The sequence below is a fragment of the Quercus lobata genome, chromosome 8 (genome assembly GCF_001633185.2).
Source record: "Quercus lobata isolate SW786 chromosome 8, ValleyOak3.0 Primary Assembly, whole genome shotgun sequence".
NCBI lineage: Eukaryota > Viridiplantae > Streptophyta > Magnoliopsida > Fagales > Fagaceae > Quercus > Quercus lobata.
Window position 1 is genome coordinate 43,255,807 of NC_044911.1, and position 72,089 is coordinate 43,327,895.

General features: G+C 36.3%; 4 protein-coding genes across 6 annotated transcripts in view; 3 read left to right on the forward strand and 1 right to left on the reverse strand.

The window, feature by feature from the left end:
- Positions 1-432, forward strand: part of LOC115956913 — a 489-nt gene extending 57 nt beyond the window's left edge. The window contains exon 1 of the mRNA XM_031075174.1: positions 1-432. This exon is cut by the window's left edge and continues 57 nt beyond it. Within this exon, the coding sequence (XP_030931034.1) occupies positions 1-432 (432 nt within the window).
- Positions 433-26,730: 26,298 nt separating this feature from the next.
- LOC115955642 (probable LRR receptor-like serine/threonine-protein kinase At1g07650) lies at positions 26,731-40,402 on the forward strand. 2 transcript variants are annotated; one of them, XM_031073855.1, is made up of 24 exons: positions 26,733-26,975; positions 27,440-27,617; positions 30,011-30,082; positions 30,272-30,340; positions 30,439-30,510; positions 30,952-31,023; positions 31,128-31,199; positions 31,556-31,627; positions 31,704-31,775; positions 31,857-31,928; positions 32,016-32,087; positions 33,033-33,104; positions 33,203-33,268; positions 33,544-33,609; positions 33,697-33,735; positions 33,878-33,936; positions 34,822-35,204; positions 35,300-35,495; positions 36,029-36,175; positions 37,562-37,680; positions 38,309-38,519; positions 38,826-39,066; positions 39,378-39,528; positions 39,940-40,402. In XM_031073855.1, the coding sequence occupies exons 1-24, from the start codon at positions 26,861-26,863 to the stop codon at positions 40,348-40,350; spliced, it is 3,099 nt and encodes a 1,032-aa protein (XP_030929715.1). In that variant the 5' UTR covers positions 26,733-26,860; the 3' UTR covers positions 40,351-40,402. The 2 variants fall into 2 exon arrangements, with proteins under 2 accessions (XP_030929713.1, XP_030929715.1); XM_031073853.1 differs by having other exon boundaries at positions 26,731-26,975; positions 31,704-31,928.
- A 1,465-nt stretch (positions 40,403-41,867) lies between these two features.
- Positions 41,868-56,492, forward strand: LOC115957419 (actin-related protein 2/3 complex subunit 1A-like). Of its 2 annotated transcripts, XM_031075653.1 has the most exons (15): positions 41,868-42,167; positions 43,406-43,491; positions 45,449-45,525; positions 45,699-45,793; positions 47,527-47,596; positions 48,188-48,257; positions 49,791-49,864; positions 49,971-50,013; positions 51,325-51,406; positions 51,869-51,957; positions 52,073-52,158; positions 53,141-53,204; positions 55,587-55,693; positions 55,946-56,004; positions 56,119-56,492. In XM_031075653.1, the coding sequence occupies exons 1-15, from the start codon at positions 42,098-42,100 to the stop codon at positions 56,181-56,183; spliced, it is 1,137 nt and encodes a 378-aa protein (XP_030931513.1). In that variant the 5' UTR covers positions 41,868-42,097; the 3' UTR covers positions 56,184-56,492. The 2 variants fall into 2 exon arrangements, with proteins under 2 accessions (XP_030931513.1, XP_030931514.1); XM_031075654.1 differs by lacking the exon at positions 43,406-43,491.
- A 14,019-nt stretch (positions 56,493-70,511) lies between these two features.
- The window catches only part of LOC115956914 (putative F-box protein At3g23950), a 3,224-nt gene continuing 1,646 nt past the window's right edge, over positions 70,512-72,089 (reverse strand). The window contains exon 2 of the mRNA XM_031075175.1: positions 70,512-70,639. Coding sequence (XP_030931035.1) covers positions 70,512-70,639 — 128 coding nt within the window. The remainder of the gene's footprint in view (positions 70,640-72,089) is intronic.

The following is a 72,089-nucleotide window of genomic DNA, read 5'->3' on the forward strand; positions in this document are numbered from 1 at the left end:
GACAAGGCTTTGATGTGCAAGATGTTTCCATCCAATTTAGGACCTGTGGCGATGAGATGGTTCGATGGCTTGAGGGCCGATTCCATAGATTCCTTTAAGGAGCTCACCTGGGCTTTTGGCTCTTGTTTTATCACGTGTAGTAAGGTGCCTCGGCCTTTGGACTTACTACTATCCTTATCCATGCGAGAGGGAGAGACTTTGAAGACGTACTCAAATAGATACTGGGAAATGTTCAACGAGATTGATAGTGACTTTGATGACGTGGCCATCAGCACCTTCAAGGTCGGCCTCCCAGCCAAGCACGGTTTAAGGAAGTCTTTGACTGGCAAGCCTATCACCAGTGTGCGCCAACTTATGGATCGGATTAATAAGTACAAGAGGGTTGAGGAAGACCAACAGCAGGGGAAAGGAAAAGCTAAGGTTATCCCTTAGGAAAGGAGGGATTTCAGGTTAGATCGGTACAACAACAACAACCGGCCTTGGAGAGACTTTGCTAGGCAGTCAGGGTCTGCTAATACTCAGGCGGTTAATGCGGTGTTCCAATAACCGGTGCATCAGGTTCAGGAGAAGATTAAGAATGAGCCGTTCTTCAAATGGCCAAACAAGATGGCTGGAAACCCTATGAGGCGCAACCAGAGCCTTTATTGCCAATACCATCAGGACTAGGGGCACACTATAGAGGACTGTAGAAATTTGTAGGACCATTTAGATTAGCTAGTTCAAGAAGGGAAACTGAAGTAGCTTTTGCACCACTCCAGTGGCCAAGGGGGCCAGGCAGGTTCAGAACCATGGAGGGATGCTTCTTCAAGACCTCCTTTGGCACGATAAACGTCATCTTCGCAGCTCTAGGGAGGACCGGCTCCTGTCCCTCCAAGATAATGTCTGTCACTCGGCTGTCTACTGAGGACTCAAATTCTGAACCTAAGAAGGCTAAAATGAATATCCAACCAACGTTAAGCTTTTCGAATGAAAATAATGTTGGAACCATACAGCCCCATAATGACGCTTTGATGATCACCCTAAGTATTGGGGGTACGATGTGAAGAGGGTGATGGTGGATCAAGGCAGTGGTGTTGAGATTATGTACCCCGACTTATACAAGGGACTGAACTTAAGAACCGAAGACTTAACAATTTATAATTCTCCTCTGGTGAGTTTTGATGGGAAAGTTGTCATTCTGAGGGGTCAAATTAGACTACCCGTGCAGGCTGGCTAAGAAGTGGTGGAGGTGGACTTCATCGTGGTGAACGCTTATTCCCCCTACACGGCCATTGTGGCCAGGCCCTAGCTTCATGACCTAGGAGTTGTCTCTTCTACTCTGCACCAGAAGGTGAAATATCTGGCGGGGAGCCAGATTGAAGAGATTGTTGGGAGTCAATCCACAGCTAGGCAATGCCTAGTAGCTGCCATCTTACATCAGTCCAAAGCTAAATCCTCGGCCTCTGCTCAAAGGGGCTTATAGCAATTAAAAGCTCCAGAGTTGCTTATCAATGGATCAGCCGAAGAAGTGAAATGTGAGGATCTGGAGAATGTTGTTGTATGCGATGATCCAAAGAAGTTCTTTCAGATTATAGCTCAGCTACCTCCTTAAGAGAAGGAAGAGCTGGTAGATTTTCTTAGAAGAAACGTTGATGTGTTTGCATAGGACGCTTATAAGGCCCCAGGGGTGGATTCGAACTTCATTTGTTATCATTTAAATGTTAACCCATCCATCACTCCCAAAAAGCAATCACCTCGACGCCCATCCAAGGAAAATGCAGATGCTGTTAGAAATGAGGTGATGAAGCTCAAACAGGCAGGGGCTATTAAGGAATTTTTCTACCCTGAATGGCTGGCCAATACTGTGGTGGTGAAAAAGAAAAACGGGAAGTAGCGAGTGTGTGTGGACTTCACAGATCTGAATAAGGCTTGCCCAAAAGATCCATTCCCTATGCCTCGAATAGATCAGTTGGTGGATGCAACTGTGAGATATCCTCGGATGAGCTTCTTAGACGCCTTCCAAGGATATCATCAAATTTCATTAGCCTTGGACGGTCAAGAAAAGACAACTTTTGTCACTCCCATTGGAAACTATATCTACAAAGTGATGCCCTTTGGTTTGAAAAACGCAGGGTTTACCTATCAAAGGATGATGACGAGAATGTTTGAACCATAATTGGACAAAAGTATTAAGGTCTATATAGACGACATGGTGGTGAAGAGCAAGGTGGTCTCAAGCAAGGTGGTCTCTAAGCATGTGGGAGACCTCGGAAACATCTTTGAAATTCTGAGGAAACACAAGTTACGCCTAAACACTTCCAATTGCTCATTTGGTGTGGGATCAGGCAAGTTCTTGAGCTACATGGTAACTCACAGGGGAATTGAGGTCAATCCCGATCAAATTAAAGTCATTAACAGTTTACAACCACCTTGAAATCCCAAAGAGATCCAGAAGCTTACCAGAATGACTGCTGCCTTGAATCGGTTTATTTCTCGGTCAGCGGATAGATGCAGACTCTTCTTCCTCTTAATGAATAAATGGAAGGGATTTAAGTGGATCGAGGAATGTGCTTTGGCCTTCCAGCAACTTAAATAATATCTATCTCAGCCACCTATCATGTCCAGTCCTGAGGTGGATGAGGTCCTATTTGCTTATATCGCTATGGCCCCTCATGCTGTAAGTTTGGTGTTGATACGAGTTGACAGTGGCATACAAATGCCAGTTTACTATGTGAGCAAGTTACTATATAAGGCCGAGATTCGTTATTTACCATTGGAGAAAGCCATCATGGTGGTGGTGCATACTACAGAAAAGCTTACCATTACTTCCAAGCACATACAGTTGTTGTCCTAACTTAGTTTCCGCTCAGGTCTATACTTCGAAGTATTGATTATACAGGAAGGATTGCAAAATGGGGCACAGTTTTAGGGGCTTTTAACTCAAGTACATGTCTCGTACCTCTATCAAGGGCCAGGTCCTTGCGAATCTGGTGACTAAATTCGCTGAACCTCCATTAGAAGAAGTGGCAGTGACACAAAACATGAATGGAAAATCAGTTGGCACAATCTCCCTACAAGAACCTTTATTCTGGAAGGTATATGTTGATGGTGTAGCAAATCAAAGGGGCTCCGGAGTGGGGCTAGTTCTGATTTCTCCTAAACAAATCACCATTGAAAAGTTAGTAAAACTGGGCTTCTCGACTAGAAATAATGAGGCTAAATATGAAGCTCTACTGGAAGGAATGTCCATGGTTCAAAGAATGGGGGGAAAAGCAGTAAAGATGTTCTCGAACTCAAGACTGGTTGTTGGTCAAGTGAAGGGCAAGCTAGAAGCAAGAGATGAAAGAATGCAAGAGTACTTAAGTCAAGTTAGGCATTTGCAATCAAGGTTTGAATCCTTCAGCCTACTACATGTCCCTAGAAGTGGAAACACACATGCTAATTCCTTAGCCACGCTTGCAACCTCCTCAACGCAGAGCTTACCTCAAGTTATCCTTATAGAAGACTTGTGCAAACCCACGGAGGTAAAGGGAAAGGAGGTCCATGTTCACCAAGTCAGAGTAGGGCCTAGCTGGATGGATCCTATAGTATTATTCTAGAGAGAGGACATCTTGCCGGAGGATAAGTCAGAAGTTGACAAAGTACGGAGAAATGCGTCTCATTTCCGATTATCCGAGGACCAAAAATTTTACAAGCGCTCTTTTTCTGGACCATATCTACTCTGCATTCACCCTGAGGCATCAAAGCTACTCCTTGAAGAGTTACATAAACGGATTTGTGGAAGCCATACAGGAGGCAGATCTTTGTCTCACAGAGCCATCACTCAAGGCTATTAGTGGCCAAATATGCAGAAAGAAGCGCAAGAATATGTGAAGAAGTGTAATCAGTGCTAAAGATTTACACCAAATATACATCAACCAGGAGAAGTCCTTAACCCCCTATCCAACCCTTGGCCATTTGCTCAATGGGGCTTAGATATCGTTAGCCATTTCCCCAAGGCAGCAGGGAACAAGAGATATTTGCTGGTCAACACAGACTACTTCACCAAGTGGGTTGAAGCTGAGCCTTTGGCAAACATCAAGGACGTGGATGCCAAGAAATTTGTTTAGAAAAACATTGTCATACGGTTCAAGGTCCCTCGTACCCTCATCTCAGGCAATGGCCTTCAATTGGACAGCAAATCTTTCAGGAGATACTATTATGATCTTGGAATTACGAATAGGTATTACAATCCAGCTTATCCCAAAGGAAATGGACAAGCCGAGACTGTAAATAAGGTCATAGTGAATGAACTCAAGAAGAGATTAGATGACGCGAAGGAAAAATTGGTAGAAGAGCTGTTATATGTCCTATGGACGTATAGAACTACACCTCGCAGGTCAACAGGAGAGACCCCTTTCTCGATGACTTATGAAGCCGAAGTTGTTATCCCCTTAGAAACTGGCTTCCCAATGCTGAGAACGAGTTCCTTTAATCCGAGCAATAACAACGAATTGTTAGAAAAAAGCTTGGACCTAATTAAAGAGAGGAGAGAAAATGCAATGGTCCAATTGGCATATTACCAACACAAGCTCAAGCAAGGTTATGATGCCAATGTGAAGTTGAGACTGCTAGCACCTAGTGACTTGGTATTGAGAAAAGTTCTAGGTACTATAAAGAACCCAGTGTGGAAAAAGTTAGGGCCCAATTGGGAAGGACCATATCACATCACCTCGGTGGCTGGTATAGGAGCATATTTTTTGGAAGACTTAGATGAGCATGTAATACCGTGCCCTTGGAATGTAAACAACCTGAAAATGCATTATTACTAATAAAAGTTTCCTTTGTCACTATGTTCATTTGTTGTACAAGTACTTCCTATTATTCATTCTTTATGAGTGATTAAATAAAACCTTAGTCATGATTGGCTCCTTGGACCATATACTTTGGTAAAATTAACACTCAATGACATCTATTCATTCTTTATAAGTGATTAAACAAAACCTTAGTCATACCTAGCTCCTTGGACCAGATGCTTTTGGGAAATTAACATTCTCTGACATCTTTATAAGTGATTAAACAGAACCTTAGTCATGCCTAACTCCTCGAACCAGATGCTTTATGGAAAGAAATACTCTCTGACATCTTTATAAGTGATTAAACATAACCTTAGTTATGCCTGGCTCCTCGGACCAAATGTTTTGGGGAAATTAACACTCTTTGACATCTTTATAAGTGATTAAACAGAACCTTAGTCATATCTGGCTCCTCGGACCACATACTTTGGTAAAATTAACATTCAATGACATCTATTGATTGTTTATAAGTGATTAAATAGAACTTTAGTCATGCCTGACTCCTCGGACCAGATGCTTTAGGGAAATTAACACTCCTTAACATCTTTATAAGTGATTAAACAGAAACTTAGTCATGCCTAACTCCTCGGACCACATACTTTGGTAAAATTAACACTCGATGACATCTATTCATTCTTTATAAGTGATTAAAAAGAACCTCAGTCATGCCTGGCTCATTAAACTAGATGTTTTGGGGAAATTAACACTTTCTGACATTTTTATAAATGATTAAACAAAACTTTAATCCTGTCTGACTCCTCGGACCACAAACTTTGGTAAAACTAACACTCAATGACATCTATTCATTCTTTATAAGTGATTAAACAGAACCTTAGTCATGCTTGGTTCCTCGGACCAGATGTTTTGGGGAAATTAACACTCTCTGACATCTTTATAAGTGATTAAATAGAACCTTAGTCATGTCTGGCTCCTCGAACCAGATGCTTTAAGGAAATTAACACTCTCTGACATCTTTATAAGTGATTGAATAGAACTTAAGTCATGCCTGGCTCCTCAAACCACATACTTCAGTAAAATTGACACTCAATAACATCTATTCATTATTTATAAGTGATTAAACAGAACCTTAGTCATGTCTGGCTCCTCGGACCAGATGTTTTGGGGAAATTAACACTCTCTGACATCTTTATAAGTGATTAAACAGAACCTTAGTCATGCCTAGCTCCTCGGATCAGATGCTTTGGGGAAATTAATACTCTCTGACATCTTTATAAGTGATTAAATAGAACTTTAGTCATGTTTGACTCCTTGGACCAGATGATTTAGGGAAATTAACAGTTTATGACATCTTTATAAGTGTTTAAACAGAACCCTGTCATGCTTAATCCCTTGGATCACATACTTGGGGAAAATTAACATTGTAACATCTATTTGTTTTTCACTAAGTGTTAAAATAGATTCAGGACTATATCCAACTCCTCGGATAGCTGGCTTTGAGCAAGTTAAAGTCCTTAATTATTTATCTAAGTGTTGGGAAGGATGAAGGATATCTCCCCCTTTTATTTTTTACAAAGTATGTATCTATCTACATTAGATTCAGCCTTCATTGTAGAATGTTCAATTCTCAATACAAATACATGGTAGACCTCTTTATTGCTGGTACTTATTCAAATTACTTAGATTGATTGCAGTGTGTTATTGTTAGTTTTTATTGAAGACAAAGTAGCAGTGGTTCAATGCTATTTGCACTAGTAATAAGCTTCAAAGCATATAAAGTAAAGGTGCAAGAGATAAGAAGAAAAAAATTTTCATTAAATAAAAGGAGTACATTATGTTCAGTGACAGAGTGCCATTAAAAAAAAAAAAAAACCTACAAGAAAATCCTAAGTGCTAAACCTTGGCCTTGGGAGCAGAAGGGTCTTCTTTCTGGCTCGGTCGAGAGGTAGGGGTGTCATTGGCCTTAGGATTAGCTTCTTTAGTCTTAGCTGCAGTTTCTTTTTGGCCTCTAAAGAGGGCTCTTTTTCCTTGCCCCTACCCTTGTCTTTGGCCCCCTTAACCCTTTGGCCTTGATCACCAGCTTGGCTGGATCCCTTCGAACCCTCAGGGAAAGGGAGAGCAACTTGGATCGTCAAGGGCTGCTCAAAGGTCTCTGGAGTAAAGGCAGAGGGAGAGGGGATGGCACCTGGGACTTCACGGATATCTGGGTGATAATATATGCTCCCAGGCTGTCTCAAAACAGAGTCTGCAGGGACTTTTGCAACACTAAGGGCCCTATCCCATGTTGCATTGCAGTAATCCCTATATACCTCAGAAAGCTCCTCAGCGAGCCTAACTTGCATTTCTTTCACACCAAGCAGATATGACACTTGCTTCTCAACCTCGGCTACCTCTTTGGCCAGTTGAGCCGCTTCATTGGCCTTCTGCAACTCAGCCTTAAGATCTATGACCAGCTGCCTCTGGGTGGCTAGGTCTATCTCGGTCAGGTGTAGTTTTTGACGTTGATCCTCAGCCTGCCTCTTCATGGTCTTTAGACCCGCCTCGGCACTCAGGTGAGGTTTGTCCACTTCTTTCAACTTCTCGGACAGCTTCGTTAGTTCTTGTTTGAGGGCCCCCAAGGACTTCTCAACATCAGCACGGGAGAGGGCCTCAGCGTTGGCCTCATTACGGGCGTCGTGAACCCACTCCTCGGGCATAAAAACTTGTTGAGTAACCTGCACAAAAACAATAGAAGAATCACATGAATAAAAAAGTAGGGAAAGAATGAAAGTACAGCTTAACATTTAAATTCAAGGATATGATAGATTGCTTACCATAGCGAGGTCCCTCTTCAGGGATAGGAAGAAGTTGTTCTTCTTGAAGCGCCTGTAAGCCTCCATGTCTCTGGGGAGAAGAAGAGGTTGCTCTAAGGCTTCAGCAATGTAGCCTGCACACCCCTTTTGGAAGTCCCTGACTGAGGTGTTCTAAGGGATGGCAGCCTCATCCACCTCCAGCCGAGGAGACCAGGTGCGTTGCGGAAGGTGCACATCGACCCTAGTTTGCTCTTCCTAGCAGTCCACAAAAGTGGACCTCTTGTCCCGAGGGTCTTTGGCCACCTTCTGCTGCTTAATCCCCTTCTGAGGGCCTACCTCCCCTTCTTTAAACTCTTGAATCGGCCTTTTCTTCTTTAAATCAGGAATGGCTTTCAGTCCGAGGTCGGTGGGAGGTGGAGGAGGAGAAGGAGGAGGAAGTGTGTGTGGAATTTAGGACTTTATGGCTTTTTTTGAAGTTGACACCTTCTTCTTGGCAGCCATGAGGTCTCTTAAGCTCTTGCTTCCCCGATTCAATGCCATCCTGTCTTCCTCTTCTTCAAAGGTGTTGTCTGGATGGGCAATCACTAGAGTGGGGGCGTGAACACCTGAATTCCTATCAGTCTCGTCCTCGGTGTCCAAGATGTTGACTACAAGAGCCCCTGGATTCTCTTCTTCTTTGAAGTGGAATTTGTCTATCTCCTCCTTTAGTGATAAGCGTGAAGAGGCAATCTCCTCCTCAGGCGCTGCTACTGCTTTAGGTGGAACTCGTTGAAGTGGCAGCACGACTAGTGGAAGATCGTCTTGGGTTAGGAAATTTGGGTGTGACACATCAATCTAAGCCAACCGCTGCTCACCCGCTTTTATGGCGTAGCCTATTTCTTGGTATATTTTCGAGATAGGCTCGAATTCCAAAATTAAGTGGACTGCTCTTAACTGCCTATCTTCACTTACAAAGATCTCGGACCTTAGCAAGTAGTTAAGGGCTTTAACATTGGTCAAACTGAGCCTGGGCGCTACGTTCCTCTTATCTGCAAAAGTAGCCGAGAAGCAAAACATGGTTAGAAAGTTAAAATCCATCATCAAAAGAAAGTAAGATGAAAGGGAAATAATGATATGGTTAGGGTTAAAGAATCTAAATCTCTTGCTAAAGAACCTAACTCTAAAGTATCCCACTTGGCTCTCCCTCTCGGACGGGGCAGTGAAGGCCATCATGCCACGCTTCCAAAGCTATCATATAGTCGTCTTTCATACCCTTGTTAGATTTAGGTAGACATAATACTAGTCTGACAACGTCAGATCGGGACTTGAGATAATATCCCGCATTTTTAAGGGAGTGGCACTCATACATGTGGACCACATCATGCCAAGTGAGCCCCAAGCGCAGATGCTCATTGAGAGCATCAACACTACCTAAGACCCTAAATAGGTTGGGTGCACATTGGTGGGGGCATATTCTATGGTTGATAAGGTAATCCCGTGTTATCCTACCCATAGAGAGAGTCATTCCCCCTTCTATGAAAGCTATCATAGGGATGATGACTTCTCCCTCTTCTCTGTGTGTCACTATTTGTTCTGGAGAACAGTATCGCAGGGCGACTCCATGTGATATGTGGTATTTATCCTTAAAGGCCTCTATTTTGGTAGGGGAGTCTACTAGGTGCTTAAATCTACCCATCTGGACAAGCTAAAGGGAAACAACTGAAATTGGTAAATGAAAAAATAAGAACTGGAAGGCCGAGGAGATTGGCCGAGGAGAAAAAGAAAAGTTTAAAGAAATAGAAACTTACAAGAACTAAGATGTGTATTAGTCCCTGAAACCTTTAGAAATATTTTCAAGGATCTCTTAAAGAAAAGGTGTGGGAAGTTTAGTAACTTAAAGAGCTTTGTGAGTTTGAGTGTTTAAGATCTCTGGAGAGCTTGAAGACTTGTGAAATGAGTGAAATGATTTCTCCTAATGCTTTATATAGAGGGCAAGATTAAGTGGGATTTATCCCGCTCAAAACCTAAGGAGAAATATCAACCATTGGATTAGCATCTCACCATTGGATCTGGGGAACATAACGCCTCTTGGAGTAATTAATGATGCCTCGCGGGTTCCAAAGTGTTAGTAGCAATTATGGGGTGTGCAAAACGGCACTCCCACACGTGTAAATCAAAGGATGAAGTAGAATTAACTCTTAAAAATTCAAAACCCCAGTTTTCTCCTCAGATGAAAGGAAAAAATTGGAGTTTTGAAGGGCCATTATAGGATTAAGGGCCCAAATCATATATTGGGCCTTAGGCCTTGGCCGAGAGCGTGAGTAGTCCAAGGAGGAACGAATGGTAATGAATAGTTAGGGAGAACACTGTAACCATCAAAGTTATATTTGTAACCTGTTTAATTGATTTATATGGAGACTTACCTCCTTAGACAGTGAATTGATTCAGATCAATGTTTCTTGTTTTTGCTTGATCATCATCTAAATCCATACTAGCCGTTGTCCAATTCATTAGGGCCTAGTTTTTTGACCCACTCTCTATAAATTTATTGTACTTGGCTCATTGGGCCAAGATCCCATACATATTGGGCTTGGGCTGCAAAATGTGTTCCTACATATAAAGTAACTTTTGAGATGATAAAATAGAATAGTTTTAAGATAGTGGATGCTAATGCTTCTCAGATTATTCCCTCATCATTGTATTACCTTTTGTTTTGATATTCAAAAGAAGTTTATGTGTGTGTGTGTGTGTGGAGAGAGAGAGAGAGAGAGAGAGAGAGAGAGAGAGTTTGGCTACTACATCCGTTGAAAAAATTAACATTATTTCACATTTTAAAAATCTAGCTGTTAGATTGTATGTCTTTTATATTCTTAGTTCGCATTTAAAATTTCATGTTAATCAGATATTATTTACTACTTAATCCATAAACTTATTTTTTATGCAAAATTTTAGACTAGAAATTTAAACATTTGATTAATAGCATAATTATTAATCTTTGATTTTTTGTAAATTTGCAATTATGAAAAATATAAGAAAAAAATGTAATCCAATATTGAATTTTTCAAAATTTACATATAATAAGAAGATATTAAGTGAAGTTATAATCAGTAACTACAATAAAATTTATACCTAAATTTTGTCATATATATTTTCCTTTCAATCACTTCAATTATATATGCTTTCATTATAATCCTTCTATCCATCTTCATCCAAACTATGCCGTTAAACACCATCAGTTTCCAATAGCAAAATCACTCCATCATTTTACGCTGTTAATGGGACTATCATATGGACGAAAGGACTAACTTAAAAACAAAAGTTAGTTAAATATAATTGAAGTGAAAAAAAATAAAATCAAATGACATATATGAATATAAAAACAAATTAATTATAAATGGTTTAATTTGTAATTTAGCCAAAAACATTTAAAACGATTAGTTTTAGTTATAAGCCACTTTTGTTCTAAAGAAAATGAAACCATGAATTTGAGAAATTGGACAGTCTTCTAATTCTGCTTTTTCACCCAATTCCTTGGATTGCAAGTGAAAGTTGCCGACAATTTTCGGTAAAAATAATGGACTTGCCATTACATTGATTTGGATATATCCTACTAATCTCATTCATAGTAGGACCCATTTACACTGTTACCATCACTATCTATCCATGCTTGCCAGCCAATTAGGTCCAAATTAATTTGAGAATCATTTGAGGCTTGGAATAAATAAAAACATGGTACTTTTTTTTTTTTTAAGAAAAATAAAAGCACTAAAATGAGTTGATTTTTCTCAAAGATAAAAATCGTTGAATAATGAAACGAAAAATGCTAAGATCACAACACAACAAATCACACAAATTTTATCACAACTCGCTACGTAAATAAATTGTGCTAATTGCTATGACACTGCCATTTTTAGTTATGAAAACAAGTCATAAAGAAAAATAATGAGATCTTTGATTATAAATCTGTGGAGTAACTAATCTGAACGTGACTGATTAGGAAAGAAACAACAGTGCATGAGATCAATAAATATGACAGTTCGAGTGATGGCTCAACCGGTCAAGATAAATGGCCATGACATCTTGAATTATCTTTGCCAATGTTCGGTTTCCCATTGCAGCTCTGTCCCTGTGATTTTGATTTAAGAAATATATATATATATATATATATTTTTTTTTGAGAAAATTGATTTAAGAAATTAAGCAGCCAATCTCCAACTCATCCAACTTCTTATTTTATATCTTCTAAAAAAAAAATCTTATTTTATAAATTTTTCTAAGTGAAGAAACTGAAAATTTTGACTTAGGAGAGCTCAAATAATGCATCCAACCAAAATTTTCAACTTTGCCTCTTGTCTACCCAGAAAATTAATAAATTATTGAGATCAAAGCTCATTTTACAATTGGGGGGGGAATAATAAAATATATCCCCATCTTTAATACTTTAAAAGAAAATTCCTTCTTTCTCTTTCATCAATTAAAATGTTTTTTTAATAAAAAGAATCAAATAATCGATTACGAATTTTAATAAACGTGGCTTAAAGGGGATTTAAAAAAAAAAAAAAAAACTGAAATTTTAATTCTTACTGATAAGTGATATCATCATTCCCTCGTGATGCATGATAGTTGACTGTACCTATAATCAGACAAATCATCAATTATCATCTCAAACACCAAGAAAACTAGCGTACGTAACAACTAAGAACATTCACAATAAGAAATTGTATCTCAATTTATTTTATAATCTTAGAAAATTATTTTATCAATTATATTATAATATTTTACAAAACATCCAACATCTCAATTTTTATTTTTCTATTTTACTCATTAAAATAATATATATTATCCACTAAAATATATAACCAAAAAAAAATCTCCTATCTCTAATTTTTTCTCTCTTCCTTCCTCTCCTCTCTCTCTCCACCATGAACAAACCCAAACCCCAACCACCTACTCCACCCAGCAACAATCACTTACCCATCTTTTGCCCAGCAATAATCACCCACAACACGGACCCAAATCACTGCTACATCACTAACCACCCAAGCAAATCACAACAACAATTCCAAAACAAAAAATTGAAGAAAAATCCACCATTAATCCATGTCGATTGCCACCACCACCAAACCTAGGGATGGCAATTTTTGCCCGACCCGCGGGTATCCGGCCCGGCCTGACCCTAATGGGTTGGATTTTACCCGGTCCATTAGAAATAGGATCGGGTATGGGTTTTAAAAAAAAAACCTGAAGTGGGTCCAGGTCGAGTCCGGTTTTTATCAAAAAAATCCGAGACCCGACCCGGTTAAAAACCCGGCACCTAAAATTACAAAAATACCCTGTATATATATATATATTCCTATATTCTAACCCTAATCCCTCATTTCTTCACTCTTCAGCAGCCGACACTCACACTCCCTCAGTCCTCACTCCTCACCTCAGTCCGGCAGTCCCTCATTTCAGCTTAGTCCGACACTCCCTCAGCTCATGCAGTTAGCCAATCCGACACTCCCTCACTCCCTCAGTCACGCATCCCTTGCCTCCTCACCCTCACTCCGAATAGAGAAAGAGACACCCTCCACCGTGACGCCTCATTCCACCACATTGGTAGCCACCACACCTATAAGTTTTACTTCTTCTTTTTATTTTTGTTTGTTTCTAAATTTTGGATTTGATTGGTTAGAAAAATGTAGCCAAAAACGAAAATGAATTCTCAACTTCTGATTCTAGTTTTACTCCTAAGTTTCTTTCTTTGTACGCTTTTCTCTTTTGTTGTTTCTATTTTTTTTTTTTTTTTGGGTAGAAATAGAATTGTTTGATTCCTTAAGTTCTGTTTGGTTCTCTCAATAAAAAGTTCTATTTTTGGTTTGCTAAAAGTTGTTTTTTAAACATCTCTAATGATTTGGTTGGTGATTTTTTGTATGATGGAATTTGCTGAATTTTTATGGGTTATATTTTTGTACTATTTTTTGAATTTGAATCATGCTCTTGGCTGGTTTTTGTTTTACAATTTTGGAATATGTAAGGTTGAATTTATTCAACCATCTTATTGGCTTTATTCCGTGCCAAATTTGCTTGTAATTCAGCATTTAGTAACCCTGTATTTAGGTGGGTTTGATGTAAGGGTAGTGAGTGAGATAGAGTGAAGTTTGCTCAAGAGTGTGCAAGAAAACAGAGTGTCGCGGCTGGGACTCGCGGGTGACTCGCGGCTGCAAGCCGCCAGAAGCTGCACACGTGCCAAGCATGCTGGAAGATGAACAGTCATGCTAGCTGGAGCACTACAGGACAACTGGCCATACGGTTATCTCGCGACTGGATCTCGCGACTTAGTCAAGCCGCGAGGTCAAGCCGCGAGCCACCCCTGTTTTGTAAAAACCTGACGTTTCACATTCCTCTCCACTCCAGTATAAATACCCCTATTACCCACGATTGAAAGAGAGCTTTCAGAGAGAATTTTGAGAGAGAAACCCTAGAGAAAAACTAGATTGATTCACACACAATCTATACCTTAGAGACTCTTCAAATTCCTCAACTCTCTTCCTCTCCATTGTCAAATCCTTGAGAGGTTTTATACCAAACCAGGTTCTCACCATCATCATCATTGTGAGACTGCTGTTTGGATTTTTGGGAAGCAGTTAGGAAGGAGCCAATCTTCATTGGTTGATGCTACGGTCTAGTAGCGGAATCCGGAAAGCTAGAAAAGAAAAAGGTTCAGCGCAACCTCGTTGGAGCAAGAAGCTTGGAGGGCTTAGGTGCACTGGGTAGATTAGGCTTGGAGGGTCTATTGCTGTCCTTGTATCCCAACTATATTTTCTAGTGGATTGATTACCGCTTGGAGGGCGGCGGAGAGGTTTTTCGCCGAGGGCTTCGGTTTCCTCTTCGATAACACATCGCGTGCTGTCTTTGTGTTTGCATCTTCCTTCCTCTCTATCTTTGCCTTTTTATTTATCTGCTGTGGATATTAATCTGTTATGGCTTAGATAGTATTTAATCAATTTCGTTTGATAGCATATGTTAAGTTTCCGCACACTAGTTGTTTGACATATTGCTTGAATTGATTAAGTTGTTTTTTGGGGGTCTAAACGTTCAAAGGTGTTTTTGTACACATTTTTGAACTTTCAGAATATTTTTTTTCAGTGTTTCATTAAAATTTGTTTGGAGGTTTTGATTGTGTGGTGGTTCATTGAATTTGTTGTGGGTTTGGAGGTTTTCAATTTTTTAGCTGTGGGTTAGTTTTAAGGTTCGAAAATGATTTCGTATGTATTTCCTTTTACTTAAATGAATGGTTCTATATTTTGATAGTTTTGAACAATAAATGGTGTTTAAACATTTCTCTTGCAAATTCCTACAATTTGTCCTCAAGGTAACAAATATTGAGCTGTTGTATTTTGTGAGAGAGAATATTTTAACTTTTTTTAAAAAAAATTTAATGTTAATCATAAATTAACTCTGTTTGAAATTTATTTTCAATTAATAGGAGAACGGGGAAGACTAATTCGCGAACGCTATAGAACAGCTTCTCAAGTGGTCCAGAACCAAGTTAGAAGCTTTGCAATTTCACTGTTGATATATGTATTGGACTAATTTGGACTGATTTGGCATTTGGCATTTGGGCCACGTTATCTAGGCTTGAATTGGAATATGCAGGCTTGAATGTAGGCAAAAATAAATTTGGGCTAATTTTTTTTTTTTTTTTTTGGTTGGCATTGGGCCCAATCCCTAAACAGGGCCCGCGGGCCCCACGGGGCCCGGCTGGGGCGGGTCCGGGCCCCGGGAAAAAACCCGGTACCTTAAATGGGCCGGGTCCGGGCCACGGGTCTTGCCCCGCGGGTCAAGTTCGGATATGGAAAAACCCGACCCGAACCCGACCCGTTGCCATTCCTAACCAAACCCAGAAAACCATAGCAAGAATAACCACATGAAACCGACCACCTTGCCATCACCACACCACCGGCCAGCAACCACCACCACAACCAAACTCACCATTAACAACAACCACAAGAAACAACCACCAAGAGGAAAAGAAACACAAAAAATTGCCAAAAATCACCACCAACAACCACAATCACAAGAAACAGCCAACATAAAACCACCAAGAGAAAAAAAAAAAAAAAAAAAAAATCAAAGAAACCCACCACGCCAACTTGCCAATCTCCACACGCTAATCAACAACCCCAAGCTACCGATCAGCAAACCCAAGCCACCGATCAAAAACCCACACCGCTGATTAGAAACCCAGGTTGACTCGCTAATCTCCACACGCTGATCAGCAATCCCAAGCCACTGATCATCAAACCCAAGCCACCAATCAGCAAACTGAAGCCGCCGATCAGAAACCCATGCCACCAATTAGAAACCCAGGCCGCTGAGAGAAGATGGACACGGAAAGAGAAGATGGACATGGAGAGAGAAGACTGAAGAGATAAGGAGGCATATAAAATATATTATAAATAGGATACAAGTTGCTACAGTGCCATCATAAAAGTAGGATGCAACTGTAGCAGAATTGTAAATTTTTTTACTATTCTAAGTTTTTACAATTCTGGATGGTAGAGGTTTTTGAGAGACAAATGCTAAATAGAGGTAACATATGGCATTTAGCATTCCCATTGTGAATGCTCTAACAAGAATCGACCAATCAAATTTCATGTCATGCTTACCTAGAAGATTTATGCCTCCTTGGGCCAATGAAATTTGGAAGAGAAAGTTTGTGAATACAAAAATTTGACAAAAAGTTTCACATATACTGATGTGGCATATTGTTTGTTTGTTTTTTTATTTTTATTTTATTTGAGATAGAATTCTACTGTAGTATAATATTATAATTTAAGTTTTGAGATAGAATTCTACTGTAGTATAATATTATAATTTAAGTATATATGAGTATGAATTTTTTTTTTTTAGAAACTTAAACCCTGGTCTTTGCCTCCCATTCCCACAAAAACTTATACTTGTTAAGTGGCTATCACGCCTAAATACTGATAAGAGCTTGTTAACTTAATTATTATGAAAAATTTTTGTGTATGTAACATTAGTAAATTTGCAATTTAGGTACATCACTGTGAACTAAAACTTTCATGATTTACATATGAACTTATAATAATTTGCACTATTTTTGAACTTATAAGATGCATCTAAAAATCCTTTATGCTTGAATACAGAAATAGGATTCAAATCATTTCTACAATTATTTGAGCAGTTGTTTTATTTTTTCTCCAAAGTATTTTTTTTTTTTAATTCAAAACATTTCAATCTTTCATTCATCAAAGCAAACCAGTACAGCTTGTTGCAAAAATTACCTAAAGTGGGGAAAAAATAGATAAATTTTATACAATAACCTTTTGTCCCAAGATAATGTTTAAATTTAAAATAATACAATTACAGTAAATATAAGAAAAAATTTTGTGGACAGGACCTTTATATCTAAACTTTTACTACAACTCCGATATAGTTGATTGTCAGTGTTGAGAAAAATGTAGTAGGTCCATGTTGAAGTGGTAGACAACTACTCATACTAAACCACATCAAAATTGTGATACAAACGTTATTGTCATAGAAATATTTTAAACATAATAATTATTTTAAAATTTCCTCTATTTTATTTTTATATTTGAGGTGACACACTTTTTTTAATAATATTTTTAACACCCTATAAGGAAACTATAAAGACTAAAAAAATTGAAAAATAAAAATGAGTGTATATTTTAAAACGTTTTGAAAAAATAAACATTTAAAAATAAAGAATTCTAAGGGCTTGTTTTGTGAAGAGCATTTGTGTTTTTATTTCAAAAAAAATCTGAAAATAATTTTCATTAAATTAGGTTGGAAAACTTTTTTTAGGGACTTGTGGGTCCGGGAAGTTTACAATCCGGCCCAAACTCTATCTGGGCCCAGGGCCCATGCCGAGGAGGTCTTTTGCCGAGGACGAATAATCGATGGCCGGGGTGTCAAGGGGAACGGCTGAGAAACTACCCTGTCCTCGGCACTCCAGAATTTCAATGGGAAGACCAACGTTTTGGTGAAGGCTATCCCCAAACAGCCCCCTGAAGGGGACGTGAGTGGAATGGGGCCCACAGGGAAGCAGGGTGTAAAATTGGATCAAGGAAAATGCGTCCCCTCCACATTAAATGCACCTGCCAACGTCCAGGTCCGAGTAATGAGAAAAGACGTTTGGATGGTGTAAATTTCGATCTTCGCAACTAGTAGAAAGTAAGAGGGGACGGTTGATGGGATGGATGCAGAAATAAGCACCTGCCTGACCAACAAGTGGAGGGATAGGATCAACCAAGACGGACTATATAATAAAAAGGTAGGTACACCAAGAAAGAGGCTGGGAAAAATGGCCAAAAACTAGAGCCTCCCAGCCCACCTTCAAGAGAAAGACTCCAGGGTGAAAACAACTTAACCATGTATGAACACCACGAAAAACCCACCGCCTGGTGACCAAGGCCTAGCTTTTCAAACCCACGCTCTACAAATGATATTGTTTGGGCCATTTTATGTGCGAACCCAACACTGTTACGGTTCGTTACGAATCGTATCCTTACAATTGGCGTCGTCTGTGGGAAAGACTTGTGTGTTGGCATAGGCGGAAGGTCGGGAGAGTTCCTTTGTCATTTCTAACAACTGGTTATAGAGTTTTAGTGTAAAGTTCCGCTAGGGGCTATGCTCCTTGACTAGAGGCTACGCTTGGTAGCGTTAATCGTACGGATAATTCTAGGGGCTTGGCCGAGGAGTTAACTCCCCTAAAGCCAAGGTCCCACGCAAAAAGAAAACTGAGTTTTGGACAGAACCAAGGCATTGCATGGTCCTCGGACTCAAGCCTATGGGGAAACCAACTACTTGGATGAGAAAACTGAGTTTTGGATAGAATCAAGGCATTGCATGGTCCTCGGACTCAAGCCTATGGGGAAACCAACTACTTGGATGAGAATACTGAATTTTGGACAGAATCAAGGCATTGCATGGTCCTCAGACTCAAGCCTATGGGGAAACCAACTACTTGGATGAGAAAACTGAATTTTGGACAGAACCAAGGCATTGCATGGTCCTCGGACTCAAGCCTATGGGGAAACCAACTACTTGGATGAGAAAACTGAGTTTTGGACAGAACTAAGGCATTGCATGGTCCTCAGACTCAAGCCTATGGGGAAACCAACTACTTGGATGAGAAAACTGAGTTTTGGACAGAACCAAGGCATTGCATGGTCCTCGGACTCAAGCCTATGGGGAAACCAACTACTTCGATGAAAAAACTGAGTTTTGAACAGAACCAAGGTATTGTATGGTCCTCGGACTCAAACCTATGGGGAAACCAACTACTTGGATGAGAAAACTGAGTTTTGGACAGAACCAAGGTATTGTATGGTCCTCGGACTCAAACCTATGGGAAAACCAACTACTTGGATGAGAAAACTGAGTTTTGGACAGAACTAAGGTATTGTATGGTCCTCGGACTCAAACCTATGGGGAAACCAACTACTTGGATGAAAAATTGAGTTTTGGACAGAACCAAGGTATTGTATGGTCCTCGGACTCAAACCTATGGGGAAACCGACCACTTTCATGAAACCTCGGTGCTAAGCAGGACTTGGCAGTTACACGCGATATCTAAAATGATGCCTATATCTTAGTTGAACGAGGGTTAGAAATGAGTCTAAAGGCTCTACGGGTGCAAGTAAGCTAGGGTTTTGAAACATGATGTTAAATGTATTGCATGCACAAATATTCGTACATGTTAAAATGAATCAGCGCAGAATTCATAAACAATATTACATATCAACGAGGGCAGCTAACAAGTAACCAGAAGGAGAAAGGAAAAACAAGATTTCATATATACATGTTCAAACGCTTGCAAATTATCAACAGATTAGAAAGTTTTCGAAATAAACAAGAAACAAGTTAATCGTTAAATTAGAAACGGATACAAAAGCCTAGCCAGGATTTCTACTTTTTTACTTTTGCGTCGGTCACGTCCTGAGAGGAAGGAACGGGATCAGCTTCGACGCCCTGGAGGATGGTCCCTTCTGGGGAAGGCTGAATAGGGTCAGCATTGGTACTTTGGGGGACCACAGCAAGGGGAATTGCTTGTGGCGGCTGGGCAAGTGTGGCTGGCCCCTCCATACTAGGCACCTGAATGCCAACCACGGGCTCAGTAACCTCTTTAGGTGCCTCAGGATCCATATGCTGAGATATCACTATCACATCCTGAAGTTCTCCCTCTTTGAGCGCCTTGCCAGAAAAACCGTTGACCTGTAAGTCTTCCGACGGGGTGACCCCTTCCTCGGGTTGGTCATCCATAGCCACGAAGCTGGTGGAAGTGGCCTCGTGGATGGCCGTAGGGTAGAATATGTTCTCCGCCTTCCATAACTCAGATGAAGCATCCACCCCAGCTCGCTTCAATGCCTCTTCCCAAACCTGGGAGCAATAAAACCTGCACACTCCAGGAATCTGGGCCTTAAGGGTGGCTTGGGTTTCAGCCACTCCCATATTATAACCGTCATCCTCGGTCGTTTCCTTGGCAGCCTCTACGTCATTCCTGGCAAACTCGGCCTCCTGCTTTGCCCTTAGGGCTTCTTCACTGGCATATTCCGCCACCCCTTTTTCATGCACAACCGCGGCCAGCTGCTTCTTTAAACCCTCGATCAGGTCTTTGGCTATTCGCAACTGGTCCTCGACTTCAAGTACGCGCTTTGTTTGGTCATCGGCCTGTTTTTGGGCGCTAGCTAGGCCTGCCGAGACGTTATCCCTCTCACGGATAGTTATTGTTAAGTCAGCCTTGACTTTGGCAAGTTCATCCTCAGAGGCTTCGAGAGTCTTCGAGGCCGTTATGCGCTTCTTGCGTTCGTTCTCGGCCGCCTTACTCCTGTTATTCACCTCTTCCTCCATCCTATAGGTTGCCTGGAGAGTCTGGCAAGAGAGATGAGCGTGTAATTAGTGACAAACCAGTGGCAAGAGTTAATAAAGTGTTAGGTTTCAAGAAATCTTACCATACCCAAGTACCTCTTAGTGCTGAGAAAGACCTCCTGCATCCTCATTCTCCTCAGTTCATCCATGTCATTAGGGAGTAACATGGTTCTCCCTAATGTGTCCACCACGTAGCCACCCTCGCCATCTCCAAGGTCCCTCAGAGATGCCGTTTCCAATAGTGGACCCCCGTGAAGCATTGGGGCAGGAAGCCAGGCACTCGGTAGGGACTGGTACTCAATCCCCTTTCCCTTGCCTTGAGAAGTTTGGACTTCAGTTTCTTTGCCCTTGCCCTGGTGTCCAATCTTCAGTTGTTTTGTGCGCGGAGCCTCATCATTCTCTTTAAAAGGTTGGGATTTTCCCTCATCCGTGACTTCCTTGCCCTTGGGGCTCCTCTTTCTCTTGGAATCAGCGCCTTCAGGTCGAGGAGGCCGAACTGGTTGGGAGGAAGTAAGAAGTTCAGGGCGGGTGGATTGTGGCTGTGACTTGGTGGAGGATGACCTGGTTTGGATAGTAGGAAGCCGAGGTGGTGGAGAAGGAGCATCGGGTTGTAGCGTTTCCTGTGTATCCTTCCCAGGTTGGCCCTCGAGGAGTTGGAGAAGGGGGGTCAGAGGTTTTCTCTTGAGTCCCATTTCGGCTTGAGAAGAGGTGCCTATTGACGACAATTCCGCCTCGGACAAGGCTGGGTCACCTATGTTACCAGAAGGATCCTCAGATTGGTGGACTAGGTCAAATACCCCAAAACCTTCCTCGAGCCGATCTGGCTTGCCTTCGTCCTCTGCTACTTGATAAGACGAGGAGGGGCCCACCTGTGGGATGTTCTCGGGGACAGCTGGCTCCTGGGAGATTAAAAATCCCGTTTCAACTACGGTAATTTTTGGAAGCCAAGGACGGCGGGCGTTGATCACGTGCCTTGCGTCCGCAAATGACTTCTAAATAGGAGGGTACCCTAGTATTTTGTGAGCTGCTCGGACTTGACCATCTCTGTCATTCACGAAAACTGCCGCTTGTAAAACGGTCTCCAAGTCCGCCTGGTTGACTAAGTGAAAATGTCACGTGTGGGCGTGTAGATCTACAAAAAAACAGACACGTATGCATGGTTAGTTACCGAACAACATTAGATTAGAATGGCGTAAATGGTCATCCCCCTTCCATTCCCAGTACCCCACCTGGTTCTCCTTCTACTATGGGGTACGGATCGCCATCGTGCCATTCCCCAGAGACGATAAGGAAATCCTTATTCAGTCCCTTGTTAGAGTCAGGGAGGCACTGGATTAACCGAACCCTTTCGTCCCTCGACTTCATGTAGTAGGTTTTCCCCCTTCAATTTTTGGAGGTTATAGCACCAGTTCACATCATGATGGATCAGTCTTAACCCCATCTTCTCATTTAAAGCGTCCACGCAACCCAGAATCCTAAAAACGTTGCCGGCGCACTGAGTGGGGGCTAAATGGAAATGTTTGAGGTAACCCCTCGTCACTGGCCCCATAGGGATTCTCATACCTCTCTCTACAAAGGCGAGGACGGGAATTACAACCGCGCCTGTTTCCCTCTTATAGTGCCATTCCCCCATCTTACAGTGCGTCAGACTTACGTTGGAGGGAATCCTATAATCAACGATGAACTTATTCATCGCCTCTTCAGTATCGACTAATTTCCTCAGTCTCAATTTAGTCATTTTTGTGATTTACTAAACAAACCCGACCCGCGACGGGAAAGGAAAGGGAGCCAAAGAGAAATAAACCCAGAAAAGAAAAAGTACGAGTTAACGGAGGTAGGGAACTTACATAAGAGAAGAATTACGCTTCGGACAGGCTTTATGTGCTTGAGATAGACTTGAATTTGGGCGGAAGTTCAGATGGACCCAGAATACACGCACTAAAACTCTTAAGTGCAGAATTGAAGAGACGGATCCATCCCCAAAAAATCTTTTATACTTTCTAGAGTAACTGCACACCTTTTCTAGCCCAAAAAGACTAGAAGATCACCACTGTTCGATTTCCATCATACCGTAGAACGTGGGAAGCACAAAGCTGCCCGTATTTAATGAGGCCACGTTTCGCCTTCCAAGAGCTCTAGGAACGTGCCTTGGGCAGATGAAAAATCTCGGGAACCGATAGGTGACAAGGATTGGCAGGCATTGGCAGATCTCTGATGTCATCAAAACCCTCCTATCCGTCCGAGGAGATGGATAGCAGGATTTTGAGGGGCTATTGTGGGTCCGGGAAGTCTACAATCCTGCCCAAACTCTATCTGGGCCCAGGGCCGGTGCCGAGGAGGTCTTTTGCTGAGGACGAATAATCGATGGCCGGGGTGTCAAGGGGAACGGCTGAGAAACTACCCTGTCCTCGGCACTCCAGAATTTCAATGGGAAGACCAACGTCTTGGTGAAGGCTATCCCCAAACAACCCCCTGAAGGGGACGTGAGTGGAATGGGGCCCACAGGGAAGCAGGGTGTAAAATTGGATCAAGAAAAATGCGTCCCCTCCGCATTAAATGCACCTGCCAACGTCCAAGTCCGATTAATGAGAAAAGACGTTTGGACGGTGTAAATTTCGATCTTCGCAACTAGTAGAAAGTAAGAGGGGACGGTTGATGGGATGGATGCAGAAATAAGCACCTGCCTGACCAACAAGTGGAGGGCTAGGATCAACCAAGACGGACTATATAATAAAAAGGTAGGTACACCAAGAAAGAGGCTGGGAAAAATGGCCAAAAACCAGAGCCTCCCAGCCCACCTCCAGGAGAAAGACTCTAGGGGTGAAAATAACTTAACCATGTATGAACACCACGAAAAACCCACCGCCTGGTGACCAAGGCCTAGCCTTTCAAACCCACGCTCTACAAATGATATTGTTTGGGCCATTTTATGTGCGAACCCAACACTGTTACGGTTCGTTACGAATCGTGTCCTTACAGGACTCATAATAGAAAAATGTGTGTTTGGCACAATTTTTTTGAATAGTTTTTTTAGATCTGAAAATACAAAATTTTTGTTTGGGACCATGTCTTAGTAGTGAGGATGAAGTGATTTTTTCTAACAAAAGTAAAAGTTAATAAAGAAAAAGTTAAATCTCTCTCTCTTCTTCTCGAAATAACCAACGACAACATTGTTATCTCCTCTTAATTCTTCCTATTGCTAACCCCACTCATCTACCAATCTTACAATCCCCAATCCACAAGCAACAATCTAACATAGAAAACATACCCAAATAGCATACGAATATACTCCAGTGGTGGTGGTGGTGTTAGGCACCACTTCTAGCAATGGTGGTGGTGAGCCTCATAAAGCTCAACCATGGTAGAGAGAGAGAGAGCCTTAGTGGATGCTAGCATAAGCACGAAGGACTGATGGTGGGGATTTGGGGTTTGTTTAGTTGGGAGAATAAAAAAGTGGGAGGGTAGAAAATGGGAGAGAGGATGGGAAAATGAGAGAATAGAAAATATTTTATTTTTTGTTTTCTCTTACATTGTTTGGTTGGAGAGGTAAAAAAGTGGAGGGATGAAAAACTTATTTGCTTGGTTGAGAAGAAAAATGAGAAAATAGAAAGTATAGTTTATATGAATTTACTATTATGCCCTTATTATATAATATATAAAAATTAATTTTTTTTATAGAAGTATATAAGAAATAGTTTTTTTTTTTTTGAGAAAATATACATGAAATAATTTGACACATTATAAAAATGTCACAACACAATTTTAACTTTATTTTAATTTTTTTTTCTGCATCTATATATGTGGGGGCCAGTTAGTTAGAATGTACTGTTAAAAACTGTACGAATTGGGCCTATGGCCCAATCCGAGGATATTAACTAATCCGAGGATGGTCAAATAAGTAAGAAGAAAAAATAAGGATTACATATGGTAGTCCAAAATATGTCCGAGAAGAAAAGTCATCTCGGATACAGAGAACCGAGGCCAATAAGAATGTTTTATCATCCTGGACATTCTTTAAGATTGCATCACGATTAGAAGTCGGACATTGGATAAGGGAGGAGTAAAGGGAGGCAACAAATATCTTCAAAAATTGCTACCTCCACATTAAATGCATCCCAGCTAACTCTCTGGCTGCATTAATGTGGAGGTGATACCTGAACAGTGGTTAAGCAACCTTACAGCTGCTAGTTGAAGGTTCTAGGAGGTGTTGGATGGAACAAGAAGGAGTTCCTAGAAACTAACCTACATGTGTATGGTAGGAATGATAACAAAATTATAATATATAGCATGTAGAGGTGGCCTAAAGAAAGGGGATCGAAATCAAGGAATCTTTGTAATAAACCTTTGAACTCTTGTAACATTGATCATCAACTGGATATTATAATATAGCTCCTCAGATTGTGCCGAGGACAAATTTTCTCATTTCACTTGTGTTTGATTCTCTTAAATAAACAACTATTATTGTCTTTCTTACCAAATAGAACTAGTTTTTTACCCACGCTCTACAAATTCATTGTTTGGACTAATTGGACTAAACCCCAATCCTATATTGGGTATAATCCAAATTCAGTCCTTACAATATATTTTTATGTATAAAAGATGTGATTTATTAAATTGGTTAAAATAATATATTAAAAAAGAAGAAGAATCCCAGGCTGCAGTTATACTAATATTGAATAATAGACAAGCTTGAAAAAAAAAACGTTGTTGCTTGCTTCCTACTGGCCATAGTTACGTTAATATTGGACAAAGAAATAAAGAAGGTTTGAACAATACAAAACAAAAGTGGCTGAGCAACGAGCACTGTGCGGTAGTAATGTTATAGGGGCAAAATAGTCTTTTGATCTTCAACCCTCTTTTCTCTCCATTTTGGAAAGATTACTTTTTGGTGGGGTAGGAGGGAAAACTCATGACTCATGGGCCCCACTAACTTTCTCTCCCCTTTCTCTCCTAACTAAACTAACAAAACTATCATTTTCTCTCCATTTTTCTTTTCATTTTTTTCATACTCCCTAAAATCCACCCAAATAAATATACCCTTAGGGTTTCAAATGAGAGGGAGAGAGAGAGAGCTCATTAATAAAATTTATTTTCGTTAAGTGTTGTCATGTCAGATTTGGGTGGGGTTTATGTTTTTCAAAATATTTATCATAATGTTATTGAAGGACTTGGTTTAGGTCTAGTGCATCTAGTACATTGGATCCGGTCAGATGGTGACACGTGTCTAAAAGTGGATACATGCCATCATTTCAATGGGTCCAATACTACTGGATACTGGACCTAAACCTGACCCATCATTAAAAACTATTTTTAGAGTTATTGAGAATGTTTTCCATACTAAACACACAAAACTATCATTTTCTCTTCACTTTTTTCTCCATTTTTTTCCATCCTCCCTAAAATCCACCTAACCAAACATACCCTTAGGGTTTTAGATGAGAGGGAGAGAGATAGAGCTCATTAATAAAATTAATTTTCGTTAAGTGTTGTCATGTTAGATTTGGGTGGGGTCTATGTTTTTCAAAATATTTATTATAATGTCATTGGAAACTGTTTTTAGAGTTATTAAGAATGTTTTCCATACTAAAGATACAAAACTATCATTTTCTCTCCACTTTTCTCTCTATTTTTTACTATCCTCCCTAAAATCCACCCAACCAAACATTCCTTTAGGTTTTAGATGAGAGGGAGAGAGGTAGAGCTCATTAATAAAATTTATTTTCATTAAGTGTTGTCATGTCAGATCTGGGTGGGGTCTATGTTTTTCAAAATATTTATCATAATGTCATTGAAAACTATTTTTAGAGTTATTGAGAATGTTTTTTACACTAATATATCTTGTAAAATATATTTACAATACTCTTACCAAACACATAATTAGTAACATCTATCATTTCTAGCATTTAAAAGTTAAAACTAGAATTTTTCTTTTTTTGAGATAAGAAATTTAAAAAAATAAAAATTCTCTTACCAAACAACCCTCATTTATGTGCATTTGTGATTTACGTGCCTTTCCATCCAATTTCTAAGTCAAGTGTCCTAAATGAGTTTTATAGTTTAATTGGTTTATCCTCCTAATTTTTTTTTTTTTTAAAAAAAGGCTGTCCCCACTAAAAGGGGATCGGAAATTCTAGATCATACGAAGCTTTTCACATCCTAAAATGTCGTGTTCCGACTAAAATTGCCAAAAATAAAATTTCAAATAGTTGTGCTAAAAAAAATCTCAAAATAGTTGGTCCAAAATTTCCACACTCATCTTTTTGCAATAGACAAATAAGATACATATAACATTGTCCCACGGTATGAATCTGTCCCAACTCCAATCTCCTTCACCATTCTCTCTCTCTCTCTCTCCGAGCTTCTAAAAAACTGAGTTGAGACTGTTAACCTGGAGCTTCGGCACAATTCTAAAACCAAATGGGAGCTGATTTTACGTTTATAAAGTTGCTTCTTACACATGTTATCTTCACCACTACGTTGTTTTACTTTGCAACCGGATTAGCAGCCACTGCTAAGCTTCATAGTGATGAAGGTGCGTACTCTCCAACTATATATAAAGTTTGTGATTCTTTTTGTTATTCCTGAATCAGCTCAGTTCAACTATGGTAAACAGATGCATTGGCTTCAATCAACTCTGGGTCCCAAATAATGAATATAAATTAAAAGTCCATGATTGAAAGTTCAGAGTTCTTTAATCTATACATCATTCTGTTTTCTCAAAAACATAGTTGATTGAGAGATTCAAAGTTTTTATACATCAATGTTTTATTTATTTATTTATTTTTAGTTGTAATTTGTAAACCATTAAGCTTTTTTTTTTTTTTTTCAAAAAGATTGTTACTTATCTTGGTTGCCCATATAGTTATTTCAATAAAGATCCAAGATTCAAAAGTGAATGCTCTTTTTTATTTCTTTGGGTCTGTATATTTTCTCAGAAAGCAAACAGGTGATTTGATATTTGTATTGGGTTTTGTTGGTATATGTTAAATGGTGCAGTGGAGGTATTGAAAGAGATAGGGAAGAAACTAGGGAAGAAAGATTGGGATTTTGGGGTAGATCCTTGCAGTGGAGAAGGAGGGAATTGGAGAGTATGGGATGGAAGGAAAAGCTTTGAGAGCAATGTGACATGTGACTGCACCTTCAACCACAATTCCTCTTGCCATGTTGTGAGCATGTACTCCTCTCTCTTCCTTTTTCCACATTCAATTTGTTCTCTGCTAATGTTTTTCCCTAACAAGATTTTGGCACACAAGTTGTGGAGGAATTATATTTATCATTATTTTGATTATATATAATAGGATTTATTAATGGAAGATAAAAATAAGGCTAATTAGCTAGAAATTATTATATCTTTTAATTTTGACATGTTTTTAATATATTTTTCAATTTAGTCCTCATGTCTATACTCTATAGTCTATATAAAGTAAAGCAACTCAAAAGGCTGAAAAAAAAAAAAAAAAAAAAAAAAAAAAAAAAAAAAAACTCAAGGGCCTGAATTAAAAATAGATAAACATTAGAGAATTTATAATTTAACGTAAATTATAGTAGTTTATACATATGCTCTTTTAGAAGAGAGACAGAGAGTAGTGTACGAGTGGGCCCACTCACAGCAAAAGAAGAAAAAAGAAAAAAGGCAAGTGTCGCGTTCAGACGTTGACTGCAGACCACAGTGTGTAAAGCGCGTGGGTCAACTTTTCTATGGTCGGTTTTTTTAATTTAAAAAACAGAACCTCATCTTCTGGTTGTATTTGTATAAAGTAATGGCCAGTGGGAATGGGTAAGGGAAAATCCTCTTAATTATATACTGTGTTTTACATACACTGATACACACTATACTATGTTGTTATAACTTGAAAATATGACTTCAAGACACATTGTGCTGTTGTAACTTGAAAACGTGACTGTGTAAAATCATGTTTTCAGTTAAAAAACACACGTGAATAACTAACAAACACAGCCCATTAGGTAATGGGTTTTATTTACGTGACAAAGTTACAAACGAATCTCCAAACTCCAAAGTTCAAGAAATCGGGTTTGGGCCTAAACCCCATGCCAGCTTGAATCCGGATGGCTTTGGATAGGGATAGGGTTGTCAGGTTTGGCATGTGTTTGTAATTGTGCATGTTAAAGGTCTCATTCTCACTCACTCTCGCCTCTACTAGTGCTGTACATGAGAAATGTTTGACATCTGTTGATACGGCAAGCTAGTAATGGAACTCATTTGAGCCTATTATTGACATTATTTTTTTACTTATCATTAACAATCTACCACCTTAGCAAGGGTTGAATTTGCTATTATTATTATTATTTTGTGTCTAGACTTTCTCAGAGTAGAATAAAATGGAAAAAGGTTAGAATGACAACAAAAAAAAAAAGATCTTTGTTGTGATCTTAAGATTGTTCGTAAATGATTCTTAAAAAAAAAAAAAAAAATTGTTCGTAAACATGTTCTTAGATAGATTTTGTCTAGCTTGTGTCAGTTGTGTGCACTAGTTACGTGAGATTTGATCTTATTATTTTTATTTTTTAAGTTAAATTTCCATTAAGTGGGTTTATGGGTTTGGCTAGATTCCTAGAATTAGTGTCTTCATAACGATGAAGCACTACTGGATTAATTTTGCCCACCCACTCACATGGGTGTTCTTACAAGTGAGAGTGAGAGAGAAGCATTTCCCATGAAACTCTGGGATTTATAGTTAATTTTGTACAAAAGTATATAGCCAGTCCTACATAAGATCTCACACCACATCGTGGTATTCATGAATGAATGTAGACCTCTTTTTGTTACCACTGAGATATAAGACTATTTGTCATAAGTGTGTTCAATAACACAAGTACACAACATTTACATGTTAAAGTTTGGTTTTGTTCTGCAGTATGGCATATAGTACAATATATTGATCTGAACATTTTTATCATGACCATATAGGGTATTTTCTGGCTACCATATGCTTGAAATTTTTTTCATGCAAGGTTGTAGATGGGAATTGAAAATTCTATTGACACGTGAACTCCAATCATGGGTTTGACTCATACATGGAAACTTTTTATATTAGAGACCTATGTAGTTCTCTAAATTTGCAAAAATGGTGTGATACATGATGGGACACTCTTAAACAACCCTAGTTCTCTGATTACACACAGAGAATTTGGTGAGAAAAATGCAGTTACTGGTTAAAGCTCATCTAAATTTACTAAAAGGATCTATCAAATAAAGTTTAACAGTCATCAATTAATGTAATAAAAATCCTTCAGTCCTATAAAATATTCAAGTTACATTTTCTTTTTCGTTTGCTTTATGTGTTTTGGTTTGTATGATATGAGAGTTTGGGTAAACTTTTCCATTCTGATCTTTTCTCTGTTTTATGTGCTAATAACGTAGGAAGTAGATCTGTTTTTCTGCAGTTATTATGATAGATTTAGCAGATCTGTTTTTCTACAGTTATTATGATAGATTTAGCCACACTTTGATTATTTTGAATCAGCTGTACTATATGGATTCTAAATTTAAAATAGTTCATTTGATATGAGTGCCATGTTCAACTAATTTACTTTAGAGATATGCAGAGCTTTGAAGACACAAAATCTATCAGGCACTGTTCCACCAGAGTTTTCCAAGCTCCCCCACCTCAAATTTTTGTAAGGAAAAAACCAGAATTATTCTATAATGTAAACTAAATTATCATTTCAACCATTTTTGTTATTGGCAAGTTATGCACTCGATAAGTCTTGAACCCATGACCTCATCCTCTACCTTGGTTTTATAAGAGGAAGAGGTGTTATTTGAGCTAGAGCTGTTTGGCTAATGTTCCACTTTCTTTTATTCAGGGATCTCTCTAAAAACTACTTTACTGGTTCTATACCTTCCCAATGGGCTACCATGCGCTTGGTCGAGCTGTAAGCACCCTCTTATACTCGTCACTCCATTGGATCATTACTAAATTTTTCAATTTGTACAACTTGAAGTTTTATGCTTTTGTTTATTGAATATACAGCTCTTTTATGGGGAACAGCTTGTCAGGTCCCTTCCCAAAAGTTCTCACCAACATCACCACTCTCAGAAACCTGTATGTTGGAATCATTCAATTTTCATATTCATAATCTATATATGTTACAATTGGATAAGTTGATGCTGGTCTTCAGGCCATATTTGCATCATGTCACAAAAAAAAAAAAAAAAGCAAACTAGTTCATAATTAAATCAATTTGAATAGTAGCCAGTCCAATCCATTTATTGAGGCTAAATGTGAAAGAATCCATCAACTTATTTCTATCAAAAGAGAATTAATGAAATATTTCTAAAATTTTAGAGTATCTTATCTGGATTTTTGGTTCTGAATCCAAATTAAAACACGACATGTGTAAAATTGAATTATATATGGTGATTCTAAATTTCTAATCCATGGGAGCTTGGCATGTCTAGGTTAAACATTGCCAGATTTATAAATGGCCATAAGCCAGCTTTAGATGCTTTATCTAAAGTAAATAGTAATTTATGTGTTTTACAGGAGTATCGAAGGAAACAGATTTTCAGGAACCATTCCACCAGAGATAGGAAAGTTGATCCATTTACGAAAACTGTAAATCTTTCTCACATTCTCACTTACATTAATCATCAAAACGGACCATTACTGAGAATTATGTTGTAATATTTTTAATGTTATTGTTATCCTCTTTTTTTTAGTATGCTATGCTCGAATGCTTTCACAGGAGAGCTGCCAGTTGCACTTGCCAAGTTGACCAAATTGGTTGATATGTGAGTTAACACCTATATTCTTATTGAAATGATCAGTTAACTGACCAAAATATATAAATTCATGATATCTTTTCAAGCCCAGTGTTATGAAATTCAGACTGGACTTGACAGCTGAGCCATTTATATTATAACAGCTCTCTTTAGTGCTGCAATGGAAGCATTTCAGGATTCCCAGAAATACAAATAACACATTATAATTATAATATTTTACTTGATATATCCTCCTTCTGATACTGTATGATTATTTCATAATATACAATGTTATTTGAAGTTATAATTTCTTAGTATTAAATGTGTTTGATACATTGATGTTTCCCAGAGTGACTCATAAACTTTGTTTCTATACTACATTTCAGGAGGGTAAGTGACAATAATTTCTCTGGAAAGATACCTGATTTCATCAGTAATTGGACAAAGATTGAAAAACTGTAAGCTTCTTGCATCTTTGTTACTGCATTCATAGTCTATGCTCTATTGATCACAAAATTTTACTCTATGTTACAGGCATATGGAGGGTTGCTTTCTTAAGGGGCCAATACCTTTGAGCATTTCTGCTTTAACAAGCTTAAGGGATCTGTATGCAATTATACTACTTTATCGTTTAATTCCTTCCAAAAAAATGTTATATAGTGATAGTTTGTGTACTGTGATATTTAGGAGGATAACTGACCTAAAACATAGAGGGTCTACATTCCCGCCATTGACTAATTTGAAATCCATGAAGACGCTGTGAGTTGAATTTCTGATTACCTTGTTTTCTTCTTCTGATACTTTCAAATTATGGTGCTTTTTAGTGACAACAATGTCGTAATGCAGGATACTGAGGAAGTGTCTAATTTATGGAGAGATCCCAGAGTATATTGGAGAAATGACAAAACTTAAAAACCTGTAAGTAGATCAGCAAATGACTCTGATGAGCTTCGAAGAACCCCACGTTCCTCTTTGAAAACCCTAGTCCGTTAAGAGTCCATGGAATTTAACTTTATATGATGTTTGGAGAAAGTTGATTGTGGAAATGGTTGTGGATAATCTGCATTATCATGATCCTTGCAAATCAAAATAAATAGACAATGAGTTTATACCACTCTGGGGAAAGCTGGAAATAAGCTTGTTCATCTCACACTATTCAGATTTTTCAAACATATTACTTACAATGATAAACAGTTAGGATGGTCCTTTATTCCAATTTTGTGTTTATTTCAGCAAGAAGCACCTAGGTAAAAGTTCCAGGGAAAGAGGAGAAATTTGAATATATAGGTTTCGAGAATTATGGAGTATTTCATACGTTGCCTGATTTTTCTTCTGAATTATGGAGTATTTCACTGTAGACTAAAGATTCTAAGTGCTTTTGGTAGAATATCAGAACCTAATTGATATTCTGGTTATATCTCTCAGGCAATTTCTCATATCTCTAGATATTAAAAATTTTGCTATTCCGATGAAGTGGAGAAGTAAAAGTTTAACAAATTTTCTGGCAAACCCCAAACAAGAGTTAAACGGTATTACTTTCCTCTTATGATAGTTAGAATCTGGAATTCTGCCATGATTCTCAGGAAACTTCTATGACAGAAGGTCCTCATATTTTCTCCCACTGGTTAAGTTTGTGCAACTGCATGATCGTGGTTAACATCCAATGATTCATTCTTCTAGACTTCTTTAGACATCAATATAAATATATTCAAAAGTTGCATATACATACATGTATGAATATAAACAATATACTTATTATGATCCTATGTTTTGCTTTAAACATTGGCATTTTTAATTTGAGTAGGTATTGATTTTGATTCCCTTGTGGTAGAAATTAATATCCATTTTGCTTTATTTACACAGTGACCTCAGCTTTAATGAATTGAGTGGTGAAATTCCAAAATCATTCATCCAACTTCAACAAGTAGATTTCATGTAAGCGGATGTCCCATAATTTTATTTTTATTTTTTACCTTTTCACATTGTCATTCACATTATCATTAAGGTGTGAATGTTGTGTTGTTTTGTACTAGTTATTTGACAGGGAACAAGCTCACTGGAACTATACCACCATGGGTCTTAGGAAGAAACAAGTATATGTATGTAATTCCTTGATACTTATCTTTACCCTTCCATCTCCTTTTTGAATGCGTTTAATAGCAATAATGATAGTACCATTTTGATAATTGCTTGGTTCCACTTAGAGTTGATTGCATTTGGATTACAATTTTCGTCATGAACTTTGGTCCTCTGATTCTGACATGCAGTTTTCATACATTGGGAAAAAAAAAGTAGACAGAGCATTTGTGGAAGCCATTTTATTTATGTGAAAAAATAGGTTACTATTTTATTCTGCTGATTTTTGGTATTACAGGGATGTTTCTTACAATAACTTCACTTGGGAAAGCTCAAGTCCAACAGAATGTGTTCATGGGAATGTGTGAGTGTTATTTAAGTTATATTTTTCTAATTAATCAACAGCATTCAAGAGAATGACAACAAACAACCATTTGATACAATTTTGCAGAAACTTAGTGGAGAGCTACTCTTCATCAGCAGATAAATCGTATGATTTCTGTTCCTGTATGATATAATCTCATATTAACCATAAGAATTTGTCAATGCTTGTGGTCTGTGAATTATATCTTCAATCTTTGACATGTTTGTCTTCATATAATAACCTCAACCACCTTTGCCATCTGTTGCAGAAGTAAAATTCATCCATGCCTAAAAAGGAATTTCCCATGTCCTTCTATAAAAAATCGACGTAAGTTTATCAATCCAGGTGTTTTTTCTTTTCAGTAGTTGATTGTGATAAACATTTATCTTTCTGGATTCTCAACTGAATAATATGAATTTAATAAATAAAACACACAAACACCCCTTCCACTCTTTCCAGAAAAAAAGAAAAATAATTGTAGGTATCTTCCTTTGTGATTGTAATTGGGAAAAGTCCTGGTCTCTGGAAATTGTTTTTGACGCAATCAGAAATGTAAATATTAGAAGAAAATTTTACTTTATTGTTGAACCAATACTTAGTGACAATAGTCACTGTTATTAGTGAATATAATGAATGGTAATCCAGCAAGTGAAGATGAGTATGCCAGTTTGCTTCTTCTCAGGCATCCTGTACTAATAGCAAGAATGTTGGAAAATAAGGATTAGAAAAAAAAAAGTATAAAAGAAAAGAAAAAAAAAGGAGTATTTCTTTGAAAGTTGGGACCAATATGTAATAGTGAAAGGTGCACTGCATAGTAAGAAAGAAATATATATATTTTCATGTTATAATTTTTCATAATAAATTAAAATTAAATTAAAGACTCAGAATTCATTTGTTGCATTCTGTATGGGCCCTTGCTATAAAAATTAGAATTGTTTAACTATACTTTTTTTTTGTGTGAGTGAAAATAGGAGTAACAATAAAGTCTATTCTCTAGAGAGGAAAAATAAAACAAACAGAGAGTATGAGGGGAGTCAGTTCAATTGACAACTTTAGAAACACTCATTTAATTCCACCTGAATAGAGTAGCTATTAATGCCGAATGAATATAAAGTACTATGGTGAGCCTAGCTTCAAGTGTTTATTAATAGGATGTTTGTGAAGATAACTCTTTCTAAATATTTTTTCCTGAACTTTCAAAACTCAAAACAGGTCATTACTCATTGTACATTAATTGTGGCGGTAAGGAAGCAAATGTCCTCGGTAAGAAGTATGAAGATGACACAGAACAAAGAGCTGCTTCCATGTTTTACACGGGTCAGGGCTGGGCAATCAGCAGCACTGGGAACTTCCTGGACAATGATATTAATTCAGATATCTACATTGTAGCTAATAGTTCAGCACTCTCAAATGTATCTAGGCTTGATTCAGAACTGTACACAACAGCACGTGCTTCTCCCCTCTCTTTGACATATTATGGACTGTGTCTCATGAATGGGAACTACACTGTTAAGCTCCACTTTGCAGAGATTATTTTCACCAGTGACAGATCATTTAAGAGCCCTGGGAAACGTATATTTGATGTTTACATCCAGGTAGAAAAACTTTACCACACACAATGACAAAGAAATTGCACTTTGTCTGTGTTGTATACAAATGAGTACAATCTTTATTTTATTTGTGAATATAGGACAAGTTGGTCCTGCAAAATTTCAATATAGAAGACGAGGCAGGTGGAGCTGGTAAGCCTCTTGTGAAGACATTTACTGCAGCTGTTACAAGTCATACATTGAAGATTCACTTTTACTGGGCTGGGAAAGGGACAACAGGCATCCCACTTAGAGGAGTGTATGGTCCTCTTGTATCAGCTATATCAGTAGATCCTAGTAAGTTAATCTAAGCTGTAAATTCTTCAAGATTCTTCTTTATCTTGTATATCCTGTCACTTAACATGAGTCTTATTCTATAATATTAAATTTTTTAGAGAGAGAGAGAGAGAGAGAGAGAGAGCTTGTTGTGAAGCACTTAAAAATGCAACTGGTTGGCTTTTATTTGGATTTTTTTTATTATTACAGTAAGGTAATCACTAATCTTGTAAAAGCTCCTTACTAAGTTGCAAATCAATGCATTTTGTTCCATTTCCCTATATGTTCATGCAAAGAAGAAGGGAGGGCTTGCCTACCACACGGTAAATTATGTTGAATATGATAATGACCCGCTAGTTTTCTTTAATGACACAATAATTCCGCTCTTTTTTTAATCAGTTTAATATTAAACTGGTATCAAATTACTTTGTAAAAAATGAATGTCCTAATGAGTTGGGATGTGCCTGTTGGGCTAGTCATTTCTGTTTACCTTTATTTACACCAACTTGTTCCTTTTTAGTTTTGTTGACTGGAGATAATTCCTCGTTTTACAGATTTCAAAACTCCTTCAGATGATAACAAAAAAAGACAGCTCATGATAGAAGTTGGGACAGCGGCTGCAGCAGCTTTTATCATTTTTCTTGCCCTGTGGGTCATGAGGATGAAAGGCTGGCTGGGAGGCAAAGTCTCTGTAGACAAAGGTATGAACTATGAAAGGATCCTTGTTTATTGGCATCTCTTAAAACAATATTGTACACCTTTCAACTGCAATATAATTAAGTCCCCTTCTAATACATCACACATCACAGTTCCACATGGAAATTACTATAGATCTATTGAACAAAAAAATCCATATCAACTTCCAATATTCCTTGTGTTCCACACACAATCTCCTTCAATCTTACAGACCAGCACAACCAGGTCAAGCATAAGACAGTCCTCATTATCATAACCATTCAAAGTCTTTAAAAATTTGTGTTTTAATGTCTCATTATACTGGAATTAGTTGCATCAAAAGATTAAATACTTTTTGTCTCTCTTTCCCGTATATATAGGTTGCCTTAAAAAGTCAATAATAATTTCATACCATGATTTTTTTGAGAAAGCTGAGATGACTTCCTTGAACACAGTTTGTGCTATCTATATATATATATATATATAGAGAGAGAGAGAGAGAGAGAGAGAGAGAGATCAGCATAGTTTCAACTAGTTTATCTGCTAGAAATTCCCCTTATATTACTATTGATTCCTTTTAAAAAAGAAAATGCTGCAACTATTTGGATATCCCCTTAAATCATGCAGACCAGTACGAACTGTTGAAGCATAAGACAGTCCAGAATAGCCGCACAGAACCATACATAGTCTTTGAAAATACATACTTTAGTGTATCATTTTGACTGGAATTAGCTGCATTGAAAAATTAAAATCCTATTTGTATCTCTTTCCTATATTTGAAGATATTCTTAAAAAGTAATAGTTTTCATTACCACCATGTTTTAAGAAAATCAAAATGACTTCCTTGGACATAGTTTATTTTAAATTCAAGGTAAAAGAAATTGCCAGCATATTTCTAACTTGTTAATCTTCTAGAAAGTACCCATATCTTAATGATGGTCTTCAAAGTTAAAGTTTATCTTTTTTTTTTTTAATTAAAAAAATCTTCAACTACTTGGATATCTCCTAAAATCTTACAGAACAGCACAGCCTGGTCCAGCAAAAGACAATCCACAATAGCATAACCATATCCAGTCTTTAAAAATCCATACTTTAATGTCTTATTTTGGCTGGACTTAGCTGCATTGAACAATTAAAATCCTATTTATATCTTTCCTGCATTTGAAGGTGCTCTTAAAAGTTTGCAACAATTTTCATTACCATGATTTTTTTAATAAAAGTGAGATGACTTCCTTGGAAACAGTTTCAGTTAAACTCCAAAAACATTTTGTCAGCATAGTTTTAACTGTATCTGCTAGAAAGTTTCCATATTCCATATATGTTCTTTTGCTGCAGCAAATTAACAAAAGGGTATAAAAGACATAGTTTTCAGTGTCTCTCTCTATTGACATTCAATAGCACATTCTTGGCAGAGCTTAGAGGTATAGATCTGCAAACAGGATTATTTACATTACAACAGATCAAAGCTGCCACCAAGAACTTTGATCCTGTAAACAAACTTGGGGAAGGTGGTTTCGGTGTAGTTTACAAGGTAATTTTGTGTTTCTCTTGCATCTTTTTAATTTGTTTTCCTACACGTTCTTGATGGATCATATGGTCTACTTATTAGACCAAGTCCACTGCAAGAGAGCAGATAGTACTTCCTGTAATCGATTGGATATATATATATATATATATATGCATGTGTTTGTGTCTTTGACATTATTTAAATGGAAATTTGGTAAAGCCTTTATTCTTGTTTTATTCCATCTTTTTATATTTAGAACCTACGTTCAACTGTACACAAGAAGTTATGGGGGAATATAGTTTACTTATTCCAGCGTATTAATGATTGTGTTGCAACTTCAACTTTTTGAAAGGTTTCAAGGATTTTCATTCATAAGAGCTATCCATATCTTTCAAGGAATTCAGAGGAGCTGTTTAAGATAATATATTGACTATGATTAAATACTCATAATTTATGAACATTAAAAATTTGATAACCGGTAGAAGGGTCAAAAAGTGAGAAAAATCCTAAATGAGAAGAATGACTTGAATTTAGGATACTCAAATTATATTATCTTTACATTTTGCTGCAGTTAATATGTAATTCGCATCCGCATTTGTGTGGTTTTCATTTGTTGATGCCAAGTATAATAGTACTCTTCTTTTTGAATTAGGGTCAATTATCAGATGGCACAGTAATTGCAGTAAAACAACTCTCCTCAAAATCTAAGCAAGGAAATCGAGAATTTGTGAATGAAATCGGCATGATATCTGGAGTACAACATCCAAATCTAGTAAAGTTGTATGGATGTTGCGTTGAAGGGAACCAGTTATTGCTGATTTATGAGTACATGGAAAATAATTGTCTATCTCGTGCACTTTTTGGTGAGCACTTCTAACCATCTCAGACGTGTAAATCACATACACTATATCTTGTTATTCATAAAGGGCACTGAAAATTTAGCCACCTTCAGAGGCTCTCAATTTGATTGGTCTTGTGCATGGGGTTTTACAAATTTAATTCCGTTGTTCTTAAAGTCTTTGTCCTTTTGTACATAATTTTTTTATAATTCTGTAGTCTACTATGTGTCCATTGTGCATGAAGTAGTCTTCTTTTAGTAAACTTATTCTTACCTATCAAAAGTAAAGGCCACTGAAAATTTGATTTTTCTTTTTATTTACTGTATACAGGGAAGGACACAACATGCAGATTGAAACTGGACTGGCCTACCAGGCAGAAAATTTGCCTAGGTATAGCTAGAGGTTTGGCCTACCTCCATGAGGAGTCAAGGCTAAAAATTGTGCATAGGGATATAAAGACAAGCAATGTATTGCTTGATAAGGATTTCAATGCTAAGATTTCTGATTTTGGTTTGGCAAAACTAAATGAAGATGACAATAGTCACATCAGTACCCGGGTTGCTGGAACAATGTAAGTTTTGTCATAAAAAATCAGCATGAACTTATCTAAAATTAGCTAATCATGAATATTTGTTATGGAAATTATAAAAGAGGAAGAATTTATCCTTATCATGTGAGCAAACATTGCCCATTCAGGTTTTGTCCAATTGCTAGACTTAAAAGAAATTGTAGAGAATTTCTTTGACTTTATACTTCTACCTTCCAATCCCTCATTACAAGTCCCTTCAACGTCTTTGCCCTCAGAATTAATACCATAAATATCAGTTTAAGATTGAAATACTGGTTTTATTTGAAAATTCTTTGTGCTGTTTGATTATGCAGTGGTTATATGGCTCCTGAGTATGCAATGCGTGGTTACTTGACTAACAAAGCAGATGTTTATAGCTTTGGAGTTGTTGCATTAGAAATTGTCAGTGGAAAGAGCAACACAAACTATCGGCCAAAGGAAGAATTTGTTTACCTTCTAGACTGGGTAATTAAAAATTAAAATTGCTTCAGAATTTCTTTCTTTTTATTCTTTAGAGGTGTGCTATTTCCTTCTAGGTTTTTACCTGTCTAAACATTGAGACCACAATCTGTGGTTGCAAGTATGTCCAAATATAATGCAAATACAAATAAAAACAATATTTCTGTTTAAGTGTTCCCTATTTGATTTTAATAAATTAACAACTTGATATAGTTCATTCTCTCTCTCTCTCTCTCTCTTCCACACACAATCAATTTTGAATTTTATTTTTATTTCATTGACATTATTTGTTTCCTTAATTCTCGTGCTGGATATTTTTTATTCTGAAAATGCAAAAAAAAAAAAAAAAATCTCCTTAGCTTTAATTAGTTACCTTTATATTTTTTGTCCTAATGTTGATTTTGGGATTTTTTTCAGGCCTATGTTCTGCAAGAAAGAGGCAGTCTATTGGAGTTAGTTGATCCAGGCTTGGGTTCAGAATATACAACAGAGGAGGCAATGGTGATGCTAAATGTGGCTCTCTTGTGCACCAATGCATCCCCCACTCTTAGGCCTATAATGTCCCAAGTAGTAAGCATGCTTGAAGGCCGAACTGCCGTGAAAGAACCACTTTCTGGTCCAGGATTTTCAGCAAATAATTCCGAATTGAAGACCATAAGAAATCACTTCTGGCAGAATCCAAGCAGAACCCAAAGCATGAGTATTGAAAGTCCATATACTGATTCCACCACTTCATATATTGAATCAGAAGTGGCTGGCCATCTTTTAGGTGTTAATTCAATTGATTCTCATGAATCATCAGTAATTAATGTACAGTCTGTACCATAATGTCATACATTATATAGATATATAGTTGTAAAGAAACAAAGTGATTTTCTAATGACCATCTTCATCAGAATATAGGCTACTAACAATAAAAAGGATTTAGTTTTTGGACAACATTTTAATTTCCATATCCAATTTGAAGAGAACACTTAGTTGGAGGCAGGAATATGAACCTAGATATCTCCTATTACAACAGCAGTAGTTGCCAACGAGTTGAACTACAAAACTCTTGATGTAGCATACTTAAACCAAGACAAAACAAAAATATTTAGGATAGTGAAATAATTTTATTCTACTAAGATGATTGGTGTTATGGGTTCATGCAATTTTGTTTGCCTAAGAAATCTCAAGTGGAATTGTGCTACTTGGTTCAGAATTTCAAATAGGTACACAAGGGTACTGATTTATAAACTCTTTCACCTCCCATGTCCCCAAATCTCCATCTCTAAACAATGGAAAAGTTGAATATCACTGTTTCCCGCATAACCCATCTAATGCAAAACAACAAATTCAATGGAGTAGTGGAGTTCAGCGATTTCTATCTTTCTTAAAACTTGCATTTTTATCAGGCAAAAGTGCATAGGTAACTAGTATAACCTTTACAGTACCAGTTTACAATGCTCTTCCCTCTCTTTCTTAAATCATCCAACGTTGGTAATTATTCACAAACTGCAATACAAGCAAAGGATATTACTTTTTAGAGACTCTAAACTCCAAACAGTGCTCATGAAAGGATGGCATAACAAGTAGCAACTTTAAATTGACAATTCCTTTTCATCTTTCAACACATGATGTCCTCTTTTTCACCAAAACTCACCTAATTCTAGTTCCCATGGGCCAAGATTGTGTTGTTCTAGTAAAAAATGATCTAATAATATATGATTAGATTCACAAAATATATATATATATATTTTCAAATTTAAAAAGAAAAATAATATGAGACAAAAATAAAATTAGATAACTATTCAAACTACAAAAAGTATCTTTCTCAAAAAAAAAAAAAAAAAACTACAAAATGTTATTACATGTTCTTATAATGTGTTATCAAAAAAAAAAAAAAATACATGTTCTTATAATGTAAAACGTACTAAAATTAGATATATATATGCTTTCATTTGTTTTATAAACTAAATTCGCACTTTTATTTTTTGTTTATATATATATATATATATATATATGATAGGATTAATCTTAAGAAAAATTTCACCAAAAAAAAAAAAATTCTTAAAGAAAAAGTAATGCTATAGATATAGACAATAAAGGGTCCGTTTGGTACATTTATTTAAAAACTGAAAATTATTATTTGAAAATATTTATAAAAATACGTGTGGATAAAAAAATACATTAAAATACGTGAAATGTTGTTTAAAAACTGAATATGGTTGTTTAAAAACACAAGCCATCCACCTCTAAAATTTTCAAAAAGATCATCAAAATGATAGCACGTGTCAAACACGTGCCCAACCTTCACCAAAAAAAAAAGAAAAAAAGAAAACGGTACATCTCTGTTGACTGTTGTATTTGCCATTTGGATCTGATTTGAGGTATTTGGTGAGATCTGTTCCCAGTTTACTCCCTTTCACGATTCCCCTTCTGTTTTTTCTTTCACACATTCATTTCATTTCATTTCCCCTATATTTCAAACTCACAAACACAAGAAACTTACCAAAATAGAAATCAAATCAAATCAAATTCAGACTTCAAAAGAAAATCGCTTTGAAACCAAACAAAAGCAAAGCAAAGCAAAGAAATGACTGCGATCGCAGTGAACCAGTTCGCTCAGTCCATCACTTGCCATGCTTGGGGCCCCGACCACTCTAGTACTCTTCTTTTACTTTTCCTATCTTTTCTTTCTTACTCTGTTTGTTTCCCGAGATTTTTTTTTTTTTTTTCAAAAGTAGGAAAATCGTTACTTGGCTCATGGATCAGGTTAATTTTGTAGTTGGGGGAAAAGCGTTAGTGTTTTAGAGTCAATGTTTTTGTTTTTATTTGAGCATTTTATTTTTGGGTCCTGATTAGCTGGTAGTGGTTGATGATTGAGTCGTTTTTGGCTTGGAAATTTGATGGAATATTGTGTGATTTTGAATTTAGGCAGTGATCTGTTGCTTTGTTTGTGGCACTGTTTGGCTCCTGAGAAATTGTTGGAAGGGTTTTGTGAAGTTTGCAGAGAACTGTATTGTTTATTTGATTGATCTAGTTATTGGTGTTGAACAACATTATAATCTGAGCTTTTAGATCTAAAAGGGGATGATTTGGGGTATTTTGGCATTGTGTATATAAATTTGTGAATAGTGGGTTTTTGATTGTATTGTTGTTGTAGTAATTTTCTTTTGCATAAAGTGGGACAGAAAATGATGGATGTTGTGGTTGGTTAAATTCTGAAATGTAAACAAATGGAATGGTGTTGAAACAAACCTTTGCTCAATATGTTAGGATTTTTTAAAGTGATTAATCTCTTTTCGTTTTGCGTAGTTCATGTGAGCAAGTTAAAAGAAGGTATTTGCTACTTGCGGCGGCATCTTTTGACCCCAAAAATTTATTATGCAGTCCCTTTGTGTAGTTTATTTACCATATTGACTTCATTGAGATGGTGGTTCTAGAACAAATGTTAGATTTGCTACCATCTAGTTTGATGAACAATTCTGCCCACGTAGGATTGTAATTTTTGTATATACCAACAACAAAAAAGGTGTTTCTTTAGATGTAAAGTTTCTGATTCTTTTGTATAATAAAAAAATACTTATTTTTTCTCTTAATTTTGAGTACTACATTATCAGGTTGGCTTTACTATTACTTTAGTGGAAGGGCCTTGGATAGTGTGGAGGAATTTAGATACTTTGCATGAATTTTATTTTTTGTTTCATTTTATTTTCATTGCTTATGTTTGATGAATACTCTGTATTTTTTTATAAAAATATATTCTGTTTAGTGCTTCTTTGTCAATACTTAGTACCAGGGCCTCCATCAAATGACTTTCTTAAGAGTATTATTCATTAGTTTGAATCACTCTTTTTTTTCCCCCATGAAGTGTTGTAATATATTTTAATTTCCTTTGTAGTGGTTGCATTCTGTCCCAACAATAATGAGGTTCATATCTATAGATTATCACAAGACAAGTGGGAAAAGGTGCATGTTCTTGAAAAGGTACTCTTCAGAATCTTTCACTCAATAGAGAAGACGGTTCAAGTCTTATGAATGAGTAGAAGATATTTTGATTTGTCAATTGGGGTGTCATTTTGGAACATGTACATTAGGGTCTGTTTGGATGTCGCTTATGGCTGAAAATTGAAAATGCTGTAGCAAAATAAATTTTAAATGTGTGAATAGTGCCGTGGAACCCGGTTTTAACTCAAAATTTGCTAAATTTCGTACTTGTGGGTCCCGTGAACAGTGCATGGGACCCACAGGAAAACGTCAAACGGATTAAACTTTCAGTTTTTAGTAACATCCAAACTCACACTTAAATTAAGAAATGTAAAATTATTTTTCCCTAGAAAGGAAAATTTGAGTATTTTGGCACTAGGGAGGATTTATCAAGCTGTTTGATGAGCTACCCACTGACACTTGGCTAATTGATATCACATCAAGAAGTCCAACTCTAGGAGCATAGATGTAAGTTACATGATCGTTGCTTTGTATATGTTATGATAATGCCTATAAAAAAAATGTTGTGATAACAACAAATTTGATACCAGTTTTTTGAAATTTGGGACTAGAAAAAGTGCATTCACACAAATGGGAAATTAAAATGTGCATAGATGATAAATTTTTAGCATGATTTGGCCAATTCCATCCCTACATATACAGGCAATGCCAACCAAAATCTATAATCAATTTGATGGATTACGACCATTTTCATCCAATCCTCACAAACAAACTAGCATACTCTTACAAAAACAACTCACAAACCTCACAAATGCAAACACACTCAAGACATCTCACAAGCACAAACTAACCAAACTCTTAGTTTACCCAAAACATGCACTCAATACTAACTCACACACTTAACACTCTCACAAGCCTAAAACCTAGGAATCACCGACATAGGTACAGGTACGGGTTCAACACAGCGACATGAGCAATTTTTGAAAAATTATAGCATAACATGGCAGGCATGACACCAGTACAACATAGGCATAACACCCCAAATGAAGTGTCTGTGCTTCCTAGCCTAAAACCCCAATACATCCCAAACAAGATGATCATTGTTCTCACCCCACTTGGGTTGTGCCTAAACAAGTGGTGGAGTTGCTACCTGAAGCAAGCATCACCTTCATCTCAAGATTAACTTTGGGCTTTGATACCAATCTGATGTGATGACAAAGGCTCTGATATTGGTTTGTTGAAATTAAGTGCATTCACTCTTGGTCGTCATCGAAATGGTTATATTTGATCCATCATTCCTCATTGCTTATTGTGGTGTCTTTGGAGGGAGAGGAATAGTAGATGTTTTGAAGATACTGAGAGATCTATTCCAGACCTCAAGCTTCTCTTTTTTAGAACTTTTAAGGGATTGGTTGTTTGCTTTGCAAAATAAATCATTCCCTTCTTTTATTGATTTCCTAGACTCATGCAATTTTTGTATTTGATTTCTTTTCCCTTATTCACTCCCTATGCACTAGGGTGTTCCTTTTTTATCAATATATCTTATTACTTATCAAAAAAAAAAAAGTGCCTTCACTCATGGCCAAGGTTGGTTTCTTGGATGCACCACTCTGCTGATGAAGAAACTAGGTCCTCACCTTGCCTGGGATTATTTTGGAGAGATCTTAACTAGAGATATAATACTCAATTGATTGCTTTTTTTCCTTTACTTGTATTGAAATTGTTCTCGTTGACCCCTTGCCCCTCTCTTCTCTTTGATTGATAACATCTTTGCTATTTATTGGAACATGTGTACATGCTTGTGTAATGAGATGCAGAATTTATGACATACAAGTAATTTTTAAAATATATATTAAAAAAAAAAACTTATGACATACAAGTTATATCAGTGTTAATAAATCTTTTTGTTGTCAGGTTTTCATCATTTATACTTAATTTTGATGAAGACATTGTGTCAATAATGTCTCAGCAATTTTTCCATTTTGTCCTGAAACAGCATGACCAAATTGTTTCTGGGATAGACTGGAGCCCAAGGTCCAACAGAATTGTAACTGCATCTCATGATCGGAATTCGTGAGTACCTATGTGTTTTTAGATTTTTGTTTTTCATATGCTTTTTCTGTGCAAGATATCTAGAGTAAAAAAGCTTTTGCATCTCTCTGTCACTCTTGCACACACACATTTTTCACGTTACGTCTCAATTAATTATTTCTTTGATTCTGTTTCCTAATCTTTGGTGTTTCTAGATATGTGTGGAACCTAGAAGGATCAGAATGGGTACCAACCCTTGTTATACTTAGGCTAAACCGTGCTGCACTTTGTGTTCAATGGAGTCCAAAAGGTACTGGTCTTTTAATCCTTTTATATTTTTTTTGATAGGCAACTAAAACTTTATTAAAACCTCTCCCCTGGTACACAGGCAGTGTACTAAGGGAACAAAATAACTAAGCAAAAATACATAAATCTAAGAAATCCAAAAGGGAAGGAATAGAAAGATCGCTCATAGCAGTCATCCAATCAAACAAATAAATCAAGAAGAACTGTTTCAACTCAAGGATGGAACGCTCCTCCCCCTCAAAAGTTCAGTGGTTTGTTCTCCAAATAGTCCACATGATACGCAATGGATGGCCCCTCAAATAAATGCTGTTTGATGCCAACCGACACCCCCATTCCAACAAGCTAGCAACTCCACCACTTGTTTAGGCATAACCCAAGAAACACTAAACATGCTAAACACAAGTTTCCATAGACTATATGCATAAGAACAGTGAAGGAGTTGGTGATCCACTGATTCCCAACTATTCTTACACGAAATTTCTCAAGAAATCAGTGCAATGGAAAATCCTGAATTTGAGACATTCTACACAAAAAAATATTCTTTTAAATGAAGGTATAACGACACATATATTCCTCTTCCTCAGATTGTTCAATGTAAGGATCTTTCCCTTAGCGGCTGTCCAAGTGAAAAAACCTACCTTAGAAGGAGCCTTCACCTTCCAAATACTTTATCCAGTGTAATCCTTTTATATTAATGAAAAGACTATCGTGTTAAGTGCAACCAGTAGTTATACATTTTTTGTCTATTAACTTTCTCATACCATCAGGTCATGAGCATAAATATCAAATGCATGAAACCATAGAGGGAGACGCCAAGACCCAGGATAATAAAAATGATGGGTCTCATGAGCTTTGAAGTTATGAAGTTGATTTTGTGTTTGCCAGATATTGGATTTATAATTTTCTTAGTCTAACTTTTAGAGGGTTAATATAATTTTTTTTATGGGGTATAAGTGTAATATTAATATCTTTTGAGAAGTTTATTCTAAAATCATTGACGTACATGACTATTAAGGCTTAAGTTGGAAACATATCATTTTTAGCTTAATAAACTCAAGGATGGAAGGCTGAGGATACTTATGATTTGTAAACACAGTTGACATACTATTGAAGAAGTCATGGTTGACTAATATCAGAATATTTTTACCACATATAAAAGGGTAATGTACAAGACCGAACCTATTTCCCAATGGAGGTAATGGTTTATTAAGGGGGGGGGGGGGGGGAGGTCATGTATAGGTGCGAACCTATTCCCTCATGGAAGTCTCAGTTTAACAAGAAAAATAATAGAATATTTAGCAAGAGGTTAGCATATGTTAACATCTGGATGTTCCCTGCACTCAGACACATGTATCGAGGTTCATGTGTTATTGCTTGATGCCAAAGGATGTGTAATAACATATTGTTTTGGTTTATTGCCAGTATTGGTTGTTATGTTTATTCTTAATTAAAAAAGTCTCATGGTTTTGCAATGAACTTGCACTTAGATGCATAGGCTTACATGTTTCATGAAACATATATAAACAGACATGGACCTGCTGTTGGTTTATCTTGATTGAAAGAAGCAATAAGAAACTTTGTGTCGTACCTTTGTAGTCTGTCCTGATATTTAAAAGATGATTCTGTTTTTTGTTAATTATAACTTTGTCCTAGAAACTGGGACTATAAATCTAGAACTTTCTGCACTCTTGACATGTCATATAAGCTTCCTGAGTTGATCTTTTTCTTTACCCGCAGAAAACAAGTTTGCTGTTGGCAGTGGGGCTAAAACTGTTTGTATATGCTACTATGAGCAAGAGAATAACTGGTAATTGTCTTTCTGTGTCCTTTTCATATACTTGCTTTCACTTTTAGTTGAGTATGTCTATTCAAAAAAAAAAAATTGTTTGGAAATGTGAATTGCATTGATTTGCTTTTACATGAACTCCTTGCATGACTACATACTTATGTCTTTAAATATATATACATAAAACTTGTTTTCAACACCATTCCTATGCTTATACATTATTTATTTCTTAAAGTGCTTACCACAAGAGAAACGGTGCCCCTACATTATCTATGAAATGGTAAAGCCTGTAATTATTTTCAATTATGATCACGTAGTGAAGTTGATGGTCAATTGCTAGCAAATGCCAGATTTCCCATGTTTTCCTTTGTAATTTTTTCTTTGCATGAGCATGATTTTGTTTGACAGACCTCATTTTGGTAAAATTATTCATAGAGCATTTAACATCAATTCTGGATATTGGTTTTGTGTAGATGTGCTTACTTTGTAAGTATTTTGCATGTAATGGTTGATGGATAATGTTAACTTGGGTTAAAGCAGTTTAAATGATTGATCATTTTATGTCTCTTAAGTTGCTCATGGCTAATATGTTTGTGTTATACTGTTATGCAGGTGGGTCAGTAAACTTATCAGGAAAAGACATGATTCTTCTGTGACAAGTGTTGCTTGGCATCCCAATAATGTGCGTAATTCTATCATATTTTGTACGTTTCCTTTTTTATGCTTTTAAAGTGGTTGTGTACATTTATCTTCTTAAAAATCATGGACACACGTGGCTTGCAAATCAGTGTCTACATGTATATTTTTGGATCTTTTTTATTATAAGTAAGATTTATATTTTTTGATTTTATCCAGATTAGATTCCTGTCTTACAAACTAGAGATCTCTGCTTGTAACAAATAATTGTTGTAGGAGAAAACTCTTTAATGCTGCAAGGATGTTACCTTCTGATTTTATGCACCTTGTCGGATACTTGTTTGGAGCGCAGAGAGAAGATCAAGCAAATCTCTCTTTGCTTAAAGTATTTACTGTTTCTTGCGAAGCAATTATATGGGCTCTCTTAACCTTGCTCTTTTTTGTTTATTACTAGAAGTGGAAAGGAAGATATATTAAGCAAAGAAACCCAAGAATTAGATGGTGGAGGTTTGAAGGAATAGAATGATCAAAGAAGGTAAGTGGGACGTAGAGGAAGATGTTGATAAGATGTGGGATGAAATAATTAGTTGTATTAAAAGAATGGCTAAAAATATGTGGATAACCTAAATGATGCGGGTTACCGATAAAGGAGAATTGGTGATGAATTAGGAGGTCTAAGTAGCACTTAGATTAAAGAGAGATATATAGAAGCCTACTTAGATGTAGAGTTAATACTAATTATGGAAAGTTATAAAAGGGAAGCAATCAAGTTGGTCCAGAGGCTAGATTCTATTAAGGCTTATGATGTGTTATATAGCAACTTTTGGGGATGGAGGATGGAAGAAAGAAAGTTTACATTTTTACCAAGATAGGGGAAATGAAAACAAGAGATTTGAAGAGTGCCAAGACTGTCAAGTGCATTAAAGATGAAGATCAAAGAATGTTGTTTGTAAAGGAGAAGGAGATTAAAAAGAGATAGAAGAGGTATTTCGACAAATTTTTTAATGAAAGCAAACTGAATAATTCAATTGATGATAGATGCCAAATGAAGAAGTTGTTTAAAGATTGGGGTGGTTCCGATTGATTAAAAGATGTAAGTGAATCACTTGAGATGGTTTGGTTATGTGTAAATAAGAACAATGAATGCATTGGTGAGGAAGAGTGATCTGATACAAATTGAGGCCTTGAGGAACTGAAAAGAGGAAGAGAAAGACTTAAAAATAACATTAATAAAGGTAGGAAAAAAGGACATGTTAATTGAGAAAGTAACAGACAACATGATTTTGGAAAGTGGCAGAGAAGAGTACATGTGGCCAACCCTGATTAGTTTATTAAGGATCCATAGTTGACCCTATGGTTTTGGGACTAAAACTTTGTTATTGTTGTTTGCTATCGTTTATCACTATTGTATATTTTTTTTTCCCGTATGTTATTTTATGCAACTGTTTCCTTTTTCTCTGTTAGTTGTTGAACATTTAAATTGCAATTTAATTGTTAGAAGCTGAATAATCGTTCTTTTATTATAAACGAGAAAGGTAGCTATTTACTGTATCTGAGTATTGTTTGCTTATAACTGCAGATTCTTCTTGCAACAACATCCGCAGATGGGAAATGCCGAATATTTTCCACCTTCATTAAAGGTGTTGACACAAAGTAGGTCAAATATATATGCAGAGCATTGTCAGATTTTAGAATTTTGTCAATTTTGTTATGATATTTGCAATATGGTATTTATTGTTGCTAAATGAAAATGTTTCAGGGATTCAAGAACAGGCCCTTCTTCAGATTCGAAATTTGGAGAGGTTCAGGATCTATTCTTTTCCCTTGTAGTATTAGATTGTATTGTGTGTTTAATATGTTGGAAGAAAGTCATTACAGAAGTTTTTATTGTTAATTTTATATTTGTTTTTGGGTTTGATTGCGCATTTTTTTGTGCAACTGTTTGTGGACATTTTCCTGTAAAAATGAAATAATTACAAACTCTAGGAACCAAAAAGAGGTATTACTCTTTAGATTCTTCAATTGTGCATAAATCTTCTTTGTTAATATAAGATTTTATTACTTAAAATGATCTTCCAATTTATTTTTCTTTGTTACTTGGACAAACATCTAAAGTTCCTTCCTCACAATTTACTGGAGAAAAACCTCTACTCTGTGTTTAACATGATGTTATCTAAATTGAAAATTAGTCCTAGGGGTAGATAAAGGGATTGAATATGTTATTTTTTGATCATGACAAATACATTTTAATTCCAATTAGTCTATGCTTGATAAACAATTTATCCATATTTATATAATTGGTATTAGTGATAGTCTAAACTGAACTTGTCCAAAAAAAAAAAAAAGATAGTCTAAACTGATCACCACCATCAATAATTGGGTTCTAATGAATTGGAGAACCTCGGGAATATTCAAGTATAAAAAATTCTGGTTTTTTTTATTTATTAAGCCAACAGCCTCTTAATACGGGAAAATTTAGGTTCATGCACAGATTTTTCATTAATATAAAATGAATCCTATACGTAATTTTGAGACTCCATTGTTTCCATCAGATGATGTCTCAGCTGAAAGGAAACTATTTAAATGTTTCGCTGAGGGGAGTTTGAAAAACAATGAGAAGTTGACACTGTTGAAATATATTAAGGATAAAAAATTCTTGTATTATTTCTTTATTTAATGATTAAAGTTCGGTGAAGTCATACTCTGATTATCAGTTTTGCTTGATTTTTGCTCACATTTGTTTTTATCTTTTATGTAAACTCATTGCTTTGTCCAAGACTCCAAGCCAAACTCAGCTGGGTCTCAACCAGCTAAATTAGATGTTCTTGCAAATTATATTTGTACACAATTTGTGAATACTCAGGCCCAGCCAACCCTTAAATCTGAAACCCTACTAGTCACTAGCGAGCCATATTTTTCTGTCCTTCCATGGTTTATATGCATTGCCCACATGGTTCTCTATAATATCACTTTCCTAAAAAGGGTTCTAAATTAACTATTGTATGGTATGATTTTATTCTTCTACTAACCTGACTTTGCCCTAACATAATTTGCATTCTCTTTCTTCACTCAAACTGGTGTGGCCTTATTATTTACTCTTTCTGGTGTAACAGCAAATTGTTCAGCTTGATCTCTCATTTTCTTGGGCATTTGGTGTGAAGTGGTCACCAAGTGGCGATACCTTAGCTTATGTAGGTCAGAAATATCCTTCCTCTGCATTTTATTTATGAAAAGTTTTTGGCCTGGCTTATATTGACTAGCAGTAGTTGAAACTTGGCTATAGGCACTCTGAATATTTAACTGTCTTATTCATTGCATTTATCTGGTAATCAATTGACAGGAACTGCTTTCAAAGTTGATATTTGTGTCACAATTCTATAATGCTGTTTACCTTTAGCATGCTTTATCAAATTTTAACTTAATTTAAAGAATGATTTTTTTTTTTGCTCCTAGATTGCCATTACTGCCGGGATTTTTTCTTAATTTATGAGTTTCTAACTGTTCTATTTGTTATCCATTGTCTGCAATTAGCATCAGAAAAAGTTATCTGGACTTTTGAAGAGTTTGATTGAATCCATCCTTTTCTTACTGTATAACATTGGAACTGAATGAGTCTGTTTTTGTTTTCTTATGACTACCATTTTTAATATTTTACAGGCCATAATTCTATGATTTACTTTGTTGATGAAATTGGTCCTTCTCCTTTGGCTCAAAATGTTGCATTCCGTGATTTGCCTCTCCGTGATGTGGGTCAGCATCCTTTCTGTTAACCTTTTTAGACTATAATAGTTTTCTTCACATAATTCCACTAACTTGAATTTCAATATGCAAATTGTGGACAAACATATGGTGTTTTTTCAGGTTCTATTTGTTTCTGAGAGAATGGTCATTGGAGTGGGATTTGACTGCAACCCTATGGTTTTTGCAGCAGACCAAAGAGGAATATGGTATGTAAAATCTTTTTAAAAACTATCCATATGGGCATCATATATATATATATATATATATATTTGTGTGGGACTGCACATGCACGCATATGTATAAATCACCAAGGTGGAGGGTTGTTTCAAAAGTTGAGAATGGGCCATACTTAGGCAAGGCCGGCCCTAGGCTTAGGCCACTTAGGCAATCGCCTAGGCCCCCTAATAGAGAAAGGCCCCCAAATTTTGGGGCAAAAATTGAAATATATATTTTTAAAATTTTTTTTTTTTGAGATATAGGAAAAAAATTTAATTTTACATTTTTCCTCTACTTTTAAGAAGTACCAAAGAATTGAGTAATGCTATAGATAATACAACTTTAAATACATAAGGCTAACAAATATGTGTTACTAATCACAAGAAATAATTTAAATAGGAAAATGCTATAAATTTTACTTTAAAACCTTTTCAAATTGTTGTGACAATTAATATGATTTGTATACGTCAACAACTTATTAAATGCATTTTTAAATTACTTAGTGATACATCTTTTTAAGCATCATGTTGTAAAATTTATAATATCCTTAACATCATTCATTCAAATACTTGTTTATTATCTTCTTGAAGTATCACTAATTACATTTATTGCTACAACGTTTGGAAGTTTTTTTAGTAAAATTTGTTATAGTTTTAGCATTTCTTAAAAAAAAAAAAAAACATATTACAAGATAAAAAGAATGCATTTTTGTGCACCAATAATTATGATATTGAAAACTAGTTAAATATTATTTAATTAATAACAAAAATGCCTCATTTAAATATATTGCCTTAGGCCTCAAAGTTTGTAGGGCCGCCTCTGTACTTAGGTAATAAAAATCCCAATATGTCTCTGTTCTCTCTAGTACAACTACATAGACACTATAAAAAACCTACCCCCAACACAGAATTATGTCTTATCTTTTCTTCAAGTAAAATAGTTAAGTGATATGTGTGCCTTTTGGATTTGTAGGAGCTTTATAAGATTCCTTGGTGAAAGGAAAACAATTTCTTCAGGATCAAAATATGGTTCACAGGTGCGTAGATGATTAATTGTATGTCATTTTAGTTGTTAATCTGAAATAGTATATGGGTAGCTAAAATCATATAAGCCTTTTCCAATCCATAACACCAGGAAATTATGAAAATTGATGAGCTCATTGAAAAATGTCAGCTGTGTGATGATGTTGAAAATTTTCAGGACACGCCAGGCTTAGGCAAGGGCTAGGTTTCATTACAATGTGGATATTAGGCCAAACCTTTTCTGCTTATTGGTCCATGAAGTTTCTCTATATAAGAAAGAGTTTCATCTCTCATCAGATAACAATTTTTTTTCATCATATGCTGAAGTCATTTGGGTATTAGTGCCATTACAACTACTTATAATATTAACTTTTTTTTTTATTTTATATAAAATAGAATTTCTATTCTAATCTAATCTAAATGTATATGTGTATGAAGCTTTCTCCTGGAGACTTGAACCTTGTCCCTTGCCCCCACACCCCATAAGCACTTATACTTGTAGAGTGACCAACATACCAAGGGTGTGCGTTGGTACTTATAATAGTAACTTTGAATTTCAAAATAACTGTTAAATATGACCCATAATTTATAAACTATGAACTCTATATATGTATAATATGCGGTTTTACAAGAGAAGCAACAAAGGATGTTGAGAGCTCAGTCATTTCAACCACTTGAAAAGAGTAATAGAAAAATGGAAAACAATTAATGCTCTTGCATTCGGTACTGCTGATCTAAAAGACTTTAAAAGATGATATATTCTGAGTTTAAAACTTGAGAAGGCTTGGATATGCTTCTTTGTCCTGCTACAGATTTAGTTATTAGTTTTTTTCTCTGTTAGGTGGTGTTAGAGAAATAGGAAGATGTATTATGATTGTACCTTGTGTTGTATAGGTGGTACTCTTCTAGAGATGGTTATGAAATTTCTAGGAAGTTTCTTAGGGCTGAGTTGTCCCAGCATGCTTTCCCATTCAAGAATATTCTTGTCCTATGGAGGAGAGAGGGGTGGATGGTGTACAAAAGTTGGTAGAGGGATGCATGGGTGTGGGTTATGGTGGAGTATCAGAGAGGAAGCACGTTACTTTTGAGATTGGAGAGGGCGATCGAGTAAGGCTTTGGTATGATCTTTGGAGTGGACACTTCCTCTGAAGGATCTATATCCTGTCTTGTTTGAGTGCTCTGCGGATAGGGAAGTTTTAGTCTCAGATGTGTTGGATCCTCAAGTGTACGGGATGGTTAGGAGTTGGAATCTGTGTTTCCACAGAGACTTTCATGATTGGGAGATGGAGGCAGTGTATTCTATTCTTGATCATATCTATTACCAGATGCCTAGGGGAGGGGGTGATAGGAGAACATGGCAATTGAATAGGGGTGGGAGTTTTGATGTTTGATCTTACAATACTCGTGGCATCAATGCTTATTCTTTGCCCTGGAAGAGTCTGTGGTGTATTATGGCCCCAAAGAGCCAAAAGGATGTCTTTCTTTTTGTGGTCAGCAGTTTGGGGTAAGATCCTTATTATTGATAACCTTATTAAGAGGGGTTATCACAAGTGAATTGGTCTGGTATGTGTTGGTATAATGTGGGAAACGTTGGACCATCTTTTGCTCCATTGCGAGGTGGCCTATGCTTTGTGGAGCGAACTGTTTGGGATTTAGTGGGAAAATTTTCTCAGATGTATGGAATCTAGTGTCAGCATGCTTGATGTGGATAGTATGGGAGGGAGGAATGGAATAGTCATATGTTTGAAGACGTTGAGAGACCTCTTGATCAATTGAAATCCTTGTTGATGAGTACTTTGCAAGTGGTCTCAGACGTGGTTTTAGGTTTAACACATTGTACTTAAAATTCAAACACTCTTTTAGATCTTCTATATAATCTTCTTGTCATTTTTTAAGATGCTTTGTTCATCATCATGAATGTGAAGTAATTTTCATTTTCAATAAAACTTTTTTTTAATTAAAAAAAAAACCCTAAAAAGAATTATATATAAAAATAAATAAAAAAAGAAAAAGAAAAAAAGAAAAAGGATTTGAACCTAAAACCCCACACAAACCCCCCTCCCCCCAAGCCTTAGTACTTGAGATAAAGGGCAAGTGGCTAATGCACTTGGTCAGTTGGGTATATGGATAGCCAACAATTCCAGGTGTTACATATTCTCACCCAAACTCCTATTTTAAAAGTTTGTTCTTTCAATCTCTGATAGCGTGATGAAAGCTAATAGGAAATGTGGAGCTAATTGTGGAGCGTTAAAAGATAGTTATCGGATGGAGTTGCACTATTATATATCTATTTAAAAATATATTGGGTTAATATAAGTCATATATTTCTATTTTGAATTCTCATTTCTTTTTAGGCCTCCCTAGGAGAGTTTCTGATTTCTATCTTTATTTACCAGTTTTCTGAAGCATTTGGGAAACTATATGGGCAATCAAAGCATGGATTGAGCAATGATGCTGTTGAACCTTCAAGATCACGTGGAGGCATTCATGATAACTGCATAAAGTACTAAGTTACTTCATAACTATTTTGTTGCTCCAAAAGTTTTTCTGGTTCCCTCGCTCTCTCTTTTTATATATATAGCCACACTTCCATTTTGAATATTGTGTATCCATCCCATATCTTATTTAGAGGTAGGTCCCCTAGTAATTAATAAGGTGGGGTGGATAAACAATAAGCAAGTGGAATTGGGGCAACTGTTTCCCTTATTAATTATAATGAAGTTCAATGCATGGCAACATTTTTTGAAAACTGTAGTTGTATTCTGCCACTTAGACGGTCAGGGATCTCCACAGTAATGCGCTTCAGCACTTCAGGTTAGTGAAAAGGAAAAGAAAATCTTTACCAAATTCTTATTTAATTATTTGTGAACCACATTGCCAATTTTAGAAAGGCCCCCTTGCATTAATTCTAATGCCTCACTGTCACAGGATTGGATGGAAAAGTGGTTATATGGGATTTGGAGAACCAAGCAGATCTATCCGAATATTTATAAACGTTGTTCCAGGGAAGTTTATCATCCTCTTACACTGTAAAGAATCTCTCCTAACAATATTGGACTTCTTAAAGTTCTTTGTAATATTAAATTGGTTGTGACCAACTGGTGATAATTCAACAGATAATCTAGCAGAAGTCTTTTACAAGTCCAAGTGATATTAGTTTTGTACTTAATGTTTGTGCAGTACATGTAATGTATGTGCTCTAAATTGGAAAAAAAACAGAAAATGTAATGTATGAGCTCTCTACAACTTTTGTTCATTGTATTTGGTTGAGTGGTTGGAAAAGATAAGATATTTTTCATTTAGTTCTGTGGGTAAACAAGTTCAGTTTAGCATTGCTCTATACAGTCCAAACTCGAGTCCACTAAATTCTTTCATGCTACTACTTAGCCCAGCCGTGGGAAATGCTCTAGGCCACCAAATTCTTTCATGTTTAGCCCAGCTGTGGGCAGTACCACAGCAGATACCAGGGTTTCAGGGTATAGAACTTACAGTTGTTTGACTTGAGTCCATGTGGCATAAAATTTTTATGTGAAATGTTATTCAATCTTAACTAATAATTAAAAATAAAAAATAATAAATAATAAAAAAATAATAATAAAAAAATTTCTTGGAGGTTATGATGCAAAAATGCAGGTGCCTCTTCCAATCAAATGGTACGATGACTCAAAGTCCTATCATGACAAGCTAATACTTGAGCAACTCCATTTCATTCCCTACCAACATAGGCAAAAGAAATCTCTTTAAAAAACTAATATTTGTGTTTAGCCAGGTTCAACGGTAAAGGGCCTGCCTAAGACAAGTCTGGTTTATCAGATCTTAAAGCTTGAATTGCCTAGTAAGTCTCCTTCCACATTCACACCAAAAGGGCAAACTGAAAACACGAAATTGAAAGCACAAATGGCTGCTAAGGCTCTAGCACCTGAGCATTTGTACGGGTACCCATGTCTTCAAGAGATTTTGATGCAGCAGTGAATAAGCCTTGATCATTCTTAATCACGACTCCAACCCCAACCTTCTGTATACCTTTAAACACTACATCATATATGTTTCTTTTTTTGGGGGGGACAAATGAGGGTGTTCATATCTCTTCGAGTATTTGACCTCTCAGGTGTATGTAGTTTCCCATCCCACACGCACTAGGTTATTACAAGAAGGAATCCCATGAGAATAGCCCCAAGATGTTTTGACCTCAGGATCTTATAGAACAACACTGTATATGTTGATCTTGAATATATCTGTACTTGGTAGCATCCAATGACTTTGAGTTCTCAAAGTAGTACTTTGAACTCTGAAGCCACAACTTTATTTAAAACCTTATAAATACTAATGTGCTTTCTATGAAGCCACAACTTGATGCAATTGTAATGAATGGTTGAGATTGAGAGTCGGAAAAAGAAACTTTCAATCTCAACCATTAAATAAAAAATATTAAAAAGAAGTAAAAAGTTAAGAATGTAAAAAATTTTGTAAAAGAAATGTGGGTAATTGCATTAGGTGCAATACCCTAGGTATTGCATCTAATCTCAATCCGTGAAACCAAATATGGCACTTGGATGTAGTCAAGAAAGAAACATGTGTTTCTATGATTCCATATAAACCACAACATTGTAGCAATTTGAAATAATGTTTATTTGTTTAGAACCTGCCCAAAAAAAAGTCAAGAGAGGAGACATCAACAACGTAACGCTTAATGGGAAGGTCGAAAGGGCGAATCAAAAAGAAATAAAACTCAATACAGTATATTCATTTATCTCCACAAAATTATAATAAAACTTGGAAAGCTACAACTCCTCACACGCTCAACTCCCTTGTTTTATCTTAAACATAAATGTATTCCTCGGGACCCTCTCTCTCTCTCTCTCTCCAAAAAGCTAGACCCCTTTCGATGAGATGTGATGGGGATATTTATAGTCTAAGTGGATCAGTTCTGAGGGAAAAGGAAAAAAAAAAAAGTATTGTGGTAGTGGGATCCCGTCATATCATATGGGTCATTGCTAGGTTAGGGAAGAGGTTATATGCTTGCATTAGCCTTCCCTATTGTTGAAACGGCTCATTTAGCATTTAATGCTTGGTGGCTATCAATAGTAAAGAGTAATACATGCAGAGTGACAATTATCTTCCCATACAAGTTACCTCTCCTTTGCTCATGCGATTCTCATTTGATGAGTGATCTTCAGTTGTCTCGGATGCTCTACGATTACTGGTCTTGAATGCCTCATCGAGTGTTAAGAATGATTTTTTGCAGTGAAGTGAGATCAACAAGAACCTCAATTTTTCCCACATAAGCAGAAAGAATGAGCTAAACCTGTTGTCCACCGCTAGCCAATCCAGTTAGGTCATTCTTGGTCTCACCATCAAAAACTCGAACTTTGGGAGTCTCACACTAGCAACATTTTATTGCTTTGAGCAAACTTTAAGAGATGCATTTTGGACATTCTAGAGGACAATGTGCCTGATATTCTCCCAGAAATACACTTGGCTATAGTTGGGGCAAATGAGGAGGTCTTCATGATCTCTCCCATTGATTCCTTTGTGCAGACAATCTTTTTAAGAATCTACCAGAACTACCCTGTTAAAGCATCACCCTTCTTCTTGAGAAGAGCACGAACTATTGTAGCATTGATAAGGCGAGCTTTCATGACGCCAAGCATTGTTAGAGCAACCACATCAGCTCGTGGAAAAGATTCCGTCTATTTTACACAAAATACCTACTTTTTCTATTTTACACAATCACTTTTACAAAACACCCACATCAGTTTACCTATTTTACAAGACTTTTCAATAAAATATTCATTCTACTCAATTTTTTTATTATTTCTCTCAACTGCCTCTCTTTACATATGCGCTCTCTCTCTCTTTCTACCCATTTTTCTGATTTGTTGCTCTCTCTTTACACCCATCTCTCTGGCCACCGCTCCACCAGCCATCACCTCTGGCCTTCCTCTTCCAAATCACAAAACCCATCCACCTTCCTCTTCCACCACCATCACAAAATCTCAGCCACCACCAAATCTCAACCACACACTCACCCTGACCCACCAAATTCGATCCACCACCAAATCTCAGCCGCACAGCCACTACCCACCGCAACCGTCACCCACTCCCATAACCCACCACCAACAAAATGATCCACCACCACCACCACCACCATCTCCACCAAACGACCCCTGAAATCTAGTAACCCACATCCCCAAAACCCACCAAAAATCTTCGATCTCAACAGCTGAAACCCACCAAACGCCAAACGCTAAAACCCAAACACCGATCTCAACAGCCACCGATCTCAAACGCTGAAACCCAAATGCTAACACACACCAATCTCAACAGCCACCACACACTATTGCACACCGATCTCCAGTAAGACCCATACCGATCACATTATTATTTTCCGTGGTGATGAGAATGAGCAAAAGAATTCGGACTGTAATATGAGAGGAAGAACTCAAGAGGGATAGGGAAGCTAAGACCTGAGAGAGGCGTTGGTGTGCTCAATGAGAGGAGAGAGAAAAAAAGAGCGAAAATGAGGTTTTTATTATATTGTACAGATAATATTATTTTAAGGGATAAACGGGCTACAGTGCCTGTGTAAATTTACATGGGTACTGTAACTCGTTGAAAATTTTAGATGAATTTACACGATTTTAAATGGACTGATGTAGTGTGTTTTTTGATTCAAAACGTGTAAAAATGGTCAAAATGTGTATTTTACACATTTATAGAAGAGCTGGTGTGGATGCTCTTAGGGTGGGAACTACATTCAAGCGCTGGCTTTGGCTAGAAATCTTTCCAAATATTTAAAAATTAAAGATAATAAAATTACTTAGTGCATTGAAGCATTGAAAGATGTTTAAAAAAAATAAAATTTCACAACTGTTATAATTTACTAGTCCCAGACTCGCGCGATGCGTGAGAATAGATAATTATTTTGTAGTTATCGTAAAATATATAATTTGTTCTCTAAATTTTGTGGAAAATAATTTGTTCTCCCAAAAAATTATACAATTTGTAAAAGTATTTTTTATTTATCTATCTCAAAAAAATATCATCATTTTATTATTTGGATTTGTTTAATTGATATTATTTCTGTTTTAGGCTGTCCTTATTTTTCTAAAATATGTTATGGTGCATGATATTTTCCTTTTTTTTTTTTTTTCTGTACAACTAAATTGTTTAATTTTCAAATATATTATTAAAATTATGCAAAACTTATAATTAGGTATAGTACTAAGGTGTCGTTCCTTAAGTTTCCTCTCTTAAGATTCAATCATGTGGTTGTAATTAACTAAAATACACTTCCATTCCATGAGAAAAAAGCCACATAGTTGAATCTTAAGAGGAGAACCTAATGAATAGCACCTAAGTACTATAACTAAATTTTGTCCATTCAAATTTCTCATTCTCTTAAAAGAGATTATCATGATAATCAAAACTTATACAAAAGTGCACTTGATATTACTCAAATAGTTGATAGACGTATTCATATACATAACCAAGATTGTATTTTGATATAAAATCATTCTCACTTCCAAAATAACTAAGCATTATGTCAAACAAAATTCAAACAAAACTTATAAGAGGGAGAGAGAAGAGTTGAGATGAAAAACTGAAGAAGAAAAAAAAGGCCAAATCGTATTACCCAAAATGGTGTAATAAAAAATATAATGATTTATCAATCTAAAGTATAGTTGCAAAAAAGGATAAATAATATATAAATATATATATATATATATAGAGAGAGAGAGAGAGAGAGAGAGAGAGAGAGAGAGAGAGAGAGAATAAGATAAGAAGAAGAGGAGTCAAAATAAAAGATATAGTCATGACTCAAACACCAAATTATCTAAGCCATACTATATAAAATTATATTTTTATACACTATCTTTATATTAGGATAACATTTAACAATCAAAGAAAAGAAAAGGCAAGATAATAACTTAAAAACACAAAGCCAAATTGCATCAAATCAAAGTTGAGTTTTAAAGAACACATAAATTCATCAACCTAAAGTAGAGATACAAAAAATAAAAAATCCACAAAACAAAAACATGAGAGAGAGAGAGAGAGAGAGAGAGTAATAACATTTTTTGTGTGAGAAAATATGTATAGAATGGGAGAGAAAATAACAAATTTATAGTAATAGGATAATAATAAGAAGAGCCAAAATAAAATGAAGATGAAGGGATAGAAGAAAAGTGACATTAAGGTTGAGAATAGTGAAGAAATGGAAAGGTAAAAGAGATGGGGAAATGATTGGAGGAAGTGTAGCAATAAGCTGCAAAATTAATAAGAAGAAAAGAAGTAAAAAATAATAGAAAAATAGGTGAATGATGTGGCCGCTAATGTGACCCAATAAAAGCGTAGCATTTAAATGCTATGTTTCAGTTTTTAAATATATATATTAGAGTTGTAAGCATATGTAGGGGAAAAAAATGTTACAGAACCTAATTTCAACAACAGATTGATATGCAAAGAAGGAATGCAATATCACATAATTTGTAAGGTGAGTAATATTAACTTCTCAAGAAAGAGCAATAGAATAATTAGATGTAGTAGCAGTAAAATGAGTCATGACAAGGTTACAAAACTTCTAATGTGTTTGGATAAGAGCTGTACTTAGAAATGGTAAAAGGCTCGAAGATGCTTTCCAAGCTAGCATTTTAACCCAAAACAGTCCCTTATAAAAAAAATTCATATTAAACTACGTAGACTCCAATATAAACCAAATTTACAGTATCAAATACCAGTATCAAACTCATTATAAGGAACTGGCAATTAAAAACTCCATGAACGTATAATCCAGTCAACGAATTGCACTTAAGAATAAAAATCTCAAGCATCGACAAACATTGGAATGCTGCAATTCAAAACTTGATGAAATACTCCTCATTAGACAAATTGGAAAAAGCTTTTTGTGGTTCAAAACTAAACTAACAATCGAGAGGAGGAGGACATTCAAACTTCGATAGGAGTGGATGAATTGGCGTTGGCCATGATGGTTGCCCAAGTAGGAATATAGATGTCACACGCATAGACACAATGGCAGCAAAGGCACAGACCCTCGTCCTCATGTTGCACGAGACAATGTACTTGCTAAATTGTAAGAAGACAATATCACCATCGTTTTGGTGGAAGGCTATGAATTTCACAGGCCCCTGGAGCTCCTCCTCCTCCTCCACTTTCTTATCGAAGAATGTAGAACATTCTGAAATTATGCCCTTGCAGCAAACTCTGTGTTTCAGCGACCATGTACCTGCAGTATCGTAATCTACAAGTTCCCAAACAGAAATATTGCTAGCATTGTTTTCATAATCACAATATCCAAGTCTACAATCGGTAGAGCGGTATATAGGGCTATAGAATAGCCTGAGGCGCCCTTGGAACACTCCAAAGGATATGAAACGCTCGATAGGCAAGATGGGTGGATCGATATAACGAAGGTGGCACTGTTGTGGATCGAACACAACAAAGCCTTTGGTCATTCCGTTTTCACCATCTACATCCGCCCAATGCAGCATTCCATTGCAGGCAACAACACCGAGTCGCTTAGACTTAAATGAGAAGCGATACAATTCCCGTGGTGACTCTACAAATGAGTTGCACCATTCATTAGTCTCAGAAGAAAATATCTCCATCCATAACTGAGTAGTCTTATCTGATTCAGTGAGAGAACGAATGCGTACCACCTTATATCTATAATTGGCATTTGTAATACATTCTTTGTAAGGTTCGCATATAAAGCCGACCAACATGGGTCTGTTGAAGCTTGACATCATGGGCGGAGACCGAGGAAGCGTGAGCCATTGTTTGGTAAGCGGATTGCAGATGTAGTAGTCGCCGTCTGACTTACAACACTGTAGAACTTCGTTGCATACCAGCAATAAGTCGTTGAACGATGCCTCAATGCAAAGCTTATTATATCTTCCAGGTGGAAGAAATTTGAGAAAATCGACTGCACTGCCACTGTGGCCAAAGTCCTTGATGAAGGACTCGGAACTAGAATTATCGGATGGAAGAACCATGAACTTATCGTAGTGCTGTAACAGAAAAGTAAAGGGCTCTGAGGAATAGTAATGGTTACCGATTAGGTGACGATGGTGAATGAAGCCGGGAATAAAGTAAGGATGGGAAATAAGAGAAAACCAGTGCTTTGAGAGGGACATGCATAGGATAGCCGATCGGCAAGGCAGTTTATAAATGATCTCGAACAACACATCATCAGGAAGTTCTTCTATTCTGCTTGCACATGTAGATAGAGAAACGCACGGAACAAAATCAACCGCCATGGAAACAGCAGAGGCAGAAGCAGATATATGTTTGTTTTGGAAGAAAAGAAGTCTAGCATTTTCGTTTTATTTATACCTTACGCTGCTTAATCCTTGTACGTGTTGGTGTCCTTGTTTGTTAATAATCTGTAAAAGAGTTGTAAACTTACTACTAATATTTTGCCACATAAGTGTTATTAGTTTCAAAATTTTACAAAAAAATTTCTTGATTTATTTATTTATTATATATATATATATATATATATATGTCAAAAAAAGAGTTTTAAACCTACTACTACTCCACAAATTGAAGAGTTTTAAACCAACTACTATTTAGCAACATGGAGTATTTTAAACAAACCAACCTAATATATATATATATATATATATATATATATATATATATAGATAGCTCCACACCAAAACCTTCCATGCTATTTACCCTCTCTGTAGTTTCTACTCTCTAGATATCTTAGTTTTGTTTGATGAATACTTTGTGTTATATAATGTTTTATTATTATCACTCTGTTTTTTTTTTCTTTTTTTTTTCCTAATGTTAGAAAATTTTCTTTTATCATTAAATTGTTGTATTTTGTTGTTTCATGTTTTATAAAAGTTTAAATACAATAAAAACATAAATAATGTGTCTTTATTTCATCTTATAAAAAATAAACAATATGATTAGTTATATTTTCAAAATTAATATGTATATCTTAATTTGTTTCATATTATAAATATTAGATTTAATTCATTTTCATAGTGAAGAATCTGGTGCATCACGGCAGTTAGTGGCTAGAGTCTAGACTAGTAATATATATATATATATATATATATATATAAAGGCTGTGACAATCCAACAACTTTAGTCAGTAATTATTTTTTATTTTCGTATTCTTCTTTTAATACGGAGTCTGTGTTGCTTCTTTCACAGTGTAATTTTATAAGAGGTTGTTTGGCCAGATAATATGCCATCATGTGTTTAGGGAATAACCTCAATAACATGTACTATAATTTTTACTATTCTTTGAATAAATTCTAAAATATTTTTCATAAAATATAAATAATGATTTAGAAAAAATGGATGATTCTCCTCCTGTTCATTTAATGAACCAACCTCTAATAGAAGTGCAGTTTTGTGTAAAGAGTGATTGAAGCACAATAGAAGCTTGAAGAGTTATTGAAGCGCAATAGGAGCTTGTTGTTAATTTTGCAAGAGTAATTATTGATCTGATATGTATATTTTTCGGGGCTGAGAAGAAGGGGGGTTAGGGGGTTTTACCTTTAATCTGTATTCTGTGGTTAAGACTGCCCTCCCTCTTGCAGCTACCCAAATATAGGGTGTGCAGGTAGCATTTCATCTTTAAATTGATTGTAATCTAGTACATAAGATTTTGGGGTGGGGGATGTATATATAGAGGTTGGAGGTTATGGGTGTGTCAACGTTAATTCCTTATTTCTGTCTGATTATCCTGTTATATGTTGTCTTGACTAGATGCATAAGAAGATGAGGGGTGTGTGTATAATATTTAGTCTGGTTTTGAGGCCCACATTCGAGTTGCACTATAGTTTGTTCTTCTAGAGACACATGTTTTACCATAACTTATACATTCGTTAATTTGTGATTGGATTATATCACTTACACATGGGACCACTACTAGTACTTAGAAGGACCGTTTCAAAGTATGAGACAAGTAGACAACCGCATAAGGCCTCCAATGAAAAGAGACCCCCAAAAGTTAAATTAATCATTTATTAATATTTAAAATATAAAAATAGATCTCACTTAAAGTAGTAATCGTCTTAGACTCTGCAATGCATTAAGCCAGCTGGTACTTGGTGAAAAATCCAATCACCACATAACACAACATGTGTATGTTACGGTAAAGTGGGCGATAAAGTTTGTCTCTAGACTTTTGAGGTTTATATATAACTGGTACAACACATTTCATATGTTCTGTTTGGAATGGAATTACCACTGAACCTAATCCCGTCAGGTGGAGAACTCTCCCATCTGTTGCAAACTGACTGATTAATTATTAAAAGTTAAAACTGCTTGCACCTGACATTCAAGTTGATGATTGGGCTTCTGCCGTTTAATCCCAAAAAGTTGATGATTGGGTCCTAAGCGGATCAAGTATATATCAATTGTCACATTTGCATATTCAATAACAAAAAATATATGTATACACGTTCACAAATTCAGATTTACACATCACTAAAGAACATTGCCACAACAACTACCATTGGTTGGCAAAACCCAATAGTAAGGGCCCATTTGGTTAGAGATTTTTAGTATCGTTGTTTAAGTGTTGTGAAAATATATGTGAGTTAAAAAATGTTGTGTATACACGTGTTTCAGTGTTTAACTGTTATTAAAAATTTAGTACCAAGCAACCCCTAAATCTTTTGAAATTTAATTAATCATATTTTATATTGGTGAGTATAATATAATAATATTTGCTGATTTTTTTACTGTTGCCATCCCTTGAGTTTGAATCTATTTTTTTTAATAAATTCGGATTTAGAATAAGTGCAACTCAATTTTTTTTTTTTTTTTTCATTTTTAATTAATGCACTGATATAGACCAAACTAGACTAAAGTGGACCAACTAGACCGAAGTGGATCGAAGAGACTAAAATGGACTGAAACGTACCCATTGGACTGAATTGTGCCTAATGGACTGAATAGACTGAAATGGACCTTAATAGACCGAAGTGTAACCAGTGGACTGAGTAGACTGAAGTGGACTGAAATGTAGCAAACGGACCGAAATGGACCAAGTAGGCCAAATTGCTACTCTGATGGAACCAGATGATGATTCTACTAAGTTGCAAAGAATTAATGTCGAAAGCAATGTACAACTCACACCAACATATGCATTCATGGAGAACAAAATGATTTATTCAATGACTACTATGAAGCAAGAAAAAAATTCTTTAAAGTTGCAAAACAATCCCACTAATTTTAGAAAAACAATATTTGCCATTCAATTTTTTAGATTGGAATCCTAATCTGCAATCAAAGAAAAAGAAACAAAGACTTGTTTATGAAAGTTATATTTGCAAAACACTCATATACATCTTTTCTAATTATACTATATATGCATTTATGCAAAGCAAGTTTTCCTGTTAAACTATAATGGTATTAGATTCTCAAAAAAATAATGGTATTAACTAACTACCCTACAATAGCAACTATATATCCAATTAAAAGAATAGCCACACTAATTCAGATAATAAACTATAGAGCGGCTAGTGCAGCAACTGTGCAGTCCCATGATAGTCCTTATGCCATGTAACCAACAGCAATAGCAAGTGACACAACCAACAGCAGCAGTAGCTGATACCAGTGGCTAGGTGGCTAATACAATGCAGCAATATACTAGCTGATATAATGCAGCAAGACACCAACACATGATAGGGTAGACCTTATCAATAAACTACAAGTCAATTACTTCTACAGAGACAAGAAAGCAAGTGTTGGAGTCATGCTAAGGAAAGAACAATAAACTTAGAACACATTCGTTTTGAGATGGCCTTTTCAATATCAGAGACAGCATTTGTTTCAACGACAGTTGTACCATCATCAAGACTATCAAGCCGAATACATCAACTACGACGTTGTATATCTCTGCAGTCCTTAAGAACTATCACCAAAAAACTATAATCCAACAACATTAGACTTGTAAGCTTGCACTGAACACTCCACAATAAAAGCACTATCAGCAGACCTTTGAAAATTATTTTGATAAAAAGCAACACTTCAGCAAAATGTATAACATATCATTAGTAAATATTGAGCACATTACAAGATCTGCAATTCATTTTACTTCAATTCACTGTAACAGGCACTCCTAAAGAGGATCCTATGAATGCAAGACACATCCAGACTCATGATAAAGAATCTACTGATTCTCGAGGACAATGTACTGTTCTCCCTAGAAATATACTTGGCTTCAGTTTGGGCAAATGAGGAGGTCTTCATGATCTCTCCATTGATTCTTTCTTGGAGGCAATCTTTTTAAGAATCTGACGGAACTAGCCCGTTAAAGCATCCTTCTTCTTCTTAAGAAGAGCATGAACTCTTGTAGCACTGATAAGGCAAACTTTCATGATCCCAAGCATTGTTACGGTGGGAACTACATTCAAGCACTGGATTTGGCCAGACACCTTTCCAAATATTTAAAAATAAAAGATAATAAAACTGCTTAGTGCAATGAAGCATAGAAAGATATGTAACAATAATTAAAATTAAATTTCACAACTGCTAGCTATAGTTTATTAGAGTAGTAAAAAAATATGCAAGGAAAATGAAAATGTTATAGAACTCAATTTTAACCACAGATGTATTTGCAAAGCAGGAATGCAATATCAGATAATTTGTAAGAAGAGTTAAACCAGCTTCCCAAGATAAGCAATAGAGTAATTAGATGAAGCAGCAGTAACATGACTCATGATAAAGTTACAAAACTTCTAGTATGTTTGGATAAGCTTATTTTTATTGGCTCAGTCTGTACTTAGAAAAGTTCATATTAAACTACACAGATACCAATATAAACCAAATCCATTATCAAATTCATTGCAAAGAACCCACAATTAAAAATTCCATAAACATATAATCCAGTCAACGAACTGAACTAAAGAATACAATCTCAAGCATCTGCAGACATTGGAATGCTGCAAGTTAACCTTAATGAAATATTGAAAAGCTTTTTGTAGTTCCAAACTTACCTAACCAGAGTAACTAAACTAACAATTGAGACGAGGAGGGCTTTCAAACTTCGTTGGGAGTGGATGAATTGGTGTTGGCCATGATGGTTGCCTAAGTAGGAATACAGATTTCACATCCATAGACACAATATCAAGTAAGGAACAGAACACCCCTGTCCTAATGTTACATGAGACAATGCAATTTTCGAGTAACTGTAAGAAGACAATATCGCCATCATTGGGGTGGAAGGCTATGAATTTCACAGGCCATGGGAGCTCCGCCCCTTTCATATTGAAAATAGGATATTCTGAAAGTATGTCCCTGAAGTAAACTCTGTGTTTCAGTGACCATGTGCCTGCATTAGCGTAATCCCCAAGTTCCCAAACAGAAAAATTCATATCATCGCCGGCACAATAAGGACAATAACGAGGTGGAAGTCTGCAATAGCGAGGGCACCGGACTATAGAATTTTGGAATATCCGAATACACCCTTGGAACACTCCCAAGGAGATGAAACAACCACTAGGAAAGATGGGCAGATCAATATAGCAGAGGTGGCATCCTTGTGGATTTAGCACAACAATGCCTTTGTTCCTTCGAGTTTTACTATATACATCTATATCAAGCCAATGCAGCATCCCATTGCAGGCAACAACAGGATGCTGCATAGTCGACTGTGAGAAGCGATTCAATTCCCGTGGTGATGCAACAAATGAGGTGCGCCATTCACCTGTCTCGGAAGAAAATATCTCCACCCGTATCATAGTAGTATTATTATTGGCTGATGAAGATTTAGATGGACAATGAATGCGTACCACCTTATATCTAAAATTGGCATCGCATATAAAGCCGACCAATGGAGTCGAGGCAAAGGTCATGGGCGGAAGCGGAGGAAGTGTAAGCCAATGTTTGGTATATGGATTGCAGATGTAGTAGTCGAAGACGCTTGTGTTCTTTAACCAAAACCGTGAATCATTGCTGCATACCAGCAATAAGTCGTTGAAAGCTGCCTCAATATGTAGTTCAGACGCAGGGGGAAGAAATTTGAGAAGATCCACTACTTTGACACCGATTTTCTTATCGAACTCAGATGGAACAACTACGATATTACCGAAACTCTCTAGGAGAAGAGTAAAGGGTTGTGTTGCATTACCATTGGTTTGGTGGTGGTGGCGAATATAGCCGGGAATAAAGTAAAGATGAGAAATAAGAGAGAGCCAGTGCTTTGAGACGGACTTGCATTTTGCAGCTGATTCGCAAGGCAGTCGACAAAAGATCTCGAACAACATATCATCAGAAAGCTGTTGTATTGATGTCGATGTTGATGTTTTGCGACATGGAAATAGAGACACCACCGAACCTGAACCTTCTTCTTTTCTTCGTTTGAGACGCGGAGCCATCATCACCGTGGCAACAACAGAAGCAGAATCGCAAATATTTGTTGGGAGTAAGATAAAAGAACTCAGAGCGATATGTTTTTTTTTTTATATACATCAGTTCCACCGACATTCATACGTCGGTTTCCGTCTCCAGGTCTCCTTGTTTATGTCTCACTATCCAATCCCATATATTTATTTTAATTTAATTTTGGGTAATTGTTAATGTTGTTGTTTGCTCACTAGCTATCCGGCCCATTCAGTATAGAATCGAAAACATGACACCTTGTCTATAGGGAGAGGAGACGCCATTGGCCCAAATGCTATTGGATTTCAATGTCATATACTGTGTGCATATAAAACAAGTTAATATTGTTGACAACTATACAAGTGAATGGAATTAGTATTAGTTTCATAAGAAATTCATTTTTTAATAGGAAAGTTACACATGTTTTATACTTTATTTGGTGAAAAGAGGATATACATTACATTAAGAGTTAGTAAGATTGTTACGGCTTGGCTCAACTTTGTCAAAAGCAAGCATGTTCTCCACCACAAGCGGTGATTCATTAAAAGAGACAAAAAGACATTGAGTGCCAGCTACAAACTTTGCAGTGCATCAGTACATTGGCCTCGTGATACACTTGCTCAATTTGCTTGTTGGGGATAGCACACAATAGGTTCCTGCAATCATGTATGCTCATTGAGTTCCATTTATAACACTTTCGTAAATTAGCACAAGGGCACAGCAAGTTGGAGTTCAGGCGCCAAAAAAAATTCCAAACAAATAAGCGCTACGTAGACAGTAAATAAATTTTCTGAGCAATGTCTTTGAGCATTCTGCTCGGCCAATCCATTTATGTCTTTGAGCATCAATTGTTTATATTAACATCCAAAAAAAGTAACATAAACTACAACTTTTACAAAGAAAAGCACACAAGTGTCGGGAGTCATGCTAAAGAAAGAACAACAAACTCAGAAGGCGTTCGTTTTTAGATGGGCTTTTTCAATATCAAAGACAGCATTGATCCCAACCACAGTTGTACCATCATCAAGACTGTCAAGCCAACTACGAAGTTGTATATCTTGGCATTCCTTAGGAACTATCACCATAAGACTAATCAACAACATTAGACATGTAAGCTTACACTGAAACACTACCATAAAAGCACTATCAACAGACCTTCAAATATAAATAAATTTGGTAAAAACCAATACTTCAGCAAAATGTATGATATTCTTAGTAAATTTAGAGCACCTTAATAGATTTGCAGTTCATATAACTGCAATCAATCGCAACAGACACTTCTAAAGAAGATCCTGTTAATGCAAAATACATCCAGGCTCCATCATACCAGGATGCATGTTTGAGAAACCCCCAAGACACAACCAAAATTTCAGTATATTCAATTAGTAAAGAAAATTAGCCCATAAATTGCCAAGGGCCATGCAATAAGACATAGGCTGTTTAATTGTAATTTAAAAAAACCAAGGAAAAAAGGAAAAGAAATAAGTTCACAATACTGATAAAACAATAATGACGATGGCTGTGAAAAACTATATCAAACCAAACGACTTTATTAGAGCATAAACATGAGGGAACTTATAGCAGAAGGAAAACTAAGGAAATAAAAAGAAGACAGAGTGATTGAGAAGAACAACATTTAATACTATTTGGTAAATAAATTCTAACTTATACAGAAATTATATGATTAGACAATGACATGACTTCAATTGCCATTGATGGTAATAACATACAAAAAAGCCATTATGAGCAGTATAATCAAAATTGAGATGATACAAAAGAGTGGAAATTAACATGCACCATCAAGGATTAATTAAAAATCAGTCCAAAAAAAACATAGGAAGAAATGCACGACAGAAATAACCAATTCATATATAGTAAAGATTTATACTTGTAATCCACGGCAAGCTGACAAAAGCAAATGTGAAAAAGAAAATTCACTGCAGCAATGGATTACATGGGTGATGGCAATATCCAAACCAAGCAGGATGAGGATAATGAAGTAAACCAATGGAATTGCTATCAAAACTACAATTTCAATGAGAAATATTCTCGTTTAAAAGTGGGTTTATGTCGTCAATGGTCAGTGTCAGAGAGTATTTATCAACAGCTACCCAAAATGAGATTGTTCAGACAAGTAGATTGTCATCATTAACATATGTCTTTCTCCTAATTTAATTGCAAAACTCCTGTAGCACCAAGAGACATTTTTTTTTCCTATCCAAAAAAAAAAAAAAAAAACAGCATTTTTCCAAATATCTAAGCCAAATATTCGAACAGGTTACATCTAAAGACCATGAAATTGCTTAGTGCACTTAAGCATAGAAAGATATGTAAGAAAAATAAAACTTAAATTTCATAGATGTTATAGTTTATCGTAGTTGTAAGGATATTTAAGGTAAATAAAAACGTTATGGAACCCAATTTCAACAGCAGATATATTTGAAAAGCAGGAATGCAATATCAGATAATTTGTATACGTAAGAAGAGTAGTAGCAGCTTCCCAAGAATGAGCAATAGAATAATTA

Coding starts and splice junctions, on each gene's coding strand:
- LOC115957419 (XM_031075653.1), top strand. CDS start 42,098: ATGACTGCGATCGCAGTGAACCAGTTCGCTCAGTCCATCACTTGCCAT. Junction 45,526..45,698: donor GCATCTCATGATCGGAATTC/GTGAGTACCTAT, acceptor TGGTGTTTCTAG/ATATGTGTGGAACCTAGAAG. Junction 49,865..49,970: donor ATTAAAGGTGTTGACACAAA/GTAGGTCAAATA, acceptor AAAATGTTTCAG/GGATTCAAGAACAGGCCCTT.
- LOC115955642 (XM_031073853.1), top strand. CDS start 26,861: ATGGGAGCTGATTTTACGTTTATAAAGTTGCTTCTTACACATGTTATC. Junction 26,976..27,439: donor TAAGCTTCATAGTGATGAAG/GTGCGTACTCTC, acceptor TAAATGGTGCAG/TGGAGGTATTGAAAGAGATA. Junction 33,610..33,696: donor GAATGTGTTCATGGGAATGT/GTGAGTGTTATT, acceptor ACAATTTTGCAG/AAACTTAGTGGAGAGCTACT.